The sequence below is a fragment of the Podarcis muralis genome, chromosome 9, assembly GCF_964188315.1.
Source record: "Podarcis muralis chromosome 9, rPodMur119.hap1.1, whole genome shotgun sequence".
Taxonomy (NCBI): Eukaryota; Metazoa; Chordata; class Lepidosauria; order Squamata; family Lacertidae; genus Podarcis; species Podarcis muralis.
The window spans coordinates 3,791,159-3,861,962 of record NC_135663.1 but is presented as its reverse complement, the minus strand read 5'-3'; the positions used below and the strand labels follow the sequence as shown (position 1 = coordinate 3,861,962).

Below are 70,804 nucleotides of genomic sequence, written 5' to 3'. Positions count from 1 at the left end.
TAAATAAAGTAATGGATCTCTCGGATATTCTGTATACGCACACATGAACAATACCCAAGAGCCATTAACTTTATTCACGGATGGAAATTTCCAAGAGCTTTAATAGATAATACTATGTTGTTATTATTAATGCACTTGGCCTCGGGTTTCTTTGGGTCAGGGAAACAATGGGATATGAACATCTTGAACCCTGAATCCTTCTGACGGGCTTGATGGGGCCAGGGAGGCGGGAAAAAACCATGACCCTGGGGGAAATCTCCGCAGGACTAAGACGGGAGATCAGCAGGGTGACAAAACGGCAGAAATCCAATCCTGATTTTATCGGGAGTCAGAGATTTTGGGCTGCTGGATTTATGGCAATCTCAGATTTCGTCTTTTAAAAGCCAGAGGCAGCAGAAAGTTGAGAGAGAGAGAGAGAGAGAGAGAGAGAGAGAGAGAGAGAGAGAGAAATAACATTTCTGAATAGCCATAAAGTCTCTGGAACTGCGGGGGCTTTTATAGGGGGGTGCGAGCAGGGGGTGGGGTGGGGTTGGGGAGACCCCAGCAAATACTTGGCATAAATCTCCTAAAACGCGATCTTAAGCTTGTTTTCTTTGGTCCTGCTGTTACATGAGGGGCATCTCACGAGAACAAGTGTTGTATCAGCAACACAAGGCAGAAACTTTGACACAGGCAGACGCACGGGCTCCAGGGACCTGAGTTCAAATTCTATAGTCGGAAGGGGAGCTAAAACTCTGAATGCAGCAAAACCAGTATAATCCCACTGGGATTAACTGTGCAGGATTTCAGCCCCAGTTGCTAACCTTCAACTGCCCCTCTCTGTGGGAGTGCTCACACGTTACATTCAACGAGTGCACAATCCGAGGACTGGTGTGCACAATGATTGAGCTGCATGCTCACCCATCTATTCACAAGTTACGTTTGGTGAGTGTGCTGTCTGTGTGCCTGTGTGTACGCACAGGTGAGCCACACAGATCAAGAGGTGTACAACAAATACTTGTAACATGTGAGGAGACACCTTGTACCTGGGTCTGGCACGGCATGTGAAAGAACCTATTCTCTATTTAAAAGGGGGGCAGCCAGTTTTAGAAACTCCCCAGGCGTGTTTTGCAACTGGCACGGGTCTAATTGCGACCATATGGTGATTGCTGGATGCCAGTTTGGTGACTGGCATCTCTGTCTGGCTAGCTCAGGCATGGGCAAACTCGGCCCTCCAGATGTTTTGGGACTACAACTCCCATCATCCCTAGCTAGCAGGACCAGTGGTCAGGGATGGTGGGAGTTGTAGTCCCAAAAACATCTGGAGGGCCGAGTTTGTCTATGCCTGGGCTAGCCCCACCAGCTTCCTTAAGAAGGTAAGCTGAATAGCTTATTTATAGTTACAGGTAGGTAGCCGGGTTTGTCTGCCGTAGTCAAAACAAAATAAAAACAATTCCTTCCAGTAGCACCTTAGAGACCAACTAAGTTTGTTACTGGTATGAGCTTTCGTGTGCAGGTATCTGAAGAAGTGTGCATGTACACAAAAGCTCATACCAATAACAAACTTAGTTGGCCTCTAAGGTGCTACTTTTATATGCCTGTTGTCTTTGTCCATGGAGTTTTCTTGGCAGGGATACTGGAGTGGCTTGCCGGTTCCTGCTCCAGGTGGATCACGTTTGGTCAAAACTCTCCACTATGACCTGTCCATCTTGGGTGGCCCTGCACGGCAGAGCTCATAGCTTCTCTGAGTTATTCAAGCCCCTTTGCCACGGCAAGGCAGTGCTGGAGGAGACTCTTGAGAGTCCCACGGACTGCAAGAAGATCAAACCTCTCCATTCTGAAGGAAATCAGCCCTGAGTGCTCACTGGAAGGACAGATCCTGAAGCTGAGGCGCCAATACTTTGGCCACCTCATGAGAAGAGAAGACTCCCTGGAAAAGACCCTGATGTTGTGAAAGATGGAGGGCACAAGGAGAAGGGGACGACAGAGGGCGAGATGGTTGGACAGTGTTCTCAAAGACAGGAGGGCCTGGCGTGCTCTGGTCCATGGGGTCACGAAGAGTCGGACATGACTAAACAATAACAAGGTGCTACTGGAAGGAATATATATATATATATATATATATATATATATATATATATATGGAGCTTATTTATGGCATTTATATCCCAGCTTTTTCTCCACGGAGCGCACGGTTCAGAGCTGAGTTTGAGAACTTAAAGAGGGAAAGTCACTTTATCCAGGGCCAGTCCACAGATATATTCCCACCTCTTTTTCTTAATGGTGTCACAGACCATTCATAACGTAGGAATATTCTTCACAACTGTGAGCAGGACAGTGGGGAGTGGGTAAGCGAAGGCAAGCTGCAACAATTCACTATAACGTCGTTCCCTGCTCCTGCTCAGGCTGCACAGAAAAAGTGTTTGGGTTCCAGAAATTGATTCTGATTGCGCAGATAAAAATATAATGGATAGAATTCCACAGGGTGGGGTACTAGTGTGCGAAAACAGTCCGAATCCACTGGCATGCACCTCCAGATGGTGGAGATCTCAGGCACCATCCTGGCACCCTGGAACCTTGGTTGGAAGCCAGGTGCAAAATGCGCCTGGCAAATTTCGAACACTGGCTAGGAACTGTAGTCCAAAGTGGCTGGACTGGGGACGGCTGCCTCAGGCTGTTCCTTGAGAAAGAGTTACGCCTCCAGAAACTCCCTGAGTCTGCAAATCTCTCTCCCTCCTTCCGAACCTCCCGGCCAAGCGAACACACCTGCATTCAATTCCATTCCCGTTTCCCCCAAGCCTTGCCATTGCTGCTCTCTCTGTTCGAGGCAGAAGGAATGAAGGAGGGAGGAGGAGGGAGAGGGAGGGTGGAAAAAACACCAGGATGCTGGTAATGACTGCGCTCGCCGAGCCTCCGAGGCTGGCGAGGCAGCGCCCATCAATTATTAAAGAAAATTGGAGCATTTCCTAGCAAACCAGAGCATCGCACAGCCTTTACAGGAAAACCAACTCTTCCATGCGCTGGGCCGCCAGGAACCCAGCTGGGGGACGGCGCAGAAATAAGCTGTGCTCCATTAGGGTCAACGAAACTGAAATCCCCACCCCCACCTCACACACTCTCTACCCCCTTGGGATCACCAAGGCCCCCATTCTGAGCTGCCGGGTGAACGGGCGCCGCCACCACACACAGGCAAGCCCCCAATGGCGCTCTCTCTCCAGCGACAATGGGTGTTCTCGTTTCGTAAGGCCGGCCTTGCCATTGGGGAACCTGCACAAGAGTCCCAGGGCACAGGGTGCTCGACAGGGGTGGCATTCTCCCCAGGGGTGGTATTCTCTCTCCTCCCTTTCCTCTTTTTTGGGGGGGGGGGCTTTTCCTTCAACAGGGACGCGGGTGGCGCTGTGGGTTAAACCACAGAGCCTAGGACTTGCCGATCAGAAGGTCGGTGGTTCGAATCCCCGTGACGGGGTGAGCTCCCGTTGCTCGGTCCCTGCTCCTGCCCACCTAGCAGTTCAAAAGCACACCAGTGCAAGTAGATAAATAGGTACCGCTCCGGCGGGAAGGTAAACGGCGTTTCCGTGCGCTGCTCCTGTTCGCCAGAAGCGGCTTAGTCATGCTGGCCACATGACCCGGAAGCTGTATGCCGGCTCCCTCTGCCAATAAAGCAAGATGAGCGCCGCAACCCCAGAGTAAGCCACGACTGGACCTAATGGTCAGGGGTCTCTTTACCTTTACCTTTTCCTTCAGCAACTATTGTGAGAAGAGAGAATTGAAGGGAGAACAACATATTCCTAGGACAGATAAGAGGAAGTCCTTGTGCTATTAAGACTCTTGCCGCCGTTGTCGCATACATAATTAAGTTCTTTATTTTCCAATAGCACAAGGATGGAAGAATGAGGAAATCCTGAGAAAAGGACAGTGGCAAGGGAAATTCATGGATTATGTGGAACTGGCGAAATTGACATACAAACTGCGAGACAAGGACAACTGTGGCTTCAAAGAAGAATGGGAACTTTTTACAAATTACTTTAAAAACAACAACAAAATGAACTGGATTCCTTGGCAGGTTTTGAATAAGCATACACAAATTTATTATTGTTAACATAACAGACAGATAAATTAAGGATCTTTACAAGTTTATAATATGCAGAGAAAAATGTGTGTTGAAAAATCAGAGAGAGGAGCTGAGGGAAGTCTTGGGGGGAGGAAGGGAGGGTTTCTCTTGGGGATGGGGGAGGGGGAAAATGGGGGGGGAACGAAGAGGATCTGTTTTTGATAATTTATTATGATGAAATTCTTAATAAAAACTATTTTAAAAAAAGAGGAAGTCCTTCGTGCAGCACAGTTGAACTGTGGGACTCATTTCTGCAGGAAATTAGGCTACTAAGCTGGATGGCTTTAAAAGAGGAATAAGCAAATTCATGGAGGAAAGTGCATGGCTATGTTCTGCCCCCACAGTAAAGCCAGTAAAAATAATAATAGGAGCAAGATGCCACGCCCAACCCCTGAGAACACACCTATGTGCACAACAAGTCCTCTGCTATTATTATTATCATTAGTTATTTTATTTATTTATTTATATAATAATAATAAATTTATATTTATACCCCGCCCTTCCCGGTTAAAAAACCGGGCTCAGGGTGGCTAACAACAAATTTAAAACACTTTAAAACACTTAATTATAATACAGTATAAAAACATGAATACCAATAAAATTCAAAAATCAATTAGATGATCGCCAGGGCTAGCTGGCTGAATTGGTCCTACTTGGGCCAGTGAGGAGACCAGGGGAAAATTAGCTGTGGGATCCCAGAGCGGGTAATCTTCATAAAAAAGGGGAGGGGGAGGGAAGGAAGGGAAGTAAAAGATCAGGCTGATTTCAAATTAAAGGCCAGGCGGAATAGCTCTGTCTTAGAGGCCCGACGGAAGGAGGTCAAATCCTGCAGGGCCCTGGTCTCATGGGACAGAGCATTCCACCAGGTCGGAGCCATCACTGAAAAGGCCCTGGCCCTGGTGGAGGACAGTCTGACTTCCTCAGGACCCGGGACCTCTAAACTATGGTTATTCATGGACCTTAAGGTCCTCTGCGGGGCAGACCAGGAGAGGAGGTCCCGTAAATACGAGGGCCCTAAGCCACAAAGGGCTTTAAAGGTCCAGACCAGCACCTTGAACGTGACCCTATACTCCACCGGGAGCCAGTGCAACTGGTAAAGCACTGGGTGAATATGCTCCCATGGCAGGGACCCCGTGAGGAGCCTCACTGCAGCATTCTGCACCCGCTGGAGTTTCTGGGACAGTTTCAAGGGCAGCCCCGCGTAGAGCGAATTACAGTAGTCAAGCCTGGAGATGACCGTCGCATGGATCACTGTGGCCAGATTGGGGCGGGTTGCTCCAGGCATTCTGGGCAGCACTCACCATGAACTTCAACGAAAGGGCCACAGCCTTGTAAACAACTGGTCACCTATGGTGATCACAGATCATCTCCAGGTAACCAAGCAGGGCAGCTTAACAAAAGTTGGTTGCTATATTGTAAAGGTCACAAGGTACCTGCAGGAAGGCTGGGTGTATGCCAGCCACTAGGGGAGCGTGGACTTAAGGACGGGACTTAATTGCAAAGGGTGAGGGAGAGAGTGACCGGAGTCCCTGGCTTCTGAACTAGCCGCCGTGGCTGTCTGTACCACTACCAAAGGATTCGCCAACAGATTTCTGCACATAGCCCAATCCTGTTAAGGGCACAGCAGCAGGCCAGGTTGGGCTGGTGTAAAGGTAAAGGGACCCCTGACCATTAGGTCCAGTCATGGCCGACTCTGGGGTTGCGGCGCCAGGGACGCGGACTTATAAAAAATATTGGGGGGGCCCGGGAAAGCTCATGAATAATAAATAAGCTCATGAATATGCAAATAAAGTGGCGCCGCCTCCTCGTGAGCGAATAGGGGAGAGCGTGCTGCGCCTATTAATCAGCTCCAAAGGAAATTGGGTGGAGCTTTTGCTCGGGAGGGAGGGCAGGAGGCATGCAGCCCGCCCCTCCCTGTGCATTTTGGGCTGGGGGAGGGGCGGCGATGGCGCTCTGCTGGAGGGGCGCCGGAGATTATTGTGGGGGCGGAGCCCCCCCAAACGAATTTTTGAGGGGGCTCGGGCCCCCTCAAGCCCCATGGAGTCGGCGCCTATGTGCGGCGCTCATCTCGCTTTATTGGCCGAGGAAGCCAGCGTACAGCTTCCGGGTCATGTGGCCAGCATGACTAAGCCACTTCTGGCGAACCAAAGCAGCACACGGAAACACCGTTTACCTTCCGGCCGGAGCAGTACCAATTTATCTACTTTCACTTTGACGTGCTTTCGAACTGCTAGGTTGGCAGGAGCAGGGACCGAGCAACGGGAGCTCACCCTTTTGCGGGGATTCGAACCGCCGACCTTCTGATCAGCAAGTCCTAGGCTCTGTGGTTTAACCCACAGCACCACCCATGTCCCTGTTGGGCTGGTGAGCCTATGGCTGATTCAAGTGCCCTTGTCCATGGACATCAGAGCCTCCATAGCTGCAAGGGAACATAAGCAGAGCCTGCTGGATGAGGCCAATGCCCTATCCTGTACTCAGTGGCTGACAAGGTGCCTGTAGGAAACCAGCAACAGGATCTGAGCACAAAAGCATCTTTCCCCTCCGATGGTTTCCAGCGACTGGGTCTCAGAAGCATCTTTGCCTCCGACTGTGGAGGCAATGCAGAGCCATCGTGGCTCATAGTCATCAACAACCGTTTTCTCCATGGATTTATCCAATCCCCTTTTTAAAGTACTCCAGGTTGGTGGACCTCACCAATCCTGTGGCAGAGAGTTTCATAGCTCATCCATGCGAAGCAAAAAAACCCCACTTGTTTTGATGAATCGGAAGAGCCGCAAAAAGATTCCATTGAGCACATGGATTGATAATATGGACAGATTCGCTAAATACGAACGAATTGCTTGTTGATGCAAATTAAGAATGGATAAATATGAAGGAATCTGGAATGAATATTTAAGCGATAATGGGGGAAGTGGTGGGAGGAGAGAGAGGTGGGAAAATATTGATAAACGGGTGCAATCATAGATATATCAGTGTATTTAAATATGAATTGTTCAATTTTGTTATTATTGTTATTACGGTTTTTGTTGTGCCTTTTGCGGTTGTTGTTTGTATCAAAAAAATGATTAATTTTTTTAAAAAAACAACAACCATGCGCTGTGTGAAGAAGGAATTTCTTTTATCTATTCTGAACCTCCCACTCCCATTTCACTGAACGCCCATGAGTTCTAGTCCTAGGAGAGAGGGAGAAAAACTCTTCTCTGTCCAGTTCCTCTGTGCCATGACATACTCTTACAAGCTCCTATCACCAGTATACCTGCAGGAGCATCTCCACCTCCATCGTTCTGACTGAGGTCCAGCTCCGAGGGCCTTCTGGTGGTTCCCTCACTGCGAGAAGTGAGGTTACAGGGAACCAGGCAGAGGGCCTTCTTGGTGGTGGCACCCACCCTGTGGAACGCCCTCCCACCAGATGTCAAAGAAAGAAACAGCTATTGGACTTTTAGTTTTTGATTTGAGTTTCTACTGAAATGAGGCTGCATTTTAATGTTGTATTTTAATGTTGTATTTTAATCTTGTTTTTAAGTTGTATTTCAATCAATTGTTTATTATTATTATTATTATTATTATTATTATTATTATTAGACATCTGAAGACAGCCCTGTTTAGGGAAGCTTTTAATATTTGATGAATCACTGTACAGTGGTACCTCGGGTTAAGTACTTAATTTGTTCCGGAGGTCTGTACTTAACTTGAAACTGTTCTTAACCTGAAGCACCACTTTATCTAATGGGGCCTCCCGCTGCCGCTGCACCACCACTGTGCAATTTCTGTTCTCATCTTGAAGCAAAGTTCTTAACCTGAAGCACTATTTCTGGGTTAGCGGAGTCTGTAAGCTGAAGCCTCTGTAACCTGAAGCTTATATAATCCGAGGTATCATTGTATTTTAATATTCTGCTGGAAGCTGCCAGATGGGCGGGGTATAAATTATCATCAACATCATCACGTTGCCCCTTACTTGCCTTTTCTCCAAATTTGGAAAAATCCAAATTGCTGTAGCTCCACCCCCTTGATCATTTTGCTAGTCTTTTGCTGAAACTTTCCCCCAGCTCCTTGCCAATTCCCAGCTGCCACCTCTCTGCCTTTAGCCTAAGCCACAAGCTTTTCCATTTCCAGCATCTCTGAGCTTGTGCCATTTCTCCCAAAACTCGATTTCTCCCACCGCCACCCGTCCTCAACACCCGCCCTGCTTCATCGACATTAAGGTGCATAAGTGGGGTGAAAGCCGTTTTGGAAAGACTGGCTAGACTGTCCACAAATGCAGGCTGGAGATTTTGAGGATGAAAAACTGCTGAGCACCTGGGATAATCTGGAAGCAGCAGGTGTGGGCACAGAGCCTCCGTTGAGTTCAAAACAATAGGCCGGGTGAATTGTCTCATTGTGGGATTCCTCAACTAGCACCTCACACCTGGGGCTGGAGAATAATATCCTCCTACAAGTGGGCTGCACAGCCCAACTGTAAATAATTACAGCACACCTGCAACTGACGTGCATTTAACTTGTGCACATTCAGCTTCACGCACATGGCAATTTTTTTTTTTTTAAATTAAAATTAAAAGGGGTCAGCTTTTAAGGGGAAAAACAGTCTGGCAAATTCCACCTACTAGTGAACCTGGAGTGCTTTGACTAAACACAATTTTGGGTGTAGGCGAGATCTCCGGAAAGCAACCCCCATGTAAGTTGCAGGCTTAACGGATTTTTAATATTATTAAATGCAAGAGTTTATTATGAAGTCAAAGCAACAATCCAGTGGGAAATATGAAATAAAATAAAGGGGGGTAAACCTCCTGAGAATGTTCTTTATGAGGTAATGGCTGTGGACCCTGGTTTGTTTTTGTTTTGTTTTTTTGGTACTCCCTCCCCATCCTCATCCCATTTATTTTATTTTATATTTTCAACTGGATTCATACTTTAATTTCGTAAATGGCTTGGTGGTTTTTTGTGTGTGATGGGACTCACCAGTGCGCCATTTTGTGCTGGCGCCCACGACACTTTTAGAAAGTAATGGGCACCGACATCTCATTGTTTGTTAATTTTGTTTTTCTTTTTTTTAAAAAAAGAAAAGAAATACTGCTCAGTGCCAACATTCTGTTGTCAATGAATATAATAGAATCAAGGGACCATGAGGGTCATCTATGTCAAGGCAATAAACAACTATTTTACTTTTAAAAGACAACTGAAGGCGGCCCTGTTTAGGGAAGTTTTTAATGTCTGACGCTGTATTGTTTTTAATATTCGGTTGGAAGCCGCCCAGAGTGGCTGGGGAAACCCAGCCAGATGGGTGGGGTATAAATAATAAATTATTATTATTATATTATCGCCAAAGAATTGATGCTTTTGAATTCTGGTGCTGGAGGAGACTCTTGAGAGTCCCATGGACTGCAAGAAGATCAAACCTCTCCATTCTGAAGGAAATCAGCCCTGAGTGCTCACTGGAAGGACAGATCCTGAAGCTGAGGCTCCAAGACTTTGGCCACCTCATGAGAAGAGAAGACTCCCTGGAAAAGACCCTGATGTTGGGAAAGATGGAGGGCACAAGGAGAAGGGGACGACAGAGGACGAGATGGTGGGACAGTGTTCTCGAAGCTACCAACATGAGTTTGACCAAACTGCGGGAGGCAGTGGAAGACAGGAGTGCCTGGCGTGCTCTGGTCCAGGGGGTCACGAAGAGTCGGACACGACTAAACAACTAAACAACAACAACAAAAGTCCAACCCCCTGCAATGAAGGAATCTTTTGCCCAATGTGGGGCTCAGATCCACGACCCTGAGTCTCAGGCCGTACCGACTGAGCTATTCCCAGTTTAATATTTTTAAGAGCGCAGATGAACGAGAAAGTTAAAAACCTGTGACTCTATCCATGGCCAGAATGGCTGCCTACCGCCTCCAGAACCAAAGGTAGCAGATGTTGCCCAGACACAGCAGAATCATAGAATCGTGGCATTGGAAGGGTCCCCCAAAGTCATCTAGTCCAGCCCCCTCCAAGGTAGAAATCTCAGCTAAAGCATCCATGACAGACGCCCGCTCAACCTCTGCTAAAAACCTCCAAGGAAGGGGAGGCTGCAAGGGAGAAACTATAACCCTTTCCCCCATCACTCCTCTGGGCTGAATGACTACAATTTGCCCCACTGAGGATAATTTTTACCCCAAACTATGACATTAGTAACTTGGAGGCAGGCCTGGCGCAGCCTTCTTTCATCCAGTACCCCCACCGGTTATTTTTGAACTACAACTCCCATCATCCCCAGCTTGCACAGCCTAATGGGAATTGTAGTCCAGCACATCCGGAGGGCACCGGGCTGGCCTAGACTCTAGAGGGTTAACCACAAAAGTGCACTGCGTAGTCAGGTCTTCTGCATTTGACGCTCAATCTCAGAGCCTCTACAAATGTGGCGCACGCAGGGTGTTTTCGAAAGATGCAATTGTGTGTTTTTGCAAATACTTTGCTGAAGTTGTCAGTTGTCGCTTCCATTTTTGGTACACCGCTTAGAGATATTTTAAACGTACGTTTCCGAGCACAATTCGAAGTGTTGGTGCTGACCTTGAAAGCCCTCCTTCGGTCCTGTATACCTGAAGGAGCGTCTCCACCACCATTGTTCAGCCCAGACACTGAGATCTAACGATGAGGGCCTTCTGGCAGTTCCCTCATTGCGAGAAGTGAGATTACAGGGAACCAGGCAGAGGGCCTTCTTGGTGGTGGCACCACCCTGTGGAATGCCCTCCCTTCAGATGTGAAGGAAATAAGCAGCTATCTTCTCTTTCAAAGACATCTGGAGGCAGCCCTGTTTAGGGAAGTTTTTAATATTTAATGCTGTATTGTTTTTAACACTCGATTGGGAGCCGCCCAGAGTGGCTGGGGAAACCCAGCCAGATGGGCAGGGTATAAATAAATTATTATTATTATTATTATTATTATTATTATTATTATTATTATTATACATATTAAGTGGAGTGGGAATTGAATAACCCAATCAAATCATATAACAGCAAGCCTAAAAGAACGAGCACATTCTTTCTGAAAACGAGGCCAGCCAACAAACAGCAGTGCCATCACACGAAAGGAAAGTGACGAGCGGCAGAAAACATATAGTGTAAGGGTGAGTGGGATTCTCCTGCAGCAAGGAGTTCCACAGAGAAAGGGCTGCGTTCTACACACCATTTCACAGAGAACAGGAAGTGCTTCAGAGCTTCATCAGCTTGTATTCAGTGAGGAATATAAGGGAGAAGGCATCAAGGATGCAAGATCTCAGAAAAGTTAACACCAGAACCTTGAATTTGGCCTGGAGGGAAACGGCAATCGATACGGACGATCCAAACCTGGGATTTCAGTTTGCACATATTGATAAGTAGCCTGCAATAGTGGAAGAATTCTGATCACCGAAGAATTGATGATTTTGAATTCTGGTGCTGGAGGAGACTCTTGAGAGTCCCATGGACTGCAAGAAGATCAAACTTATCCGTTCTGAAGGAAATCAGCCCTGAGTGCTCACTGGAAGGACAGATCCTGAAGCTGAGGCTCCAAGACTTTGGCCACCTCATGAGAAGAGAAGACTCCCTGGAAAAGACCCTGATGTTGGGAAAGATGGAGGGCACAAGGAGAAGGGGACGACGGAGGATGAGATGGTGGGACAGTGTTCTCCAAGCTACCAGCATGAGGGAGGCAGTGGAAGACAGGAGGGCCTGGCGTGCTCTGGTCCATGGGGTCACGAAGAGTCGGACACGACTAAACCACTAAACAACAACAACTGCAATAGTGGGAGCCTTCAGATCTGTCGCCAAGGGCAGCCCTGCAGAAAGCAGGGCTGCAGTAATCTGATCCTGCAAACTGAACAGTCGCGATCGAAAATCCATGAGAGGTTTTCAACAAATCGATGCCCCTCTCTCTCTGAGCAGAGGGGGTGGGAGCAAAATGTGGGAGCAGGAAAGGAAAATGGTTGGCTATCATTCTCTGGCTACCGGAATGGAGAAGACAGTTCTGGGAGACTCAACGATCAAGACAAGCATCAATTCCGTCACCGGTGGAGGGACTGGAAATTGAGTGTGAACCGATCAAGAGAAGCTCAAGCTCAAGGAAAGGAAAGGTGTTTTACCTCCGACTACGAAGAAAACCGGCAAGAATGATGGCTGAGAGGTTGGAGACGCAGCAGTCCCCTTCCCCCTCTCCCTTCACCTACACAGCTGTTAACTTTTCCCTTTTCTTGCGAGAAATCCTATTCGGAATAAAGGAAAAAAGGGATATGTTGACAGCTATGTTCACCTACCAGCAACTGATATTATTAGCCTCTAAAATATTATTTACCACTAAAAAAACCCCCTTCCAAAACATGTACACCCCCCCCCCTGAAATCTCACCCCCTTCCCCAAGATTTTTGCTCAGCTGATCAGCAGGGAGGATGTTTTCTCCAGAGGAAGGTTACAGAGTTCAGACCTGCACATTCAATCCAGGTTGAGATCTGCAGGTGAAGGAGAGGGATGGGAAGAGATTTGTCCATCCTGACATCTGGCCACATCTGCTGCCCAAGGTAAACAGGGTGCGAGCGTTGCCTTTGGCTGGATCCTGTGGTCAGCCTCTTTATCCCCACATACATTTTTTTACAAAGCTGCCTTCTCTGTTTTGCACGCGGTAAGGCCTATTTGCCCATAATTTCGGAAACGCTTGGAAAGTCTCAGAAACCGCCACTTGCCAGAAGGTAACAGCCACCATCCACTGTGCTATTAAGTCAAAATATTGCGACTTGGGCCACTTTAGGCTGGATGTGCTTGAACCGCCTGTGCAAATATTCCTGACATCGTCCCCTCCCTTGCAGCCCAGATTACCCGAGGTGCTTAATGAAAATCTGATTCATTTGCATCCGGCACGATTCTGCAGCTGAACACAAACTTTTCCCCAGGTGGGCTGAATTCTCTCTGCTTTCAACGTGCAAGCCGACTCCTGCACGACTCAGACTGGTTTCTTTTTTAAACAACTCCCCCCCACCACAAAAGGACATACTGGTGTCTATGATGAAGCCCTTCTTCCCACTGATTTACAGACTATTAGTTCTGAATGTGCTTTTTAAACCAACGAGATTTGTTCAAGCAGGTAGGTTCAGGACTACGGTGCAATTGACTTAACTGATCAGGCTGATGGCATCTGTTGCTGGCTGCGTGCATGAGACTGGATACTGCAGCAGAACAGGCTGGCCAATGCCTGCTTGTCTGGGAAGAATTCAACTCAGTGCTTACAGCAGTGCAAAGCTTCCCACCCCACTATGCCATCCCCAAAGAAGAACGTAAGAAGAGCCTGCTGGATCACACCAACGACCCATCTAGCACAGCATCCTGTTCTCACAGTGGCCAAACAGATGCATGTGGGAAACCTGAAATCAGAATTCGAACACAAGAGCCCTCTCCCCTCCTGCAGTTTCCAGCCACTGAGATTCAAAAGCATTATTGCCTCCAGGTGTGGAGGCAGAGCGTAACCATTGTGCCTACTAGCCATCAATAGCCCTCTCTTCCTCCATGAATTTGTCTAATCCTCTTTGAAAGCCTTCTGGGTTGGTGGCCATCACTGTGGCAGGGAGTTCCATAGTTTAACTGTTTCAAGAAGTATAGGGGAACCCCCTGAATAAACTTGGCTGGGGTGGGGGTGGGGAGGCAGGGATAACGTTCCATTGCCCACAGAGAAATACTTGCTCTGACAGAGCATTCATTTCGGCACTGCTCTGAGCACAACCCTTCGCTTATTTTAGGCTGTGCATCCCTTATGAGTTTTTGAAACACTAAGCAGAATATAAATGCTTCCAAATAAACAAAAATATAAATTAACTCATGGCAAAGTTTGCCAAACGAAGGTAAGGGCGGTGAACTCTTGAAACGGCAGCTTTCAGAATTTCTCTTGAACGAAGATTCAGAATCAGGAGGCATTATGAAGAATCAGCGCTGAAAATTAGGAGAAAACGCAAACCACCTGACGCCAGAACAAGATAAGTCAAGACAACAGGAGTGGCAGGAGCCTCTGAGCCCCTGGCAAATACATTCCATGTCTTGCTTTACAGATTTGACACAGTCAGACGAAACATGCTCTGACTTCTGGCATCTGGGCCCTAGGAATGGCAGTGAGTTTACTGCCTGTTTGCATACGTTCTATATATTTTGATGTTATATAAATCTCAGCTAATGCTGGGGTCCGGCATAGATGAACACAAACACAGAAAATGAAGGGGGTAGAGAGGGGTGGGACAGGTAGATGAGATCAGCCCTCGCCCACCAGGCGCCCTCCAAATATTTCTGGACTATAACTCCCATCAGCCTCAGCCAGCGTTGGGAACTGTAGTCCAAAACATCAGGAGGGTGCCAGGCTGGTAAATAAACTATTACGCTAAGTGTGGTTTATTCCTTTGGAAGAAGATGAGGGCAGAACGGAGGGGTGAGGATAGGACTGGGAAGGATGCAACAGGAAAAACAGTTGCATGGAATAGGCAGGGCTGCAAGCAAGATACAATATCTCAATGTAGTTTACGGTTAAAAAAAGAAAGTGTTTCTCATTCTTTCCTGGAGATTGCCACAAAACAACAACAACATCAACAAATCTAGTGCAAATTCTTTCTGGGTGAAATCAGCCTGGATGGTCCATGCAAAAACAAGGGGAACGTTCTCTGTCTTTTTTAAAAAAATGCTGATCCTTACTCTATCAAGGGATCTTGTCTGCATCTCGCACACTGCCTTTCCTCGGATATTCCAGTTTTGCTTAACCATTTGAGGTGACCTGCTCAGTCCAGGGAGATAATGGAGAAATGCAATATCTTGTTAGGGGCCCCCCGGATAAAGGGAGGTGAACACACTCCTTGACTTGATAAAGCTTCGCTGCCTCTTCTTATGTCTAATTATCGTATCAGGTTATCATCTCTTCTTGGGTCATTAGGAAAAAAGCCCACTCACAAATCTCATCCAGACTCAGCTAATTACGATGATTTTTAGCTGCGCGAAATCCCACGGCAAGACCTAATTTGACACAGATCCAAACCCTTACTTCTCGCAAGCTACTACAAAGCTGCCTACGTCTCTGTTTGGGGCATTCTACCAAAAAACCCCAAAAAATACCCCAAACAGGATGGAAGGCCGGAGGGCTGGACTCAACGACGGAGAAACTGAGGCAGCAAACCAGTCACTTTCCGCCAGCTTCTAGCCTTCACACGGTGTTCCGGGGAGAATAAAAAACGGTGATAAAATTATAAAGTACAACTGGGCATGATCCACCAGAAGGTTCTGCTCCCCTTGCTTGTTCCAGAGAACATCTGGGTGGATTGTGCCTTTTCACACTGAAAACAGAGGAATGATCAACATTAAGGACTCAAGCCAGCTAGCACAAAATTATTTCTCCAGAGCTCTCCCGGTCTTTCCCAGATGCCGCCTGAAATCCTTTCAGCAGAGATGCCCACGTTTGTACCTTCTGCATTCCAAGCATGTGCTCCGCCACTAAAATATTCAACATTTATTTGGGGACCTGGGGTGCACTAGGGACCATGCAGGCCCAGCACAGCTGCACAGGCCTTTCAAAGCCTGCGGCATTAGCATTTCCAGAGACACAAATAAATCTACAAAGTGCGCCGCAAAACCCTTTACTAGGGCACAACTCTCAGATCATCTAGCCAAAGAAGGTGACTTGGGTCAGCGATGCACGGGACCCAGCTAGTAGGTTTGCAAACTCCAGGAGACAACAGGCTGACAACAATAAATTCAGTTGCAAATTGCAGGTGAATGATATACAGGAGAAATGAGGGGGGTGAGTTGTATCCCTGCTACATGGTTAGTTATGCAACCTAACCCTTGCTTCCTTTGTTTAAGCAACCTCAAGTAAATGTCAAGCAAGATCAGATGTCAAAGGTCAGGGAACATTTGAGATCGATAGAAAATCAATTCAAATCAAAAAGAAGCAAACTCCCGGAGCCACTGAGCCCAGGGAGAAATGATTCATACATCCCAGCTTATCGACCAACAGGAATAATTGTAAAAGATAGAAAGGAATGGTGGGGGCGAGAGAGGAGTTTGCGATGTGGAGCAATTTTGTACGAGAGCACCAAATTAAAGCATACTTGGGGGGAGGAGAGAGGAATAATAAAATTAGACCCACAGTTGTTGTTGTTTTTTTTAAAAAAAACAGCAACAACCCACTAATGTCTGTTTAAGAAATTTGCAAGCAGAATTGCGAACTTGCATCCTTGGCATCAGTCTAACTTTCTTCCAACGCTGTTTTGCTTTTCCAACCCAAACTGTTAACTTCAGAAACACTTTCCAACAGCTTGACAACAAGAAATATAAAATCAGGGTGTGTGTGTGTGTGTGTGTGTGTATTCATATAAATGTTATCTGACACCTCCCGTCAGTTCCAACCTAAACTGTTTTTGATTCTGCTGAAAAATCCATCTGAAAAGAGTTATATCCATGAAAGTTCCAATGAGTTATAGCGAAACTTTAAGAGCAACAACGAAGGTGAAATCAAGGTACCTGTCTTTCTTCCTCTCTTACTTAGAATTAGGGTTGGTGTTTTACCGGGAGATTTAGCAGGGGAAGTGATGGAGGCCTTACACCCTCCCGAAAACTAAATAATTGCAATTGCAATTCTGAAATTCCCCCTTCCTTTAAGCAGCCCCCGCCCAAGACGTAGCGAATAAATCAACGACACGCTTTGCCCGTCAAACAGGAGAACTGGAATAACATGCGCCAGTCATCGGAGTCATCGGAAGAAAAAAATAAAGAAGAATGAACACCTTTCCCGTCCAAAACTCCTTGCCTCGACTTCTGCAGGAGAACCCAGTAAATTCTTGGCAAATTTCAAAACAGACAGGTATTGGGGATGGGGGAGAGAGAGAGAAAACTATTGAAAGAAGGAGTTTGGGGGAGTTTCTTCCTCTCTCTCTCTTTTTTTTTGGGGGGGGGGGGTAAGAATTTGCTGCAAGCCTTCTTCAGGCCCTACCTTTGAGCTGCGGTGTTGGCGTCCAGAATGCCAGTCCCATGCATCCAAGACCTCACAGCTGACAGCCCACCACCGGTCAAAGGCTCTTCCTTCATGGTCAGCCCACCTCTGGGGAGACCCTCCTGGATGGAGAACATCAAAACAGCCTTTTAAGGGTCCTAGGTGTGCACGGCAGGGGGCGCGGAGTGGGTGGGGAACAGGTCTTCTCGCCAAAACAATCCCAACCCCCCAACCCCCAGTCAGGGAGGGCTTCCACCGAAGAAAGTTTGGGGCTCCTCTGCCTGTTTTCTTTTTTGGAAATTCCTCCCAAGCTTGGGGCGGGGTGGGGGGCAAACCCCTAGAATCCCCCTTAAAGCAAACCAGAAAGAGGGGATCTCTTCAGAAAACCAAAATCCAGCGGCTTCCAAGGTGGATTCAGGGAGAGAGTTTCCCTACTCAGCCACCTGCTCCTGAGCAGCTAGCAAAACCACGAGGTGTTGGGGTGACAATCCAAAGGCGGAGTATTTTGGACCGGTTTGTTTGTTTCCAAGTGACTGGGGAGGGTGGTTCTTGTTGGGCGGGGGGTGGGACTGACTGTGTGTAAAGGGGGGGGAGAGAACAGCAGCCAAGCAGCTGGGAGGGGAGGGTTGTGCAGGAGGGGGGGGGGAGAGAGAAAGGGATGGAGGGAATCAGAGCAGAGGAGGAGAGCCAGGGAGAGAAGCCCCGGTGGGAGAGGGGGAGGGGGAGGAGGAGGTGGCGAAAGGGGGGAGGAGGAGGGGGGAAGAGGGGGCTGGAAGGAGGGATGAGAAAGAGAGAGAGAGAGAGGCAGAGGAAGAAAGGAGTGGCTGGAGGGATGGAGAGAGAGAGCGGGGTCAGGGCAACCGGAGGAGGCGCAGAGAGGACCAGAGCAAAGGAGAGAGAGAGAGAGAGAGAGAGAATAGAGGGATGGAGGCAGGATGCCGAGGAGGTGAGGAGGCGGAGGGAGGGATGGAGAGGGCAGGGCGCCGGATGGATGGATGGGTGGTCGGGCGGGGAGGAGTTCAGAGGCCGGACGAGCGCCCGGCGGGCCGGATCAAGAGCAGACGCCAAGAAGTGATGGAGAGAGGGGACAGGACGGGCGGCCCGTCCCGGGATGCGCAGAAAGTTCAGGGGCGCACCGGGGGAGGGAGGTGAGTGGGGGAGCGGTGCGCGCTCCGGATCAGGGCGCTTGGGGACCCAGGATGGGGGTGGCGTGGGGGAAGAGACAGTGAGCGGCGTTTTTTTGGGTATGGAGGACAGTTGGCACTTTCTGGGGCGCCCCTTCTGGAGAGAGCCCTCCACCCCCCAGGACTGGAGCCCCCCGAGGGGCTTTACCGAGGGCGCAGGCGGGTGGGAGCGCGGGCCGCCGCCACTGCCGCCTGAGGAGCCCCCATTCGCGGGCAGCAGCAGCAGGAGGAGCCTCCGGCGAGGGTCCCCGGAGAGCAGCCCAGCGGCGGCGGCGGCTGGAGCAGCGGCTGCTCTCGCGCGCCTCCTGCGCCTCCTCCTGCGCCGGCCGGCCTGGGCTCCCGCCTCGTCGCCCTCGTCGTCGTCCTCGCCGTCCGGCAGCAGCACCATCAGCACGGCCAGCCAGTGCGGCGCGGGGCCGGCGGACGGGGACTCCAGCCGCAGGGGGACGACGGGGCTGCCTCCTCCTCCGCCGCCTCCGGCCGGGCCGAGCCGGGCCATGCCGCCTCCCTCCGCCTCCCCAGGGAGGGAGGAAGAGGAGGAGGAGGGGAGGGGGCTGGAGCCACCGGGCCGGGCAGGCTGACATCATCCGGGGAGGAGCGGACTCCGGGGGGACGGACGGACGGAGGGGGAGGAGGAGGAGGCGGCGGAGGAGGACGACGATGGCCGCGGGCGGGGGGCGCGCGGGGGACGAGGACGGGGAGCAGCCTCCCCCCATCTGAGAGTGGCCCCCAAGATCGACCCCCCAGCGCGCGCCCCGAAATCCTCTGCAGGGCGCACTGCCTCCGGGAACACCCGCCTGTGTGTCCCCCCTCCCCAGAAATAAATGCATCTCTCTATACCCCACAGATCTCACCCCAGCCGCTACCGCCCAAAAAAACCCAGGGGAGCAGCCTCCCAAGTAGCCCCTAAGATCAAGTCCCCAGCGAACCCCCGAAATCCTCTGCAAGGGCGCGCTGCCTCCGGGACCTCTCCATATGTCGGCCCCACTATAAAAGTAGATGTGCCTCTCTCAACCCCACGGATTTCACCCCCCTCAAAAACATGTGGAAAGTGGGAAAACCCTCTCTGGCCCCAGATTTTCTCTCCCCCACGGCAGGCGTTTGGATACCTGCTCCCCAAAACGTTCTCAGGATTGTCTCCTTGTGCAAAAGAGGAGTTTTTTTGGTCCCCACGTCAAGGTCCTGAGAGCAGATTCTCTCATCTGTACACCAGCCCTGTAGAGGAGTCTTTGGACCAGGATTGAACCAGCGCCACAAGTGCGTCACTCTAAGTCGCCCCCTGCCCTGAGCTCTCTTCCGCATGCTCCTCCACCCACTCACTCTGGGGTACCAATTTGAATAAAATAGGGGGGGGCAGGTAAGTCCTTTGGGGGACACCTGGCTTGAGAGCAGTACATGTGAAAAGGATCTAGGAGTCTTGGTTGACCACAAACTTGACATGAGCCAACAGTGTGACGCGGCAGCTAAAAAAGCCAATGCAATTCTGGGCTGCATCAATAGGAGTATAGCATCTAGATCAAGGGAAGTAATAGTGCCACTGTATTCTGCTCTGGTCAGACCTCACCTGGAGTACTGTGTCCAGTTCTGGGCACCACAGTTCAAGAAGGACACTGACAAACTGGAACGTGTCCAGAGGAAGGCAACCAAAATGGTCAAACGCCTGGAAACGATGCCTTATGAGGAACGGCTAAGGGAGCTGGGCATGTTTAGCCTGGAGAAGAGGAGGTTAAGGGGTGATATGATAGCCATGTTCAAATATATAAAAGGATGTCACATAGAGGAGGGAGAAAGGTTGTTTTTTGCTGCTCCAGAGAAGCGGACACGGAGCAATGGATCCAAACTACAAGAAAGAAGATTCCACCTAAACATTAGGAAGAACTTCCTGACAGTAAGAGCTGTTCGACAGTGGAATTGGCTGCCAAGGAGTGTGGTGGAGTCTCCTTCTTTGGAGGTCTTTAAGCAGAGGCTTGACAACCTTATGTCAGGAGTGCTCTGATGGTGTTTCCTGCTTGGCAGGGGGTTGGACTCGATGGCCCTTGTGCTCTCTTCCAACTCTATGATTCTATGATTCCTGACCTGTATAATCTGTCACAGGATGTGGCTCACACACACCATTTGAATGGCAATGCCCAGCAACTTTGGGGAGGGGCTGGTCCCCTCATATATTTTATTGGGGGTGTGTGTGAAGGGAACTCGGCCCCTAGGAGTTGTCTGCTATGCACCCAACCAGGAACAGGCCCCAAAAGCCCTGCAAATAGGCTTTGCTGCAACCAGATTCTGCATTCCACCCTGACCTGTTTAATGCAACCCCATCGAACCTGCATGTTGGTGTTCACAAGTGACGTCGGGGCACCTTTTGGCATGGAGTTATGTGTGAATGTGGTTGAAGTGGGACATGAAAGCTGATGGCACCTGCTTTTTTAATTATTATTATTCCAGGAAGCGCCTAACCTGGGAAAAGCAACAAGACTGAATTGAGGGAAAGTAGACTTTTCGCTCCTCTGGAAATCACTTTGCATTCAGCACAGCCCGCCAGGAAGTTCTCCTGCTCACAGGCGCATTGGGGAAGAACGAAAACTTACAGGCGGAGTCCAGTAGCTTGGATGGGCAGCAGGAGTAACGGCATATTTTGTTTTCATTTATTTATTTCTTAGTACCTTTATATCCCACCTTTCCCGCAAGGAAATCGAGGCTGCGTACATAAATTCTCCGCACTCCATTTTATCTTTGCAACAGCGCTGGGAGGGTAGGCAAGGCTAGGCTGAGAGAGAGAAACTGGCCCGAGATCACCTGGTGAGCTTCATGGCTGATTGGGGACTAGATTAGGGTTACCGGACATCCCTGTTTCCCGGGGACAGTTCTCTGATTTGTGAATAAGTCCCCAGACAAATTCCATCCCCGGAATGTCCCTGGATTTCATTTGATGTCCCCGGGAAACTCAGCAGCAGCAGTCTCAGCAACCTGAAGCAGTTGGCTCTGGCTGGCTTCAGGAGCTGCTGGGAAGTCCCCACATGATGGTGGTGCAGGGGCTCTCAGATGCAGCTTCCGGGCTGCCACCACCTTCCCTGACCCCAGCAACTAAGCTGTGAAGGGAGGCTTCATGCTGCCTATCGGAGCAGCCTCCGTGCAAGCAGGAGCAGGGCGGGGATCTCTCCCTTCCCAGCTGAGGGATCCCTGCCCCCTCCTGCTTGCATGCAAGTGGGAATGGGATTGGGGATGCTCCGATGGCCTCGCCACCGCTGCTCTTGGCCCTCCTTGTTGGAGCCTTGTCGGTAAAACAGGGATTTGTTTGTTCTCTGAAAAAGTCCCTATACGGTCTCAAGCAAAGTGCATGATGCTGGCACTCTAGACTCACTGAAGTGTTGTTTTCTCTAGGTTTTCAGCAAGGTAAAGCTGATCCAGGTGTGTTTGTCAAAAGAAGCTGTATTGCTTATTTTATGTTGATGATATTCTTTTCTTTTGGAAGGATGTCAAAATGTACAATAGCGCCCTAGCTCAACTGAAGGAACACTTTGACGTGAAAGACCTTGGTGAGGTAACCAGCTATCTATTTCTGGAAATAGAGAGAGACCAAGATGGTAGTATTTTAGTACACCAGTCACAGAAAATTGCTGATGTGTTAACCAAACTAAACCTGATAGATGCTAACCCTGTAGACACACCAATGACAACAGGTTATCAGGTAGATGATACTGAAGAAGCATTTTCTGACACTACACTGTACAGAAGTGTGCTAGGCAAACTAAACTTCATTGCCAGATGTTCAAGACCTGACTTTGCAGTTAGCACGAATTTGCCAAGCAGACATGTCAACAATCCTACTGTTCAGGATTGGAAAGCTCTGAAATGCATAGCACGTTATTTGAAAGGCACTGTGCACTACAGACTGAGATTTAACAATCAGAAGTCTGGAGGTCTTGAGATATTTGCTGATGTGAGTTTTGGAAGTGACACTACAGACAGGAAAAGCACGACTGGAGGTAGAAGCCTCGGAGGAAGGGGAAACATGGCGGTTGAGGTCAAGGCGACGGCCGCTCTGCCACCACCATCGCTGCAGCATCAACGTCCCGAATGTGTAGTATGTTTGTTTGTTTGTTTAAAGTGTCCCCGGATTCATTGAAAAAAATCTGGTAACCTTAGACTAGATCCCTTGTCTCCCAGGCCCTAGACTGAGACACCAACCATTACCCCACACTAGTTCCTTCTTCACCTCTTCAGTCCTGACACAGAATTGCGGAAAAGACCTCAGAGCTCATCTAGTCCAACCCCGTTCATTGCAGAATCTGCAGTGTGATTTGCAGCAGCGGCATCCTTGGCAGATGGATGCCCAGCCTTTGCGTCAAAAGCAGGTGACATTCTGCATATGGGAGGTGAAGCCTGTGGTGTAGTGGTTGGCGGGTTGGACCAAGACCCGGGAGACCGGGGTTCGAATCCCCACTAGGTGACATTGGGTTAGCATCTGTCTCTCAACCTAGTCTTCCCCGTAGGGTTGTTGTGAAGATAAAATGGGGGAGATTATGTATGCCAGAATGGGCTCTTTGGAAAGGTGAGCTGTAAGGGAATAGAATAAAATGATGTACATATGAACAGCCCTGCAGGATCCAGCCAGTGGCCCATCTAGTCCAGGATCCTCTTCTCACAGTGGTCAAGTAAATGCCCTAATGGAAGCAGGTTTCGAACACAAGATCCCTCTCCTGTCTTGCAGTTTCCAGCAACAGCAATCAGAAGCATCGCTGCCTCTGCCAGTGGAGGCAGAGAGTGAAGATTAGCGCTCACACAAACATTTACTTCGGTATCCAAAGATAGTTTCGCACAATCATAGAATTGTACACTTGGAAGGGGACCATACGGGCCATCTGAAACAACGCAGGAATCTTTAGGCTTGAACCTAAAACCCTGAGACTGAGAGTCTCAACTCGCTTGTGGGAACAGCTCAGAGGCCGTGAAAGAAGGAAGGTCAACAACCGGAAGAATTAGAGGAACCACTGGAAATGACCATGAAAAGCAGTAGAGATGGGAGATGATTAGAACCCTCCGAACTTGAAGCATAGGAAGTCCTATTAAAAATTAAAAATTTGGCGGAATATTTGGATTATTAGATACCGTATTTTTTGCCCTATAAGACGCACCAGACCATAAGACGCACGTAGTTTTTGGAGGAGGAAAACAAGAAAAATGTTTTTTTTCGATCCCTCTTGCTGTTCTGGCTTCTGGGATAGCTGTGCAGCCTGCATTCGCTCCATAAGACACACACACATTTCCCCTTACTTTTTAGGAGGGAAAAGGTGTGTCTTATAGAGCGAAAAATACGGTATGTATATGTATAATTTGGAATAGTTATTGTGATTTGATTGGTTAGTGGAAAATTTAATAAAAATGATTTTTTTAAAAAGAGAGAGAGAGAGTGATTGAGAGTCTCATGTTCTCTACCGACTAAGCCAGCCTTTCTCAACCTGTGGGTCCCCAGATGTTGTTGGTCTACAACTCCCATCACCCCTAGCTAGCAAGGCCAGAGCTCAGGGATGATGGGAGTTGTAGTCCAATAACATCTGGGGACCCACAGGTTGAGAACCACTGGACTAAGCCGGTTGCACATCCATGGTTAAACTGTGGAACTCTCTGCCACAAGGGGCAGTGATGGCCTGCAACCTGGATGGCTTTAAAAGAGGATTGGACAAATTCATGGAGGAAGAGAGGGATATTGATGGCTACTAGCCAGGAGGGCTATGGTCTGCCTCCGCAGTTGGGGGCTTGTTGCTGGAAACAATGGCAGGGGATGGGGCTCTTCTGTTCAGATACCGCATGCTGGTTTCCCACAGGCACTGAGAAAAGAGGAAGCTGGACCAACTGGTCCCTTGGCCTGATCCAGCAGCCTGTTGTTATGTTCTTTTTAAAAAAAGTTTTTTATTGACTTTTTCCGCATAACAAATTATTTCATCAATTATATTTCCCCCCATCTCCCCCTCATACCCCTCCCTCCCCCCTACAACTTCGCTCAGTTCCTCTTTCTGATTTATTAACACATATCATTCTCTGCATGTTATAAAAATGTAAAAATCTCTAAATTATCCATCTATTATATTAACAAATAAATTTGTGTCTGTTTATTCAAAACCTGCCAAGGAGTCCAATTCATTTTGTTGTTTCTTTAAGTACTTTGTAAAAGGTTCCCATTCTTCTTTGAAGTCACAGTTGTCCTTGTCTCGCAGTTTGTAAGTCAATTTCGCCAGTTCCGCATAGTCCATCAGTTTCTCTTGCCACAGTTCTTTGGTCGGGGTTTCTTCATTCTTCCATCCTTGTGCTATTAAGACTCTTGCCTCCGTTGTCGTGTACATAAATATGTTCTTCATTTTCCTTGGCAGGTCTTTTCCTGCAATCCCTAACAAAAATGCTTCTGATTTTTTTTACAAATGTTAATTTAAACATTTTCTTCAACTCATTATATATCATTTCCCAATTTTTAAAAATTTCTCTGCAATACCACCGCCTGTTGTTCTGTTCTTAATGCTTTTCAGCAGAGAGCAATTCTGCACATTGTGATGAGCCACCGAAATACAAGATGTCGAGTGATCGTGTGAATACGATCTGTGAGAATGTCGCCTGGAAAGACCACCATCCCACTCTGGGCTTTGGCACAAGTTAACTGTCATTGATGGCTGGTGACTGCTAGCTATTGAGCATGCCACAGCTTCCATGAAAGCTGGGGAGGGGGGTAAGGCAGGTGGATGGGAAACGTGGTCGTATTTTATAGGTGCACAGTGGAAGAACTCTTCCATCTTTTTGCAGCTGGGTGGCAAGAAGCATTCGGGGTGCGGGGACAACGCTTCATGCTGCTGGTCTTGAGGAAACTGGCGTTGCTTTTTAAGAGACTGTCCCAGTTGTGTGGATGCCTGCCTGCTCGCTGTGTACCTTTTAAATAAAGAGATCTTACCAGAAAAAAACCTCAGCAGCCATGGAGTCTCTATGTCCTTCCAAGGGAAGTGGCCCAATCCAAAAAGGTAGCCCCAGAGATGTCCTGCGACTCTCAGGAAGCAGGAAAAGCCACAAACGCCAAGGGCTCTGCAACTCCCTGTACTTGGTACACACACACACACACACACACACACACACACACACACTGCACAATTGCAGTTGCACATGCAATCAAACCCCATCCAGCAGGTTTAAGATATCAAGGACTTCCCTTCTTCTCTTTCCATGGTTCATTTTGCATATCATAAAAGGTAAAGGGACCCCTGACCATTAGGTCCAGTTGCGGACGACTCTGGGGTTGCAGCGCTCATCTCGCTTTATTGGCCGAGGGAGCCGGCGTACAGCTTCTGGGTCATGTGGCCAGCATGACTAAGCCGCTTCTGGCGAACCAGAGCAGCGCACGGAAGTGCCGTTTACCTTCCCACCGGAGCGGTACCTATTTATCTACTTGCACTTTGATGTGCTTTCAAACTGCTAGGTTGGCAGGAGCAGGGACCGAGCAACGGGAGCTCACCCCGTCGCGGGGATTCAAACCGCCGACCTTCTGATCGGCAAATCTTAGGCTCTGTGGTTTAACCCACAGCGCCACCTGCGTCCAACTTAGCATATCATAAACCCCTGCATATTTTACAAAAACTATACCATTCAGTATTCCATTATTGCTTCCATCAAAACTTATTTACACTGTTGAATTTATCTTAACGCTGCCAGCGTTTTCAGCCGTACACAATTATTTCCCATATATTCAATAAACGTTTTCCAGTCTTCTCTAAATGTTGTGTTCTTCTTGTTCTCTTATTCTATATGTTAAGTCCCCAAGCTGCACATATTCTGTCAACTTAAGTTGCCATTCCTTTGTTGGAACCTCGCTCGTTTTCCATTTTTGGGCTAACAAAACAAGGGTGGCATACATAAATAACCTTTTTTGACACCTGGGAATTTCAGTCTGAATTATCCCCAACAGAAAGGACTCTGGGGTTTTTTGGGGAAAGTACTTCTCACCTGGAGCATCATCCTTCTCACCTGGAAGGCAAAAACTTCTCACCTGGAGCATCATCCTGTCTGTTTTATTTTGCTCTTCCAGGCCTGCCCCTCACATTCACCACTTCCCTCTCCCAGCCCTGGATGTCTCCCTCCCTCATTCCCAAGATCTCTGTGTGAGTATCAAAGACTCCTTTGCTAAGCAGCTCCCAGTTCCATCCCAGCTACCAGGCAGCACAGGGCAAATTTTCACAGGGAGTCCTGGATGCAAAATACAGCGCTGGGTTCAGAATGTAGCTCCCTGGTAATCTCAGATGCCACCGAAAAGTAAAACGCAAAGCGAGTCTCTGTCCCCCTTTGGCTGCAAAAGTGTGGGTAACCCTTGCTGAAATCTCAAAAGCCAGAGCAAGATTTGCAGGGGATGGAATGCCCTGGGTGGTTTGATGCTTTTCCCTGTGGGTGGGACCTGAATAAATTATGCAGATGAAGGGAAATCTTGCAAACTTGCATAAGCCACACAAATCTTAGAGGGGTGCAACAGAGTGTCTTGCGAAGACCAACAGATTTAGGGCTGCAATCCTAGACCCACTTACCTGGGAGCAAGTGCCACTGAACTCAACAGGCGTAACTTCTGATTTCTTCTGGCCGAGGTCTTCGGTTGGGCTAGAGGAACCAGCTTCACAGGACGCATGAAACGACTACCAAACTGGGGAGGTGTTTTTATACCCCAAGTGTGGAAGTGAGTAAGATAAATATTTCTGATTTACAAAACCAAGGTTAAAAAACTGCTTGCCCTTTTGGTCTTACGTTACAAAGCAACAGTATTTTTCTTCGTTGCTGTGTATGCAAGTGTTTTTATACAGCTACCCAGACAATAAAGATGTGTTCTCTGCTGTCCTTGGAGGGCAGCACCATCAGTTACAGGAGAACAGATTTTGGATAAACGTTATCCTAAATGTCTTGACTGAGAGAGCAGCTCAGCAATGGAACCAGCCCAGATTCCATTATATGATCCTACTGTTCACCTTGGTCATCCTTTTTTAATGCAACCAAAGTGGGTTCCTCTGGACCACTGCATCAGAACTGTTAGCCTTCCAATGTGCCATTCTTTCTTGGTCAGTCTTGTTGCTGTCAGTCACCAGGTAAGAAAAATGAGAGTTTTTTTCCGTTCTTGACCTAACCCCTTCAGATCCAAGGCTACTGATCGTGGTGAGGAACAGCTGAAGGAGCTGGGTATGTTTAGCCTGGAAAAACGGAGACTGAGAAGAGAGACGATAGCCATCTTCAAATATCTCATGGAAGATGGAGCAAGCTTGTTTTCTCCTGCTCTGGAGGGAAGGACTTGAACCCACGGCTTCAAGTTGCAAGGAGATTCTGACTTAACATCAGGAAGAACTTTCTGATGCTAAGAGCAGTTTGACAGTGGAACAGGCTAAGAGGGAGGTTTTTAAGCAGAGATTGGATGGCCATCTGTCATTGATGCTTTAGTTGAGATTCCTGCATTGCAGGGGGTTGGACTAGATGACCCTTGGGGTCCCTTCCAACTCTACAGTTCTATGATTCTGTGATTTCAGACATCAGGAAGTCTCCCTGCCCGCAACCTGCTGGGCAGGGAGGAGAGACCACAAGTGTCAGAGAGAGGAGGTGAGAGAGAGGGGGGTCTTTTCCATTTGGCTCTGACCCCCATCCACTGCCAGATTCGGACTCACCCACCACCAGCTTGCAGCCGGACAGCGTATTACCCGTCCCCACGAGAGGAATGTGGGTGACACAGAAAAAAGTCCGCCCCCCACCGCTATGAAACAGAGGCGCTAATTCCCTGTTCATGCACCCAAACATGGAGGAGCGAATATGTTAAGGGGTGGCCGGGAAGAGTGAGGTCATTGCTGTGAGGAGCCAAGCCGAGATGGGAGATAATGGAAACCCCTTTTACTGGGAATGGACTCATTTGGGCATTTTATCCTAGCGGAAATAGCAGCACCTGCATCCCACAAGGCCATTAGCGGATGGGAGAGAAGTCCTTTTGAGTGGACCTAAATGGGGGTGGGCAGGCGCCGCGGGGAAAAGCTTCTTCCCCAATGGGATGGGAGCCTCCGGCTTTCGATCTCAGGACCCGTGGAGCACCAAAGCAGTGCCCACTAGGGATCCATTTGCAGAGCACCATTCGCATTCGTAAGAAGGGCCCTGCAGCCGGGTCACGCAAAAGAGCCTAAGAAGAGGCTGCTGGATCAGACCAATGGCTCATCAAGTCCAACATCTTGCCACCCAGATGATGATGATGATGATGATGATGATGATTAACAGCATCCCTGACAGATGGCCATTCCACCTCTCCTTAAAAACCTCCAAGGAAGGAGAGTCCATAACCTCCAGACGGAGACTGTTTCACTGTCGAACAGCTCTTAACATTAGGAAAAACTTTCTGATGCTGAGTCGGAATCCTTGTAACTTGAAGCCACAGGTTCGAGTCCTACCCTCCAGAGCAAGAGAAAACCAAGTTGTTCCCTCTTCCTCATGACAGCCTTTGAGATCCTCTTTTAAAGCCATCTGAGTTGTAGTCCAAAAACATCTGGAGACCCAAAATTGAGAAAGGTTGTTCCAGACTGTTGGGGAGTCCAGCAATTCCAGGAGGACGACAGATCAAGGGACTGGTTTTTATTTCCTTTATGGCTTTGGCATTCCATTTTCTTCATTTTGGGCTTAAACTCAGAACGCGTTTTTCTGCACAAACCGCCCAGGACTAGAGTCAGACATGGAAGAACATAGGCTCGTTGCCCCACCTAGTGGCAAGAAGTTGCAAAGGCGGTTAGTGACCCAAATCTCATGCAATATTGCCCTTCTTCCCTAAAATAAAGAAAACAGCGTGCAGAATGGGGCCACCTCCTAGATACGGTTTGGGTCTCCACTGGGGAAAACCTTCAGCTATGCAGAAAAATACAATGCAGGTCTGAGCACTTTTAAGAGAGGGAAACCCCCCTCCCAACATATGAAATCTATAGTAGCACAACATCTTATTCTGGGAACAGCTGTGAGCCCTGAACAGGGAACCAGGCAGAAGGCCTTCTCGGTGGTGGCGCCCTGACTTTCTAAAAGTCAGAAAGTTGTTTGTTTCTTTGACATCTGATGGGAGGGTGTTCCACAAAGAAATAAATAACTTTCTGACTTTTAGAAGACACCTGAAGGCAGCCCTGTTTAGGGAAGTTTTTAATGTCTGATGTTTTATTGTATTTTTAATATTTTGTTGGAAGCTGCCCAGAGTGGCTGAGGAGGCCCGGCCAGATGGGCGGGGTATAAGTAATAAATTATTATTATTATTACAGGAATCTTAGGGCATTTTCATTTTTTTTTTAAAAAAAGTACGTTTGTAATGCATAAGGCTGCGAAGATTGACTTTGAAACCTGGCAGACCTCAGAAGCCAAAGGACAGGACAACAGCCGTCCCCTTAACTAACCAAACCAGAACAGATGAGTGCAAATTCGTAAGAATGAAACATGTTTTCTTGATGTTGCAGAATTCAGGTATGTGTCTGGCTCTTAGCAGAACACAGATTTTAATTTTAAGGAGGGCGGAAACACTTGATACCTGCAAGGACACAGGCTGCCTCAGGAAGCTGTGTCATTGCTTTCTCGTCCGGTTTCGAAGAAGCACTTAAACTGGCAATCTTCTATGATGGTTACAGGCAGGATAATTGGGGAGGCGACCTCTCAAACTTGGAAGTTTGATGGGCTCAAGCGATGGGGAACCTGTGCCCCTTCAAAGTCCCATCAGGCCCAGCCAGCATAGCCAAAGGTCATGGATGATGGTAGTTGTAGTCCAACAATAATTAGATGAAGCTCTCCATCTCTCATCTAAACAGAACTTGCTGAGGCTCCAGAAACCACCTTTGACAACCCCCTTCCCAGCCTCTAGAACTTACAACTGTGCAATTAAACCCCTAGAGCTTTGAAAAATTAAGCATGCTTTGGGGCTTGACATTTAATTGTATTCCCTCGGGGCTCTGTGTCTTCCTTAAATAAAACCTTGTGATACAAATGCATCAAAATAATAGATGGAAAGAAACAGCACAGAAATGATCTTGTTTCTACCTATTTGTTTGTGGAGGGGTCGTTCTGCCCCCTTCCCAAAATTCATTTTCTACCATCAGCTCACAGCTGTCTAAGGAGTCACAGATCAATTCGGGGTCAAGGGCTGCTGTTTACCAGCTCCATCTGGTACGCAGGATGAGACCCTCCCTGCCCGCAGACAGTCTGGCCAGAGTGGTGCATGCTTTAGTTATCTCCTGCTTGGACTACTGCAATGCGCTCTATGTGGGGCTACCTTTGAAGGTGACCCGGAAACTACAACTAATCCAGGACGCGGCAGCTAGACTGGTGAGTGGCCGCCAGGACCATTTAACACTGGTCTTAAAGGATCTACATTGGCTCCCAGGACATTTCCGAGCACAATTCAAAGTGTTGGTGCTGACCTTTAAAGCCCTAAACAGCCTCGGTCCAGTAGACCTGAAGGAGCGTCTCCACGCCCATTGTTCAGCCCGTGCACTGAGGTCCAGCTCCAAGGGTCTTCTGGCAGTTCCCCTACTGCGAGAAGTGAAGCTACAGGGAACCAGGCAGAGGGCCTTCTTGGTGGTGGCGCCCGCCCTGTGGAACACCCTCCCTTCAGATGCCAAGGAAATAAACAACTATCTGACTTTCAGGAGACAGCCCTGTATAGGGAATTTTTTTTAATGTTTGATGTTTTATTGTGTTCTTATGTCTGCTGGAAGTTGCCCAGAGTGGCTGCGGCAACCCAGCCAGATGGGTGGCATATAAATAATAAAATTCTTATTATATTATTAAGGAAGCAACATTTTGCTTCTAACATTTGGCAGGTAAGATGCAGGTATATCAGAGACCGCAAGCACATCTCTGCCCCTGTCCTTCAGCTGCTTCACTCTGAGCCATTTCACATAGACCGGAAATCCAGTTGGTGGTGCAAATAATATTATTATTAGCAATTACTCTGTGGCGGTGAGGGGGGTGTTTCTTGCTGCCCCCCTTTCCGCTGCAGAACTGCACACAACCAGCTCACGCCATACATTTGACTTGTTTATTTAACTTGCAAGCAAAGGTCTCCCGCTGTCCACAGTCCGCTGTCATTCACCTGCTCCGCGATGTACGCAAAAAAATAAAAATAAAACTGTCAATGACGGGACAGGACACCAAAGCCACAAAGGTTTGCTGGTGGCCCAGATCCCCGGAAGGGGCTCCCTGGCTCATCAAACGTTCTAGGCCGACCCGGGGGAAAACCTGCAAGGACCCGTCGCTTGGGCAGAAGTCCAAACCTTCCCCGTTTCACACACTTGCCAGAGATTATAGGCGGGCAGCAGGTGGGATGCATAGGTAGGGAGGCAGACACGGAGACCCTGCAGCCATTTTGGAACGAGGCTGCCGCCATCTTGGATAAGGGCATTCGTCTCCGAATCTGCCATTCTGCCGGGTCGTGTCTCCGTGTTGCGGCCAGCGCTGAAACTTTTAAACTATGGCAGCGGCCGGTATTTGGGGCAAGGCCCTTGCGCTTCTGGTTAGAAGAATAAGACGTACTGCATCGCCTTGCTGGTATAGAAGGTCTAGCCTGCAGAGTGGAAGTCCTTCAGCACTCCTGAGAGGAGAGGGGGAATTGGAGTTTCCCCGGCTCCAGATAAAGCGCTCTTCACTAGACGCAGCGCAGACTGTGCTTGCTCTAACGTGGCTGGGGCGGCCTGCTTCCCTGGGTGTAGGAGAAGCTGTTTGGCGCATCGGATTCCCAGGCTATGGAAAAGGGAAACGGCACGTGAGCGCAAAGAGCTAGGGAGGGGAGAAGGCGGTGGAAAGACCAGGACCGAGCTCCGCTTTGCTGTCGAAATGGACCGACGGGCCTAGGCTCTCCCCTCCGGCATCACCTTGCTGTGGGAGCTTCCTGGCTGAGATCTCCACTGTGTCCTCTGCTGCTGCAACTGGGGAGGCTGCCACTGGGCTTGGGGGCTCCCCCTCCAGGCGACCCTCAGCTGGGACTCCCGGAGCAGCTGAGAGCCGAGGACAGCCGTTTCCCGGTTTGCTGGCTAAGTCAGGCTCTCTTCCCAGAGAGACGCACCCAGGAACATCCCGCTCTGGGGCCATGGGCTCTCCTGAGCTGCCGCACCAGTCCCCTGGCGGCATTTCGGGAACGGGGAGATCCGGCGCTTGGCTGCCATTTCCTGTGGAGGTGGGCAGGCCCAGGTCCCTCTGGGGTGCGTCATATCCGGGAACGCTCTCCCCCACCTCTCCCGAGCTGTCGAACATCTGCTGGCCTTCCCCAGCTGAGTCTCCAGAGAGGGTGCTTTGTTGTTCTGTCCCAGCAGCTTCTCTGGCCTCCGCAGTCCTGTCCCCACTGGGGCGCACCGCGTGGTCTAGAACAGCGGGCTCTGTGCTCCCGGAAGCCTCCTCCCTCCCCACCGCGGGCTCCGCCTGTCGTGCGCGATCCTCGAGCCTGACCTGCTGGTGGCAGAGGGGGCATGTGTCCTGCACGAAGAACCACTTGCGCAGGCAGCCGTCGTGGAAGAAGTGGCCGCACGGCACGACGACGGCCAGGGTCATCTCCTGAAAGGGGGCAGAATGAGGTTGTTAGCAGGGAAGAGCCTGGAGGGGCAACGGGCAGCGCGGCCCTGAGGTAGAGCACCTGCTGTGCATGCAGAACTTCGCTGGCATCACCGGTTAAAATAGAGCAGGTGGTATATGGGAAAACTTGCCTGAGAGCTGCCGCCAAAGTGGAACAGGTAATCCTCAGCCTAGAGTCCTTCCACCCCCTTCCAAAGCTGGAAAAACTAGGCTGTCAGGGAATGGACTAAGGAGGAATGGGGGGGGGGAACCTTCCTGGGAAGAGGAGGACAGTATAGATTTACGACAGTGGTTTGCAGAAGGTCATAGTTCAGAGACTGCAGAAAGAAGGGAGGAGCAGCACTCGGGCAGAGACAGCTGACAGACTCAGTCTCTCTTGAAAGCATTCCTGACCCCCCCCCCCCAGGACCCGGCGTGCACTGAAGGTAGTAGAACAAAAAGCGCAGAAGCTCAGATCAGCTGACGAAGGGATGACATATACAGTCATACCTCATGTTATGTCCGCTTCTTGTTACGTTCTTTCAGGATACGTCCCATGGCGACCCGGAAGTACCGGAAAGGGCTACTTCCGGGTTTCGCTGCTCGCACATGCTCAGATGCGCAAAATGACGTCATGCGCAGAAGCGGCAAATCACAACCCACACATGCGTAGACGCGGGTTGCATTCTTTTCATGTTGCGAACGGGCCTCCGGAATGGATCCCGTTCGCAACCAGAGGTACCACTCTAATAGGAGAGACGGAGGGGGTGGGACTTTACTCAGAGCAATGCCATTACCCAAAAGAGACACCATTTCTACGTTCTCTGTGTGAGTATTGAATAAAATACTCGGTAAGAACTCTTCTTGTTTATCTGCTTCTTGGCTGCCACCATGGGAGGGACTGGATTCCCTGAAGCCTAATATAGGCTTTGAGAAGGAGGAGGGAGGACTCTGCCAGAGCCTTGTCCCTCCTTCCCAAAGCTCAGCGTATCGTTTAGCCAGCTTTGGGAAGGCAGCGCGAGGACTGGTGGGCAGCAAATGTTGTTGAGGACCACCAAAAAAGGCCTCGAGGGCCATGTTGGACCACCCTGCTATGGAGGAAACTGTGTTGGCTACCCACAAGTTAGTGGGGATAGCCTAACACAAGGCTCCCCAACCTGGTCCAGTATTGACTCCAGATTGAGGCCCTAACCCAAGCCAGTCCCCCAAACTAAAAATGAACAAGGGCAGGTGGGGACAGACGGTCCAGAGGAGTGAACTGTGAGGGGTTGCGGCTCACTGACATTCACCTGGAAGCAAATGGCGCAGACGTCATTGTGGTCCAAGAGTTGCCTGCTGGTGGCCCTTGGCAGCAAGCTGATCTTCTTGGCCGCCTCTCGGCGGAGCAGGAAGCTCTTCCACCCGGAGTGGGCCCTCAGCCAGACGTTGAAGTAGCAGTGGATGATGATGACGGAGGCCCCCAGCCAGCTCCACTCGCCAAAGATGGACTCCCAGGTCCCGTAGGCCACCACGCAGACGGCCACCAGGAACTCCAGGACGCGGCTGACGGCGTTGATGTAGTAGACGATCTCGTCCATCTTCTCCATCGGGGTGTCCTGGAAGAGCTCGATCATGAACAGGGTGTAGATGAACAGGGTCCCCATCACCTGAAAGGAGGAGGAGGAGAACCGTTGGTTTCTCCAGCCAAAGCTGAAGGCCCCAGAGGTCCAGATTGGATCAAGCCCAGAGCCCATTGGCCAGCAACTGATGGCTACTAGCTGCAATGCCTTCAATCTGTCTTATTATCTTATCTTATCTTATCTTATCTTATTTTGACAAAGTAATAATCTTAAATAAATACGAATAAAAATGTGCACCCCACCACCAAGAACATTCCATTGTAACTATCCAACCTCCCGAAATTTCAACACCTCTTGCGATGGTTTGATCCCTTTCCATTTTAACACTACAGATTCTACAAATACCCTCCATATTTCCTCAAAATCATTTCTCCTATGTATTCCTCATCTTACCTTAATGGCACATGATAATTTATCATTAATAGCTATATCTTTATACCATTCTTCCATTTTATATTCTGCTTGCCCCTTCCACTTGCTAGCTACAATAATTAATGCAGCTGTCAATAAATTTGTGAGCAAGTCCTTCATAGCCCTTCCAGCGATTTCTGTTATCTCCTTAAATGCCCTTGGCCCAAAAAATTGTACATATTTACACTCCCTCCACATGTGAACATAATCCCTAGTTTCCTGGCATCCCCTCCAACATAACACCGAATATTCCTTGTTTATTTGATTTAATCTGACTGGTGCTAAATACCACCTCCAAACTAATTTATAATAATTTTCTTTTATTCTTATACCACTTTGGATGCACTATCAAGCTCATTGTCAGGGCGCAACAGAGAAAGCCCCACTCCGATTCTTCCCAGCATCTGGAAATCAGAGGTATACTGCCTCTGTACAGAGGGATAATGATGCTCTCCTGACACCACCATTATGTGTCTTTAGAGGCCAGGCAAAAACATTCCTCTTCGGCCATTAATTAATCTACGGCCTCAGGGGCCCCGGGTTATGGATGCCCAATGGCACCCGTGGCATAACGTGATGCTGGCGGCATGGTGGCGCTTCCGAGGCTTCACAGGGCCTCGGACATTGTCTGGGAACTTGCATAGGGGTTTCGACGCAACTTCTGATAGAAACCAGAAGTCCTGTCGGATCCCCCCATTGTGGGTTCTGAGCATCCACCCCCAAAATTTGTGGGGGCCCTGGATGCCCCCACTAGAATTGGCACCTATGTATGGCCTGTTATGTGTGTGGGGGGGGACTGTTATCATGATTATTTTATTTTTATGCTCTTCATCAACTATCCATCACCCTATGAAAACTTAATCCACAGCAGTGACCAGAGGAGGAATAACTGCTGAAAGCAGCACAGAGAGAAGTAGTACAATAGGTCCCAGTACGTTTCCGAGCACAATTCAAAGTGTTGGTGCTGACCTTGAAAGCCCTAAACGGCCTCGGTCCTGTATACCTAAAGGAGCGTCTCCACACCCATCATTCAGCCTGGACACTGAGGTCCAGCTCCGAGGGCCTTCTGGCAGTTCCCTCACTGCGAGAAGCCAAGTTACAGAGAACCAGGCAAAGAGCCTTCTCGGTAGTGGCACCCACCCTGTGGAATGCCCTCCCGTCAGATGTCAAGGAAATAAACAATTATCTGACTTTTAGAAGACATCTGAAGGCAGCCCTCTTTAGGGAAGCTTTTAATGTTTAATAGGTTATTGTGTTTTGGTGTTCTGTTGGAAGCTGCCCAGAGTGGCTGAGGAGACCCAGCCAGATGGGTGGGGTATAAATAATAAATAATAAGTAATAATAATAATAATAATAATAATAATAATAATAATAATGGCGCATCTGCAGCAGCGAAACTGGACACCTTTATCTGCCCTAGTTGCAACGGAACATGTCTCTCCTGCGTCAGTCTCTACAGCCAGAACAGGCGCTATAATTCTCCAATGCTTTGACTTCACCCCCAAAAGGTGTACTCCTTTGCGGTCTCCCCAGACAGACAGATGCCAGCCGCCATTACTGTTCTACACGGTATTTGGACACAGTATTTTTTAAAGGGAAACCGCCGTGAGCACAGATGCAAAGGGGCAAGTGTACCTGCAGGGAGGTCAGCATGCAGCTGGAGACGAGGATCAGGAGCCAGAAGTCCATGTGGAAGAAGTGAGCGATCTTGTACGCCATGAAGCCCGGGAAGACCAGGAGGAAGAGGCACATGCTGATTCCCCGGAAGTGCTTCCAGAAACTCCTGAAACAACACAGCTGGAAAGCTCAGTGGGTGGAGCACGAGGCTGTTAGGGTCGTGGGTTTGAGCCCCACACTGGGCAACCCCCGCGTTGCCGGGGGTTGGACTAGATGACTCTAGTTGTCCCAGCTCTATGGTTCTGCGATTCTAAGAGGTGGAAGGACAGTTTGAGAGGCCCACGAAGGCTGCTGCAAAGTCCATCCCTATCAGCCACGGCCTCAGATACAGATCTTGGATGGACCAGGGCATAGCTGTCAACGTTTCCCTTTTTTAAGGGAAATTCCCTTATTCCAAATAGGATTCCTCGCAAGAAAAGGGAAAAGTTGACAGCTATGGACCAGGGGCCTGGCTCAGAAGACAGCTTCCTATTTAAATCTCCCAGATCCAGAACACAGTCGTACCTTGGAAGTCAAACGGAATCCGTTCTGGAAGTCCGTTCAACTTCTAAAATGCTCGGAAACCAAAGCATGGCTTCTGATTGGCTGCAGGAAGCTCCTGCAGCCAATGGGGAGCCCTGCCGGATGTTCGGCTTCCAAAAGTACGTTTGAAAACCGGAACACTCACTTCTGGGTTTCGGGAGCCGATTTGTTCGGGAGCCAAGGCGTTCGAGATCCAAGGTACGACTGTATTGAGGAAACAGCATTTTACGGTAGGGCAGGGCCGTAGCTCAGCACTAGAGCATCAGCTTTGGATGCAGAAGGTCCCAGGTTCAACCACGGACAGCGTCTCCGAAGTAGTGCTGTAGAAAGACTCATTCCTGAAACCCTGGAGAGCTTCTGCCAGTCAGAGCTGGCAGTACTGAACTAGATGAGCCAATGGTGTCACTCTGCATCAGTCAGCTTCCTATGAAGACTGTGTGAATAGGGCTTGCTGAAGTTTTCTACTTTCAAATCCCCCAAAATGATGAGGGGTGCTAAAAAGTCATAACATGACTTGGGAATTAGAAAGGTATTTCAGCTAAATTTACCATATATACCGTATTTTTCGCTCTATAACACGCACCTGACCATAACACGCACATCGTTTTTAGAGGAGGAAAACAAGGGGAAAAACATTCTGAATGAAACAGTGGATGTATCATTTTTGTGCTTCATGCTGTGGCCACAGACATGTGATCTGATGGTGAATTTGGGGTGACCCAATGCAAAAATCCTGAGAATTCCTGTGTATCCATGCTTTTTAACCACGTTTTTGCACCATTGCAGCCCCAGGCAACAGTGGGTGCGTGATTTTTTGGGTGCAGGCTGTAGCCATGGACATGCTATGTGATCTGATGGTGAATTTGGGGTGACCCAATGCAAAGATCCTGAGGATCCATGTTGATCTATGCTTTGTAACCACATTTTAAGTGGGGAGCGAAGGAAAAACAAAGAAGGGACATGAGAGGGGTGTGCAGAGAAGCAGCTGGCTAAGAATGCTGGTGAGGGATTAAAGGGTGGGAGGAAAGAAAGGCAAAAGTTCCCCCCCAAGCCAGCCATCTCTCTCTCTCTCTCTCTCTCCCTCTCACTCCCCCACTCTCCCTCTCCCTCCCCCACTCTCTCTCCCTCTCCCCCAGCAGTACTGGAGCACAGAGAGGACACTTTCCCCTCTGCTTGCCTGGAGGGGAGGGGCTTTCCCTGCTCTTTGTTCCGTTTCAGCAATCACAGCAACGAAACAGAGGAGGGTGGGCAGTAAGACCCTGAGGCAGAATGCAGGAAAGCTGCCACTTCCTCTTTTCAGGTTTCCCTTCTCCGTGACTCGAGATTTGACTTTTGCTTGATTTTTTGGCTCCAGGGACCACACATTCGCTCCATAACACGCACAGACATTTCCCCTTCCTTTTTAGGAGAAAAAATCTGCGTGTTATAGAGGGGAAAATACGGTAATTCAGTTTCGCTTGGTACATAAAAGATGTGTAAAGTTGCACAGAAACGATTTAAAAATGATGCCAAGGACATGCATTATTACTGTTGTTATTGTTGTTATTTAGTGCTACCTGACATTTTCAGAAGGCAAAATTAAAATCCTTTGGTTTTCTCCAAGCTTTTTATGTGCTTTTTCATCAAACGTAGACTTACCGTGCTAAATCTGCACAGCCAAAAGCGTATTTTTAAGCCCACTCACTGAAGAAATTTGCAAAAACCAAGCTTCACCCTTAAAATGACGCATACTGCTATATGACGATTAAAAATACATATATATTCAGGTGTCCCGCTTTATACACACACAGGTTACATGATGTGTGGGAATTGCTATTTGAGAAAGAAAGGGGGATATCCAGCCCCATTGAGAACATGGGCCAGGCTGTACATCCTTCCAGACCTGCCTTCCCCAAACTGGTGCCCCCCAGATCTTTTGGACTACAGCTGCTGTCAGGCCCAGCCAGCAATTGCCACGCCCTATTCTCGCTCTCTAAGTTGTGGCGGCCACTTTGTGTTAGGCCACGCCCCCCTCTACTGTGGCCGCCATTTTGTGACCGGCGCCAACGGCACTTCCTCAAGCTTCTTCATCGGCCCCAAAATGTTGGCGGCTCCTTTCTGAGCGCCCCTCGACAGTGAGGCTGGGCTTGCTTGCGTGCAGGGAATGACCACCCCACCCCCTCCAGGCTACACAGATTTACAGTGGTACCTCGCAAAACGAATGCCTCACAAGATGGAAAACTCGCAAGACGAAAGGGTTTTTGGTTTTTTGAGTTGCTTCGCAAGATGATTTTCCCTATGGGCTCGCTTCGCAAGACGGAAACGTCTTGCAAGTTTGTTTCCTTTTTCTTAAAACTGTTAATACAGTTGCGACTTGACTTCGAGGAGCAACTCATAGCATGCGGTGTGGTAGCCTTTTTTGAGGTTTTTGAAGACTTTGGTGATTTTGGAAGCTTTCCCAAAACTTTTCCGAAACCGTGCTTCGCAAGACGAAAAAATCGCAAGACGAAAAAACTCGCGGAACGAATTAATTTCGTCTTGCGAGGCACCACTGTATAACCACGAGGAGACGGATTGCGTCCCCTGTTCCCGTGCGTCCGCACAAAGGAGAAAGCACTGTCACCTGTTCCGCGTAGCCCCCAGGCCCAACACGATGGGGTCGGCTATTTCGATCATGGACTGCAGGGTGGACGTCACCACGATGAAGAGGATGATGCTGAGAAGGAACGTTCTTTCCAGGAGCTGCAACCCAAGCAGGCCGGTCTGGAGGGCAAGGAGCAGCAAGGTCACACCCTCCGTCACACCCCTGAAACAAGGGGAAAAGTAGGCACCTGAATATTGGATATTTCCCCTGTGGGGTGGTTCAGGAAAAAAAAAGGATGGGGAGAGAAATTCACCACTGGCCAGTGCACCTCTCTAGACTTAGCGGGTAGTGGCTATTTTTTTAAAAAAATGCTCTCTTGTTCTAGATAAATTTGGGGACTTTTAGACTTTCTGTCTTAAAGAAATGGGAGTGCCTGATCACCTCATCTGTCTCCTGAGAAATCTCTATGTGGGACAAGAAGCTACAGTTAGAACTGGATATGGAACAACTGATTGGTTCAAAACTGGGAAAGGAGTACGACAAGGGTGTATATTGTCTCCCTGCTTATTTAACTTATATGCAGAATTCATCTTGCGAAAGGCTGGGCTGGATGAATCCCAAGCCGGAATTAAGATTACCGGAAGAAATATCAACAACCTCAGATATGCAGATGACACAACCTTGATGGCAGAAAGTGAAGAGGAATTAAAGAACCTTTTAATGAGGGTGAAAGAGGAGAGGGCAAAATATGGTCTGAAGCTCAACATCAAAAAAATGAAGATCATGGCCACTGGGCCCATCACCTCCTGGCAAATAGAAGGGGAAGAAATGGAAGCAGTGAGAGATTTTACTTTCTTGGGCTCCATGATCCCTGCAGATGGTGACAGCAGTCATGAAATTAAAAGACGCCTGCTCCTTGGGAGAAAGGTGATGGCAAACCTAGACAGCATCTTGAGAAGTAGAGACGTCACCTTGCCAACAAAGGTCCGTATAGTTAAAGCTATGATTTTCCCAGTAGTGATGTATGGAAGTGAGAGCTGGACCATAAAGAAGGCTGATCGCCGAAGAATTGATGCTTTTGAATTATGGTGCTGGAGGAGACTCTTGAGAGTCCCATGGACTGCAAGAAGATCAAACCTCTCCATTCTGAAGGAAATCAGCCCTGAGTGTTCACTGGAAGGACAGATCCTGAAGCTAAGGCTCCAAGTCTTTGGCCACCTCAGGAGAAGAGAAGACTCCCTGGAAAAGACCCTGATGTTGGGAAAGATGGAGGGCACAAGGAGAAGGGGACGACAGAGGACGAGATGGTTGGACAGTGTTCTCGAAGCTACCAGCATGAGTTTGACCAAACTGCGGGAGGCAGTGGAAGACAGGAGTGCCTGGCGTGCTCTGGTCCAGGGGGTCACGAAGAGTCGGACATGGCTAAACAACTAAACAACAGCAAGAGTTTTGGTGGCTTCCTGGTTGTGGAACAGTCTCCCCAGGGAGGTCCATTACATATTTTTAGGGGCCAGGCAAGAAACATTCCTCTTTTCTTGGGGATGATCCAGACAGTAATTCCCAGGTGTCAAAAAAGGTTATTTATGTATGCCGCTACTGCGGGCAGGGGTACCTTTACCTTTACTGCGGCCCGTGTTTCGTTAGCCCCCAAATGGAGAACAAGTAAGGTCCCAACTAAAGAAGAATGGCAGCTTAAGATGACGGAATACATGCCGCTTGCAGACTTAAGATACAGAATAAGAGAGCAAGAAGAATGTTCGTTTAAATGAGATTGGAAAATGTTATGGGAGAAAATTGTGTGCACTTGAAAACGTGGGCAGCATTAAGATACATTCAATAGTGCAAATATGTTTTGATGGATGTAGTAATGGAATACTGAATGGTTTAGTTCAGGGGTCAGCAAACTTTTTCAGCAGGGGGCTGGTCCACTGTCCCTCAGACCTGGGGGGGGGGGCGTACTATATTTTGAAAACAAACAAACAAACAAAAACGAATTCCTATGCCCCACAAATAACCCAGAGATGCATTTTAAATAAAAGGACACATTAAGGGGTGATATGATAGCCATGTTCAAATATATAAAAGGATGTCATATAGAGGAGGGAGAAAGGTTGTTTTCTGCTGCTCCAGAGAAGCGGACACGGAGCAATGGATCCAAACTACAAGAAAGAAGATTCCACCTAAACATTAGGAAGAACTTCCTGACAGTAAGAGCTGTTCGACAGTGGAATTTGCTGCCAAGGAGTGTGGTGGAGTCTCCTTCTTTGGAGGTCTTTAAGCAGAGGCTTGACAACCATATGTCAGGAGTGTTCTGATGGTGTTTCCTGCTTGGCAGGGGGTTGGACTCGATGGCCCTTGTGGTCTCTTCCAACTCTATGATTCTATGATACTCATGTAAAAACACCAGTCAGGCCCCACAAATAACCCAGAGATGCCTTTAAAATAAAAGGACACATTCTACTCATGTAAAAACACCAGTCAGGCCCCACAAATAACCCAGAGATGCCTTTTAAATAAAAGGACACATTCTACTCATGTAAAAACACCAGTCAGGCCCCCAAAATAACCCAGAGATGCATTTTAAATAAAAGGACACATTCTACTCATGTAGAAACATGCTGATTCCCAGACTGTCCGCGGGCCGGATTTAGAAAGCGATCGGGCTGGATCCGGCCCTCGGACCTTATTTGCCCACCCATGGTCTAGGCAGCTGCTCTTTCAAACTCTCTCACCTGTGCATCACGTTGCCGTCCTGGAAAGCGCTGTAACCTGCCAGGTAGAACTTGCAGAGTTTGAGGAGGCCCAGCGCCAGGTAGGAGACCGTGAAGGTGAGCCCAATGAGGGAGTACGGGGTGCTGCAACATTCGGCCACACTGCGGAGAGGGAAAACGTTAAGAAGCCTCCAGGATCAGACCAAGCAGAGGCCGTCGAGCCCAGTACCCTGTTTCCTAGAGTGGCCAAACAGGGAGATGGAGGGAAAAGCCCTTCTCCAGCCGCTGAGACTCAGGAGGCCACTGCCAAAGGTTTATCCTTTAAGCATCACACTTGCTTTCAAGCTAGGGGCTATCGCTCTGCCACAAGACAGCAAATCCTGCACTGCGGGAAGTTATTAGGATTCTAGGGGCCTGTCTGGACTGCGCCAATGGCTCAGCGACCTTAGGGTGAATATAAATTTAATAAACAATGGTAATAATCAATAGTTATCTGGTCCAGCATCCTGTTCTCACAGTGAAGAAGAAGAAAGACACAGAATAATAGAACTGTAGAGCTGTAAGGGAACCCTGAGGGCCATCTAGTCCAACCCCCTGCACTGCAGGGGTCTTTTTGCCCAACGTGGGCAAAATGTTGGCATGTTCCAAGAGCCCTTTCCATTCCTCATGGCTCAACGCAGCAATGGGCATAGCCGAGGGGCCAAGCGCGCCAGGGAGCATGCCATGTCAAAGGTTGGAAGCCAACTTAATAAATAATAATAATAATAATAATAATAATTTATTTATACTCCGCCCTCCCTGGCCAGAGCCGGGCTCAGGGCAGCTAACACCAGTAAAATTACAATAAAAACATAAAGGGGGGGGGGAGAGAAAAGAAAGGGGGGGAAAAACAATTATTTAAAATACGGGTTAAAATACAAATTTAAAATTCAGACTCATTTTCATAGTAGCCCATAGATCAAAACCATAAGGGGAGGGAAACGTAAGGGTGAGACTGAGTCCAAACCAAAGGTCAGGCGGAACAGCTCTGTCTTGCGGAAAGATGTCAAGCCCCGCAGGGCCCTGGTCTCTTGTGACAGAGCATTCCACCAAGTCGGGGCCAGTACTGAAAAGGCCCTGGCCCCATCGGAAGGGCTTTTCCCATGGGGGATGGAACAAGCTTGTTTTCTGCCGCAGAACCCAAACCAGTGGATTTGAATGACAAGGAAGGAGATTCGCAATAAGAATTAGGAAGAACTTTCTGACGACAAGAGCTGTCGGAGAGTGGAATGGACTCCCCTTGGAAGGTGGTGGACACTCCTTCTCTGGAGGTTCTCAAGAGGTTGGGGGACCATCTGCGTTGCAAGGGTTTGGGCTAGATGACCCTTGGGTACCCCTTCCAACTCTACAATTTGATGACTCTGTGGGAAGTTGCTGCTCACTTCCCCTCCCCGACGCACCACCTTCCTACCTGCTGAGGAAGATGAAGACCAAGCCTTGCTGGGGCAAAGGGTTGCCAGAGGAGGAAGAAACCAGGGCACAGATCTGCAGAGTGAACAGCGCCAGCCAGAAGACCAGGAACAAGAGTGGGACAGCCAGCTGCCGCCAAAGGGACATCGCCAGCACCACCAGGCGATACACCTCCAGCACCTGGGGACAAAAAAGGGAGGCCAAAGAGAACCGCGAATTAGACTTAGAGCAGCGATGTCCAACCGGTCGACCGCGATCAACTGGTGGACCCTGGGGATGTTTGAGTTGATCGTGGGCTCTTTTTCCTTTGCAGTGGAAAAAGAGGATCTGGCCCTGTCCTCCATTCACACATGATCGCTAGATCGGAAGACGGAGTTTGCGCCGTGAGGCTGTTTTTTCCCCTGATCAATGTTTTGGTGAGCGACTTTTCCCTTTCCCCCCTAAAGAAAGCTCAACATTTTAGACCTGCCCCTCCCATAAAAGGTCAACAAAGTTCACCACTTTGATATCCACCCTAAAAAAAGCTCAACAACTTTGACCTGAACCCCTAAACAAGGGGTAGTTCGCTGCCATTTCCCCCCCTGTGAGTAGATCGCAGTCCCTTGCGAGTTGGACGTCCTTTCCTTAAGAGGAACCCTTCCTGTCTATGCAGAATTCCAAATCAGGACCTCACACACCTTTTCGCTAGCATTCGAGCCAGATGCTCATGCAATTCTGCAGGATCCTGGAGCATTGGATTGGGACTCCAAGCAAGAGCTCACTGGAAGAGTTGGGTGCTTGCTTGCAATTCCTTTCTGACACTAAGAGCTGTTTGGTGGTGGAGCAGTCTCCCTTGGGAAGCAGTGGACTCTCCTTCCTTGCAGGATTTTAAGGTGGTTTTAAAGCATCTGTCAGGGATGCTTTAGCTGAGGTTCCTGTCAGTTTGCATTTCTTAGTGCAGAAAGTATTGATGTGTGGAAACCTTTCCTATTCTACTGAGTTCAAGAGGGCTCTGGAAGCTTCTGTGCATGAAAGAAACAAGCAGAAGGTTCGTGATGTTTGGGTTATACCTTCAGAGAAGCTGAGTACAGCTGGCTTCAACTGGTTCTCTTTTTTCTTTCTGTCAAGATCATGCTAACTATAAAAGTAAGGCTAGAAGGAGCCTGGGTTTCACTCTCTTTATCTCTTTCCTTCTGGTGTGGTGTTTTGTACATAGTGGTAAGTTTTAGACTGATTATAAGTTATTGTAAGTTTAAGTTAAGTCTGCTGCAACTGGATTTCTTATGGGCAGTGCCAATCCTGAATGTATTGGATTTGTGGCCGTTATGTTCATTTGCCTTCAGTAGCAGTAAAGCTCTGCTAGATGAAATGTTGCCTCTGGTCTATTTTTTGGGAATCCTGCAACGTGTTTAAGTTTTTACTCTAACTATACGTTAGAGTTCTGCTCTGGATCAATATTGAGTACAGTGGTGCCTCGCAAGACGAAAATAATCTGTTCCGCGAGTCTCTTCGTCTAGCGGTTTTTTCGTCTTGCGAAGCAACCCTATTAGCGGCTTAGCGCTATTAGCGGTTTAGCGGCTATTAAAGGCTTAGCGGCTAAAAGGCTATTAGCGGCTTAGCGGCTTAGAAAAAGGGGGGGAAAGCGGAAAAAAATCGCAAGACTCGCAAGACATTTTCGTCTTGCGAAGCAAGCCCATAGGGAAAATCGTCTTGCGAAGCAACTCAAAAACGGAAAACCCTTTCGTCTAGCGGGTTTTTCGTCTTGCGAGGCATTCGTCCTGCGGAGCACCACTGTATTGTATTTCAAGACAGTTCCTTCACTGCAGGGAGCTGGACGGGATGATTCTCATTCGGCAATTCTATGAGCTAGCTGGACCCAAAGGTCTGGGGTCCTTATGAATTCTAAGCTTCCTTACGAATGAACTACGGAGGACGGGTATGCACAAGGACAAGCTGGCAGGGAGCAGCTGCCAACCAGAAACCGCTACCATTCGAAGGAGCGATCCCCTTGGACCTCTCTCATCACCTGAGCAACCTCCCGGCAGGCGACCGTTGCCCACTGGAGAGGAACCACCAGGCAGGAAGCCACGACGTAAAGAGCCTCCATCGTGGTGAGAGCTGTGGCGATGCTGTTCACGGCGGGCAAGGCCCGAAGCGGGAGGCAGCACAGGCGGGCAGCCAGAGGGAGGAGAGGAGCCCCGAAGAGCCACACTCGCTTGGTCTTCAGCAGGAGGGCGCAGAGGGTGGCAACGATGACTTGACCTGGGCAGGACAGGAGGAGAGAAGGAGGGGGTCAGGCGGGTATCCCAAATGCAGGAAGGCAGCGCAAGGAGCAAAGGAGCTGGTGACTCTGATAACGTCCTTGTCTGGATGTAGAAACCAGACCACAGCACAACGGTAAAATGCACATCCAATGCCCCGCCCACTTTTGCCTCTGGCCCCACCCACCTGGCCCCTGGAAGGCTGCCCAGTCGGAAACATGGCCCTTGGTTTAAAAAAAAGTCCCCCCTTTTCTGCATATAAGCAGATCAAAGCGCAGTGGAAGAGAAGGAACAAGCTGGCAACCTTCCCTTTTTTTGCGGGAAATTCGCCGTTTCCTGCTGCTATCCCGGATTGTTAGATATCCCGTAGACTGTCCCTGGGACAGGTGAGGCTGCTGATTCCTTATTTCCGAGGCTGCTGATCGTTTATTTTCAAATCTGAAAGTTGACAGCTATGGTTCCTCACCTGTGAGTGCTGTGGCGAAGTGGCCAAGAGCCACGGGGTCATTGTACACGGTGCCGTGGAAATCCCGCTCCATCTCGTGGCGGATGTAGTCTCTGGAATGGGAGCCGGGAAGATGGTTTGTAAGGCCATGCAGGAGGCAAGCCCAAGGAGGAACTAGCTCTCCGTTGCTTAAGAAAAGAAATCTTGGTACCTCTTCCTATGACAGTTCCCCTGCCCTCTCTTTCTCCAGCAACCAAGGCCCTATTCACACATGACATTCCTTCAATTTTGCAAACTCTGGGCTTGTTTCAGCTCCCACCAACAGCAGAGATGGACGGCCAAGTGTGGGCCTAGGTATCTGAGCTGGATCTGAGCTGCCAGTGGCAAAGTCCAGGCCAGGAATTAGCAACTACAACGCATTTTGTCACCAATGTCAGAAGCATTAGTACTCCATTCTTGGCAAGCTGGCAACGAGGCTCCATTTTCCAGCCAGAACCCTGGCTGCATTTTTCTGCTGCTCCCAGTGCCCAGAGCTAAGAGCATCCTGCGATTCTGCAACTGAACTACGTGATTACAGAAACGGGAACCTAGCACAGGACTCAGCTTCTTGAGTCTCCCATTTTTACTTAAAAGCAAGTTTCAAGTCTTTAGGACTGCAGTGTGACCACTGCTTGGGGCGGGGGCTTCAGAGTCTAGCCTCTTTCTTTGCTTTCCCAATGAACAACAGAAGCCCAACGGTATGCAAAAACAGACCTAAGTGAGGGCTCTCTTTGCGTAATTTAGACAGGTTGCAGAATTCAGTTTCTCTCAATGCGGAATTTCAAACCCTTCCTTTGGGAGCCAGGGATACGTACACTCCTGCAAGGCTATTAGTCCCAGAGGCCCACCATGATTTTTCCTGACCCAGCCACCCTCTGGGAGGCTTCCAGCAAAATAAAATAAAAAACACAATAAAACACCAAACATTAAAAACGTCCCTATACAGAGCTACCTTCAGATGTCTCCTAGAAGTCAGATAGTTGTTGATTTCCTTGACATCTGATGGGAGGGTGGGTGCCACTACTGAGAAGGCCCTCTGCCTGGTTCCCTGTAACCTCACTTCTCGCAGGGAGGGAACCACCGGAAGGCCCTCGGAGCTGGACCTCAGTGTCCGGGCTGAACGATGGAGGTGGAGACGCTCCTTCAGGTATACTGGGCCAAGGCCGTTTAGGGCTTTAACAGTCAGCACCAACACTCTGAACTGTGCTCAGAAACATATAGTGGTACCTCGGGTTAAGAACTTAATTCGTTCTGGAGGTCTGTTCTTAACCTGAAACTGTTCTTAACCTGAGGTACCACTTTAGCTAATGGGGCCTCCCGCCGCCGCCGCCGCCCGATTTCTATTTTCATCCTGAAGGAAAGTTCTTAACTCGAGGTACTATTTCTGGGTTAGTGGAGTCTGTAACCTGAAGTGTCTTTAACCTGAAGCGTCTGTAACCCGAGGTACCACTGTACTTCCAAGATTTGACATAGGCCTTGACAAGTGGAAAGCACCACTGGAAAGTCTGACCTGCTCCTAGCAGCCCCCCCAAATGTAGCTGTACCTCGCAAAAGATGTAAAAATGGCAAGGACCCATCCATCAGCTCCTGCAGTTTAGAGGCAAAGGACCAGGAGACTACAGCGCTCCTAGTTCCTTTTGAGAATGCCATTGCCAGGAACTTTTTTTTGAGAGCAGAGTCTGCTCCACAGCAGCTGCTGCCCCCCATGACCTCAAACCCTTCCTTTCTAGCAAGTCAACTCTATGATCTGCTGCTTCCAGTTCACAGAAGGAGGCAACCGCGTCCTTACCGGGCTGTCTGGTGGCTCACATACAGCAGCAACGCTGTCAGGATGTAGAGATACAACTTCACAAGCGTCCGGACTGGGAGCAGCAAAACCACCACACACACCAAGTGACCTAAAACAACGAGGAAGAGGAGAGAAAAGCCAACATGTTAAACACTCTTATGTCCACCTGTTTAGTTTTGCAGAAAAAGCCCTTAGCTGCCATCCGTCAAATGTACAAGGGTCAGGCTGTTGTGCCAAACACGTGTCTGAAGCCCTCTCCAAACCTGTGAATATTCTGCCCAGCCATGATTGCAACTGAAAAACATAGAACATGGCAGCAAGCAAAGAACTCGGCATGCCAATGAATCTTAATTATTTTCTGACTGAGAAAAAATGTTGAAAACTCAGATAAATAATCTAATCGCCAAATGGCACCTTAAACCTAGGTTACGGTCACCACAATGGGATTTCTCAGCATCATACCCCACCCCCCAAAGTTGGTTCTTGTTGTTGCTGTTGCTGCTGCTTTATATTTATATACCAAAACGGTTTAAGTAAAGTAAAGGTACCCCTGCCCGTATGGGCCAGTCTTGACAGACTCTAGGGTTGTGCGCCCAACTCACTCAAGAGGCCGGGGGCCAGCGCTGTCCGGAGACACTTCCGGGTCACGTGGCCAGCGTGACAAAGCTGCATCTGGCGAGCCAGCGCAGCACACGGAAATGCCATTTACCTTCCCGCTGGTAAGCGGTCCCTATTTATCTACTTGCACCTGGGGGTGCTTTCGAACTGCTAGGTTGGCAGGCGCTGGGACCGAGCAACGGGAGCGCACCCCGCTGCGGGGATTTGAACCGCCGACCTTTTGATCGGCAAGCCCTAGGCGCTGAGCCTTTTACCCACAGCGCCACCCGCGTCCCTCCCCAAAACGGTTTACAACACATTTTAAAAATAAAACAAATTCATGCTCCAAGGGAAAGATTTCAGATCCTGTTCCAAGTGACATTCTGCTTTTGCCAGTTGCCAACCTAGCACCCAGAGATCTCCCAGTGGTCACAATTGGGCCTCTGCCAGTTGCAAAACACACCCGGCGCCTGGCTAATTTCTAACTGCTTATGACAGCAGAAAACATGCGGAAACAAGCAGAGGAAACTTAAAATACCGGCTGATGGGGACTTAGAAAGGCCAGGGGATTGAGATTGTCCACAAAGGTCCCACTGGGTAGAAGAGGCAGAAAGAACTGTGTACACATAACTTTGCAATGATTATATAGCGAAAAATGTCAGTCTCAGCAGAACATTAATCCAGTCAAAATTGCAACACACCATTTTTTCCACATCTGCAAACATGTTTTCAAATCCACAGGCCAGCCCTAGATTGTTCCGTAGTATCACAAACCTATATACCATTTATTAAGACGCGTAACAGATTATCATTTTCTCATTGCTTTCTATATAAGTAATGATTTTTGATCACTGCCACATCCCCAGTGTTTAATTACTCTTTTTTTTTTTTAAACTGAAGGTACATTTGTTACTTTCCAAATTTCTGGCAATAAAAACTTACAACGGCTAGCAACGTGAGCTGAATTATCTCTGATCAAATACATTCCAGCAGACAGACAGACCTCTGGAGCAGCCAGAATTCATAACCTGCTACAGGCATCAATTTCTTCAGCGGACATAATTTATTCCAGTATGTATAATTCCACTTTTTTTGTATGTGTGCATGAACATTTGAGCATATACACAGATCCTGGAGCACCCATATGCAAAAATGTCCTCAGTTTACATAACTTATTCCAGGTTGCATAATTTAACTTTGTGTGCGTGAGTGGGAAAATTTTAGTTACTTTGATGCAGAATCCAGAAGCTTGATTTTAAACACAACATGTTGACAACTCGGGGCAGAAAGCAGCCTGGGATTTACTGGTATAATCAATGGATTATTTGCAGTAGTTTGGCACGTGTTTCTGACATCCAGTTCCTCAGCATTGCTATCGGCAAGGCGACTTTTATCCCCCTAAACCAGGTGCGTAGCCTGGGAGTCATTTTGGACTCACAGCTGTCCATGGAGGCGCAGGTCAATTCTGTGTCCAGGGCAGCTGTCTCCCAGCTCCACCTGGTACGTAGGCTGAGACCCTATCTGCCTGCGGACTGTCTCGCCAGAGTGGTGCATGCTCTAGTTATCTCCCGCTTGGACTACTGCAATGCGCTCTACGTGGGGCTACCTTTGAAGGTGACTCGGAAACTACAGCTAATCCAGAATGCAGCAGCTAGACTGGTGACTGGGGGCGGCCGCCGAGACCATATAACACCGGTCTTGAAAGACCTACATTGGCTCCCAGTACGTTTCCGAGCACAATTCAAAGTGCTGGTGTTGACCTTTAAAGCCCTAAACGGCCTCGGCCCAGTAGACTTGAAGGAGCGTCTCCACCCCCATCGTTCTGCCCGGACGCTGAGGTCCAGCGCCGAGGGCCTTCTGGCGGTTCCCTCATTGCGAGAAGCAAAGCTACAGGGAACCAGGCAGAGGGCCTTTTCGGTAGTGGCGCCCGCCCTGTGGAATGCCCTCCCATCAGATGTCAAAACGCTAAACAACTACCTGACATTCAGAAGACATCTTAAGGCAGCCCTGTTCAGGGAAGTTTTTAATGTATGATATTTTAGTGTTTTTTGGTTTCTATGGAAGCCGCCCAGAATGGCTGGGGAAACCCAGCCAGATGGGCGGGGTACAAATAATAAATTATTATTATTACTACTAAAACCCCTGATCTGCAGTAACTCAGTTGTGTTATTATGAATAATAATAATTGCAATTATAACCCACTCTTTTACTCCAAGGAGCTCAAAACAACATAAATTCCCACAACAACCCTGTGAGGCAGGCTAGGCTGAAAGGCACCACCAAGGTCACCCAGTGTCGAGTGGGGATTCGAACCCAGGTCTCCCAGGTCCTGGTCCAATACACTGACCACTACACCACACTGCCTCCTAGGCTTGTAGATTTATACTGCAACATGCAGGTCATCTAACGGTACATAAAATCACAGAAGATGGCCAGTAATCGGTTCAATAACTCCCCGCCAATGTAATCTTTTTGGCTCAAGTTGGTGGGCTTTGTTGAGAAAACAAAGCCGACACCAGAAGCCTGAATCCTGCGCCGGGCACTCTGCACATGCTCAAGAGTGGCGGCGTCAAGACCACGAGCGGCGCAACCACCATTGCGGTGACTTCACCCCGTCTCCCACCTGCCTGGCCTGCATCACTCACCTGCGTAATAGGCGTTCCACAGGTGATGTCGCCACAGGTAGGTCCCCTCCGGCCTCCTCGGGTGCAGCAGCAGCTCCGCAAAGGCCTGCACATCCCACCGGTAGAGTAGGTCCAGCAGGGCGATGCTGGGCACGCGGAGCGCCACGTTGGCCACCTCTTCCAGGCTGGGCATGGCAGCTCCAAGTTAAGGACCCCCACTTCAAAAAAGAAGACCCCCAACTCCAGCAGGGACCTGAGGCTCCTCTCTCTGCCTCCCCACCCCAACCAAAGAAAGCCAGCAGGGACCTGAGGCTCTGCTCCCGAGGGCTTCCCTTACCGGTCCAGCGGGGGTGTCTCCCCCTCCCCCCCAGGCCTCCTTCCAGGTGGGTGGTCTCAGGGGAGGGGCGACCCCAAAAGAGATGCAGAGGAAGGCAGGAGGGAAGCTGGAATGGGGACAGGGAGTGGGGGGTCAAATCTCTTTTTTTGGGGTGGGGTGTTAAGAAGAGTTGGGAGGGGGGAAGCTCAAGGGGTGGGGAGAAAATGAGATGGGGGGAGGGGGCCAAGGGGTGGGGGGCGTCAGGTTTGGTGGGAAGAAACAGGAGTTGGGGGGGGCAAGACTCCTCTCCCCCCCTCAAGGAAAGTTAGGAGGGTCAAATAATTCTCGGGGGGGGGCAGGTTCAAATAAAGGGGGAGGGGGAGGAAAAGAGTGAGGACTTGGGGAGGGGGCTGCGAAAGAAGGCGCGGGGGGGCTGGTTTCCTTCCGGGGGGCAGCCCCAGTAATGGGGTGCGGGGCCCCTCAAGGCTGGGGACCCTCCCCCACCGAGGAGGGGGGGGCAGAAAAATCTTCCTCTCCGGGTCAAGCGACGCCCCCCCACCTTGCCAGCGCCGTACTTTCACTTTCCCTCAAGCCCCGCCCCCTTGACCCTCCTCGCCCCTCCCCTAGTGAAGCCTCGGCCGCCATCTTGGCTCCGGGCTCGCCCTTCCTTCAATGCCGCCCCGCGGGAGCCACGTGGCGCTCCAGGGACGCTAGCGCGCCTGAATGCCGCGCCGCCATCTTTGGTGAGGGCGCCCGCTTTTTTCCTTCCCCCGTTGGGTACAAAGAAGTGCAACTTCGACCGACCCCGAAGAGGTGTCATTTCCGGTTCCCATTTGCCTCTCCACCGTGCCACTCAACCCCGCCATGTGCGGGGCAAGGACTGCTGGAATGTAGCACAGGGAACCCTGCGGGGGTATAAATGTGATTGCAATAGAGGGGAAATATCTGCACCAGTGTATTAAATAAGCAGGGGGACAATATACAGCCTTGTCGTACTCCTTTCCCAATTTTGAACCAATCAGTTGTTCCATATCCAGTTCTAACTGTAGCTTCTTGTCCCACATAGAGATTTCTCAGGAGACAGATGAGGTGATCAGGCACTCCCATTTCTTTAAGAACTTGCCATAGTTTGCTATGGTCGACACAGTCAAAGGCTTTTGCATAGTCAATGAAGCAAAACAAGATGTCTTTCTGGAACTCTCTAGCTTTTTCCATAATCCAGCGCATGTTTGCAATTTGGTCTCTAGTTCCTCTGCCCCTTCGAAATCCAGCTTGCACTTCTGGGAGTTCTCGGTCCCCATACTGCTTAAGCTAGCAGCGGCCTACTCTGCAGGGCTGTTGTGAGCCATCCTGTCTCAGCTACGTCCTGCTGATCTGCAACAAACTTAGTCGGTCTCTAAGGTGCTACTCGCCTCCCTGCTTATTTAACTTATATGCAGAATTCATCATGCGAAAGGCTGGGCTGGATGAATCCCAAAATGGAATTAAGATTGCCAGAAGAAATATCAACAACCTTAGATATGCAGATGACACAACCTTGGCAGAAAGTGAGGAGGAATTACAGAACCTTTTAATGAGGGTGAAAGAGGAGAGCGCAAAATATGGTCTGAAGCTCAACATCAAAAAAACAAAGATCATGGCCACTGGGCCCATCACCTCCTGGCAAATAGAAGGGGAAGAAATGGAGACAGTGAGAGATTTGACTTTCTTGGGCTCCAGGATCACTGCAGATGGTGACAGCAGTCACGAAATTAAAAGACGCCTTCTTTGTGGGAGAAAAGCAATGACAAACCTAGACAGCATCTTAGAAAGCAGAGACATCACCTTGCCAACAAAGGTCCGTATAGTTAAAGCTATGGTTTTCCCAGTAGTGATGTATGGAAGTGAGAGCTGGACCATATAAAAGGCTGATCGCCAAATAATGGATGCTTTTGAATTCTGATGCTGGAGGAGACTCTTGAGAGTCCCATGGACTGCAAGAAGATCAAACCTCTCCATTCTGAAGGAAATCAGCCCTGAGTGCTCACTGGAAGGACAGATTGTGAAGCTGAGGCTTCAAGACTTTGGCCACCTCATGAGAAGAGAAGACTCCCTGGAAAAGACCCTGATGCTGGGAAAGATGGAGGGCACAAGGAGAAGGGGCCGACAGAGGACGAGATGGTTGGACAGCGTTCTTGAAGCTACCAGCATGAGTTTGACCAAACGGGAGACAGTGGAAGACAGGAGGGCCTGGCGTGCTCTGGTCCAGGGGGTCACGAAGAGTCGGACACGACTAAACGACTAAACAACAACAACAAGGTGCTACTGGACTTTTTTTATTTATTGCAACATGCAGGTTAAGGATTGGGTTGGTATTGTGGGGCAGTTTTTCTTTTGCAATTGGTGCTGTTTGTGGGCATCTTTTCTCAAAGCCTACCAGTTATCAAGTTAGTTCTGGTTTAAATCAGATTTCTAGATCTTCCAGAGTCAGGGAAAAAATAATCCCTGACTCTGGAAGATCTTCATTGTTGATGGGCTTCCATTCTGAAGCCATTATTGCTTTTAAAACGGTTGCTTCAATTTATATTTTTTTAAGACGAGGAAGAATTCGAGGAGTCAGCAGATCAAATAACAGCATGGCTTCGTTTACCCAGCAGGAGGCGCCAAACTCCCAGAAAATTCCTCGTGTGTCGGAAATGAGCGAAGAAGATTCACTTCTCTGTGTGTGAAACAGTGCAAAACTCCAAATCACACTGTGGGCCAATTTCACAGCTGAACTAACTCAAGAGACTTGCATTGCTACATGCACAACACATTTTTCTTCCCGTGTTCACCTCCTCCTCCAATTAATTATTATTATTAATTAATAATATTATTATTATTAATTATTATTAACTTTTTCCTTGTCTTTATTATGTGTTTTGTGTTTTTATCTTCTATTTTTATGTTGTGAACCATCCTAAGATCAGAAGAAATGTGGTATATAAATTTAATAATAATATATTTTACAGTTATTATTGTTATGGTTCCGCCTTTCCCCCAGAAACAGGACTCAAGGAATCTCACAAAGAAAGAGTTTTGTAAACTTCTATCACGTCGTCTTTTCTCTAAAATGTCCTGAAGTCTGCAGGGGATTTGCTCCATCCCCTTGATTGTTTTGACTGCCCTTTTCGGAAACTTCCGAAACTCTACGCTATCCTTTTGGAGGTGAGGCTTCCAGAACGGTGCACAGATTTCCAAATGAGGCTGCGCCACCAAACCCTCCAACATTCCTCAGGTGAAAATTGAGGCATTTCTCGCTCCTCCTCAGCTGACCCTCCTTGCCCCCCCCCTTTAACTTTGTCCCTCCCTCTACACAAACAGGACTCAGCACACACACTCTCCACCCTGAGAACACCCCTTAATCCCGATTTTATTTTATTTTCCTGTTTGGCTGATTTACAAAAAGGAAAACCCACACCGATATATAGTTTTTAGGAAGGGGGAAGATGAGACAGGGATGCACAAAGCCTTCCTCCCCTTTTAAATCAAGACTCTTTGCTCTTGGCTTAGCTCCTCCTTCCTGCCCACCCAGGACAGCCCTGCTCTCTGCCGGCCCCTCTGAGCCGGCATGTCACACGGGGCTGGCCCTCGATGGCAGCAGCAGCTGCTTCTCCTTGCCCGCTCTCCAGCATCCGCTACAAAGCCAATAAAGACTTCAAACCAGAGGTCAGCAACCTTTTTCAGCTGTGGGCTGGTCCACCGTCCCTCAGACCTTGTGGGGAGCCGGACTATATTTTGAAAAAAATAATAATGAACGAATTTCTATCCCCCATAAATAACCCAGAGATGCATTTTAAATAAAAGCACACATTCTACTAATGTAAAAACACGCTGATTCCCGGACCGTCCGCAGGCCGGATTGAGAAGGTGATTGGGCTGCATCCGGCCCTTGGGCCTTAGGTTGCCTACCCATGCTTTAAAGCTATAAAGCCTTAAATGGTTCAGGACTGCCATACCTCAAGGACCGCCTCTCCTTGTGAACAAACCCAGACCCTGAGATCATCTTCAGAGGCCCTCCTTTGTGTGCCTCCTCCTCGAGAGGTCTGGAGGGTGGCAACACGAGAACAGGGCCTTCTCTGCAGTGGCTCCCTGCTTGTGGGATGCTCTCCCTAGGGAGGTTTGCCTGGCGCCTTCATTACACACCTTTAGTCGCCAGGCGAAAACGTTCCTCTTTAACCGGGCCTTTGGTTGATTTGACATCCTATGCCCTTTTAAAATGTGCTCCAGGGAGTGTTAATTGGGTTGCTGTTGTTGTTATTCTGATTATGTACTTTGTGGTTTTATATGATGATTTTATCCTGCAAACTGCCCTGGGATTTGTGGGTATAAAGGTAAAGGGACCCCTGACCATTAGGTCCAGTCATGGCCGACTCTGGGATTGCAGCGCTCATCTCGCTTTACTGGCCGAGGGAGCCGGCGTACAGCTTCCGGGTCATGTGGCCAGCAGGACTAAGCCGCTTCTGGCGAACCAGAGCAGCGTACGGAAACGCCGTTTACCTTCCCGCCAGAGCGGTACCTATTTATCTACTTGCACTTTGACGTTCTTTCGAACTGCTAGGTGGGCAGTAGCAGGGACCGAGCAACAGGAGCTCACTCCGTCGCAGGGATTCGAACCGCCGACCTTCTGATTGGCAAGTCCTAGGCTCTGTGGTTTAACCCACAGTGCCACCCGGGTATAGGGCAGTATAATAATAATAATAATAATAATAATAATAATAATAATAATAATAATAATGCACAAGGGAAGAGACTGATAGTGGCAGCCATGGAAAGGCCATGGGATGCTCTCTTGCAGCTGCCACGGGTGCTCAGGACAATCGCTGGCCCATTCTCCTTCCCCTGGTGGGGAAAACAGGGACATTATGGGATCAGATCAGAAGCCAAGATAGCTTTCATAATTACAAGACTGTCCCTGGAAAATTGGAACACTTGGAGCGCATGCACGCCAGGTTTTTACAACGGCATTATGATGCTGACCGTTTTATTTCCACTTCCTTTCCTAAGGTTCCCTAGCAAACAGTTTCAAACAGTTAACGAGCTGCAACGGTTTCCAAGAGACAGACAGACAGACAGACAGACAGACAGACAGACAGACAGACAAAAGCACCGCACGGTTTCTCTCTGCAGGGCTGAGGTTGGAAGTCCAGCTCGCTTCCACTCCCTGAAAAAGCAGGAGGGAGGAAAAGCAAAACCTAGCAGTGACGTGTGCGCTGGGGTGACCCCTCTGTGACCCCCGAGAATTAAACCAGGTCTCCCTTGACTGAGCTTCACTGTTGCAATCCATCAGCTCTGGCATCCTGTGAAAAGACAGCGCGAAAGCAATTAACAAGACTGCAAAGCGGGCAGAGGCTGAGACAAGGGGCTCAACGCCACTCGAGAGGGTGGGCGCGTTGCTTATGACCAACACATTGGCAGCCTGCGAGGGAGCTTCCTCAGACATCCATCTCGGTCGTTTTTCTTTCTTTAAATTTAAATTATTTTTTATTATTAAAATAATTCAGCATTTAATACACACATATTACAAACATACAAACAAACATACATTTCATACAATCCTTAAAAATATTCATACATACCCCCACTCAATCCCAGATACTTCCTTTTCCCACCCCACCCCACCCTTGTGCTAGACTTCCAATCTACTCAATTGCAATTTCTTTCCACTTCTGTTACTTTCTTTCACACACTTAGAAACCAACTTTTCTACTTCTTTTCCTGTTACACATTGTTATCCATCTTATTTAGTATTTCAGTATTTATAACGGAACTTGTTTATTCCATTAGGAGTTCTGATTTCTCAATATGATTTTGCAAGTATCCTTTAAACACCTTCCAGTCCTTGTCTATCTTCTCTTTTGAGATCTTTCCAATTTCTCCCAGTGTTTCGGATATATTGTAATGCTCCAATAATTTGGCAAGCCACTCTGTTTTTGTCTGTATTATACCACTTTTCCAATTTTTCGCAATCAATGGTGTCAGGGGTTCAGGGAGAGAGGCACAGATGAGGGAGGAGACTGAGAGCGAGGGGGAAGAATCCCGGAACGAGGAGGAGGAGGATGACAATGACTTGAGGGTTTCCATGAGTCTTTCAAGTGAATCGGAGGATTCCCAAAAGGGGGCGCCCCTGGTCAGGCCAAGGGGAGTCACAGGGGGGACTCATCAGGAGCAGGGGAGCAGCAGGGCAACCCCGAGTGGGAGTTGGAGATCGGGGCCGGCTTCCCCACCGGAACGGAGTGAAGAGGGTGGAGTTCCCAGTGTGACAGACGAAGCAGAGCAGGAAGCAGAGGGGGGAAGGAGATCAGGGCAAGACGTCCTGCCGGAAGGGGCGGAGAGTAGTACAGAGAGTAGTGTAACTGTCAAGAGGAAGGTCAGAGGTAGCGAATGGGCACCAAGTTCAAATGTGGAGGCGCGCGGAAATGCGGAGAGCCCGGAGGAGGAGCCTGGTCCCAAAGCACGGAGGAGGGGGGAGCAGGCGTCTGGGGACTCAGCGTCAGGGGAATCCAGGAGGGGGGGAACCCAGGGGGGCAGAAAGACCCTGCGGAAAAGGAAGGACAGGAAGAGGTGGACCAGCAGAAGCCTCTTAAACTGGTGTAGAGGCGGGACTGATTCAGAGGGGACTTCAGCGGTCTAAGCGTAACAGACGTGGGGCTGCGCGCCTTGGCTGTGGAACAAACAATGTGCTTCAATAAAGACTTTTGTAAATAAAGTGGACTTGGCGTTGGTCTCTTGTGAGCTGGGACCTGAGGCGGCCCTGACAAATGGCCTTGTGGCTACTGTATAAATATAATGTCTTGTCTTCTTCTTTTAGACTTCCTGGTACTATTCCCAATAGGAAACCTTCTGGTGTTTCCCTAAATGAATATCTGAACATTTTTTTCATTTCATTATATATTGTTTCCTAAAATTGTTTGATGTTTAAACAATTCCACCATATAATGCATCTCGGTCGTCTTTCAAACAACTGGCTTTTGGGAACCGTTGCCTACCTCAATGGGCTGTGGCTCAGAGGATCCATTTCGCGTGCAGAAGGTCCTGGGTTCGATTCCCGACAGCATCTCCAGGACCAATGCTCCCGACTCAGGATCCATCAGTTTCCTTTGTAGTGATTGTTTTTAACACTCAATTGGAAGCCGCCCAGAGTGGCTGGGAAAACTCAGCCAGATGGGCGGGGTATAAATAATAAATTATTATATTATTATTATTATAAATTGCAAAGGGGGTGCATTTGCAGGGGGTGGCAGCTGAGGGGAGGGACTCAGGGTGCACCAAATCTGCTCCACAGTCATAGCTATTTCATTCAATTTTGCTTTATAATAATAATAATAAATTTTATTTATACTCCGCCCTCCCTGGCCAGAGCCTGGGCTCAGGGCAGCTAACACCAGTAAAATTACAGTAAAAACATAATAGGGGAAAAACAAAACCAATTTAAAATACAGGTTAAAATGCAATTTAAAATGCAGCCTCATTTTAAAAGTAGCCCATAGATCAAAACCATAAGGGGAGGGAAACATAAGGGTCAGACTGAGTCCAAACCAAAGGCCAGGTGGAACAGCTCAATTAAAGTTTTAATTAATGCAGGAGGCAGTGTGGTGCAATGGTTAGAGTGTTGGACTAGCACCTGGGAGGCTGGGGTTCAAATCCCCACTTGGGGCTTTTGAGAAACAGCAGAGGAAACTGGGTATGTTTAGTCTGGGGAAGAGAAGGCTGAGAAGTAATATGATAGGCACCAAATATCTGAAGGGCTGCCCCATGGAAGTTAGAGCAAGGAGACTGTAAATGAGAAAGGTGATTCTGCCTAAGCATTATGAAGAACTTTCTGATGGTAGGAAAAATTGAACCATAGAATTGGAAGGGACCACAAGGGTCATCTAGTCCAACCCCCTGCAATAGAGGAATATTTTAGGCTTGAATCCATGACCCTGAGATTAAGAGTCTCATGCTTTACCAAATGAGCTAAAGATAATAATAATAATAATAATAATAATAATAATAATAATAATAATAATAATAATAATTTATTTATATTCCGCCCTCCCCAGCCGAAGCCGGGCTCAGATCAGCTAACAACAATAAAAATAACACAGCATTCTAAAATTAATTCAAAATCTAATTAATGGCAACCATTGGGCTAGAGTTCTGTGAGGATTACCAAAGGAGGGGGTCAGACTGTGCCTTGGCCAAAGGCCTGGTGGAACAGCTCTGTCTTGCAGGCCCTGCAGAAAGATGTCAAGTCCCGCAGGGCCCTAGTCTCTTGGGACAGAGCATTCCACCACATCGGGGCCATGGCCGAAAAAGCCCTGGCTCTGGTTGAAGCCAGCCTAACCTCCCTGTGGCCCGGGACCTCCAAGATGTTTTTGTTTGAAGACCGTAAGGTCCTCTGTGGGACATACCAGGAGAGGCGGTCCCATAGGTACGAGGGTCCTAGGCCGTATGGGGCTTTAAAGGTTAAAACCAACACTTAAACCTGATCCTGTATTCCACTGGGAGCCAGTGCAGCTGGTATAGCACCGGGCGAATGTGATCCCACAGCAAGGACCCCGTAAGGAGTCTCGCCGCGGCATCCTGCACCTACTGGAGTTTCTGGGTCAGTCTCAAGGGCAACCCCATGTAGAGCGAGTTACAATAATCAAGTCTGTTCGCCAGTGGAACAGACTCCCTCAGAAGGTGGTAGGCTCCCCTTCTTCAGAGGTTTGTAAGCAGAGGTTGGCTGGCCACCTATCATGAAGGCTTTAGTTGAGATTCCTGCACTGCTGCGGGTTGGACTAGATCAGGGGTCTGCAACCTTTAAGACAAAAAGAGCCACTTGGACCCGTTTCCGAAGAAAAAACAACAACTGGGAGCCGCAAAACCATTGCGACATTTAAAACAAATATAACACTGTGAACGGCTTACCGTGCTTGACTATTTCCTGAGCAGCTACAAAACTAGCATATGTTGTGGAATTTGCAGACTTCACCCAATTCTTGAAATTATTTTTGCTCCTATCAACCTTCCTCATAAGTTCTGCAATGGCTTTTCGTCTCTCATCTCCATCTGGATATTTTTCAGCAAAGGGTGTGTTTATTCTGGAAATGTCTTGCAATATTTGACTTTTTGTTGTTTGCAAATTTCTCACCACATATTAAGCATACTGGTAAACCAGTCTTGTCAGTAGAGAAGGCAAATGATTCTGTCCATGTATCATTAAACATTCTGTTTTCTTCAGAAATTTTTCTTTTCTTGCCTTTATCCATGGCTGGGCTACCGGGGGTCCAAAAGAGGGACGTAATTAGAAATCAGAGGGCCCCATAGCAAAATTTGCTATGCCCAATAATCAATGCCCCAAAATGCCATAGAAAATTAATCAGGGCCCCAGTGTACCATAAATCATAATCAGTGCCTGATGTAAATAATAATTAATAATGAGGGCCCAATGTCATCCTCGTCATTATAAAAATAACTTTTTTGACACTTTTTTATTATTATTTTGTTTGACCCCTCAGAATTACTCCTCCTCGTAGAAATAAACGTTAAATTAACAAGTTACCTTTTTTTGAGTGTGTGTTCTTCACTCCCCTTCAAAACAGTGACCAGCTTACATGCCCCCTTTCAATGCAGCCTGCTTACAGCCCTCAACCAAAATGGCCGCTCCCGCGACTCCCACGTGCGCCCACAAAGATGGCGCCGACGATTTTCCCTTATCGATGCCCTTTAAAGAAATGGCCGTCGCAGCTTCAACCCACGCCTAGAGGAGGCTAGAGAGGGAGAAAAGCGGGGGGGGGGAGGAAAGCAGCGAGGACGGCAGAGAAGGACTGCCGGGAGTGGAATCCCACACACCGCGAGGGGAAGGAAGGGAGAGGGTGCGAGCTGGAACGGGGCAAAGAGGGCGGTCCCCGGTCATGACTGGCCTTAAATGGGCTAGGCCACGCCTCCCCGGCCACGCCGATTGGCGGGCAGGGTTGCAGGCACGCCCGGGGATTCCCCTGTTCTCACGGGGGCAAAAGGCCAGCCCCCGCGAGTGGAGTGTGGGAGGGGTTAGCCCGCAACCCCCTCTCTTCTCTAGCTCGGAAATGGCTATGCGGAAAATGCGCCTCCTCCCCTTGCCTCCGCCCCGGAGCCGCGGCAAAGGCGTTAAAGAGCCGCATGCGGCTCCGGAGCCGCGGGTTGCCGACCCCTGGACTAGATCATTGTATGGTGTACATTCCATCTCTGAAATTCTGAAATTCTTTGAGTGTGGACGATACTTGGTGGGCCAATGTTTTGACTTATCATATGGTTTTCCCAGTAGTGATGTATGGAAGTGAGAGCTGGACCATCAAGAAGGCTGATCGCCGAAGAATGGATGCTTTTGAATTCTGGTGCTGGAGGAGACTCTTGAGAGTCCCATGGACTGCAAGAAGATCCAACTGATCCATTCTGAAGGAAATCAGCCCTGATTGCTCACTGGAAGGACAGATCCTGAAGCGGAGGCTCCAAGACTTTGGACACCTCATGAGAAGAGAAGACTCCCTGGAAAAGACCCTGATGTTGGGAAAGATGGAGGGCACAAGGAGAAGGGGACAACAGAGGACGAGATGGTGGGACAGTGTTCTCGAAGCTACCAGCATGAGGGAGGCAGAGGAAGACAGGAGTGCCTGGCGTGCTCTGGTCCGTGGGGTCATGAAGAGTCGGACATGACTAAACGACTAAACAACAACAAGGCAGCTTCCTGTGTTCCTTTTAGAAGTCGCCATGTACACCACTGCTTTCGTTATCCTTCAACAAACTGCCTTCACCTGTGTGATAGAAGCCAAGAGACCACCTGTGCTATGGTGCAATCCTGCCACCTTGGGCCTAGTCTGACTTGCAATCCCATCCCAATATCTGCTCAGCCCAAGACTCTTTGCAGAGCGAAAGTCAGAGGTGCGCACGTTGCATTCTGCTGGCCGGGCATTCGAAACGTCACCCCGTTTCCCCTCCGTGCCAATGGCCTTATCGGTTTACGGCTAATTACTCATGGCACCCAGGTGCTAAGCAGAGTTGCTGGTGGGAAAAGGGAGGAACTGACGCAATTGCTGTACCCTTTTGCGTGGGGCTCAATCAGGTACGTGCTACGACAAAACCTGTTCCCAAGATCCCCCGCGACTCCAGCAGAGGACTAATTGTTGAGCATTCATCTTGACTTATCATAGAATCCCTGAACCACAGAACCGCAGAGTTGCAAGGGATCCTAAGGGTCATCTAGTCCAACCCCCTGCAATGCAGGAATCGCAACCAAGGTATCCCTGACTGATGGGCAACCAACCAATGGCTCAGAATTTCAATATGTATAAAACTGGTTCAAATTTGTGTTGGAAATGTAAGGAAAAAGAAGGGACTTTTTATCATATGTGGTGGGATTGTAGCACAATTTTTAAAAATTGAGAAATGATATATAATGAATTGAAGAAAATGTTCCAACTAACATTTGTTTAAAAAACCTGAAGCATTTTTGTTAGGGATTGTAGGAAAAGACCTGCCAAGGAAACTAAAAAATATCTTTATGTATGTGACAACGGCGGCGAGAGTCTTAATAGCACAAGGATGGAAGAGTGAGGAAATCCTGACCAAAGAACTGTGGAAAGAGAAATTGATGGACTACGCAGAATTGGCAAACCTGACACATAAATTACATGACAAGGATAACTGTGACTTTAAAGATGAATGGGAACCCTTTACAAAGTACTTAAAGAAACAATAAAATGAACTGGACTCCTTGGCAGGTTTTGAATAAACATACAGAAACTTTTTATTGATAACATTTAGATAGATGAATTAAGGATCTGTACAATTCTGTAACATGCAGAGAATAACAAGTGCTGAAAAACCAGAGAGAGGAGCTGAGGGGGTGGGGAGGGAGTGTTTTCTGTTTTCCGGGGATGGGGGAGGGGGAAAATGGGGAGGGGGAAAAATGAGGATGATGTATTTTTGAAAAACTGTTAATTTGAAATTTCTAATAAAAAATATTTTTAAAGAAAGAATCACAATACCTCAAGGACTGCCTCCCCCCATATGAACAAACCCGGGGCCTGCAATCATTCTCTGAGGCCCTTTTTCGTGTGCCTTCTCCATCAGAGGTCTCCGGAGGGTGGCAACATGAGAACAGGGCCTTTTCTGCACTGGCTTCCCATTTGTGGGATGCTCTCCCCAGGGAGGCTCTCCTGGCGCCTTCATTATACATCTTTAGGCTCCAGGCGAAAACATTCCTCTCAGGGCTTTTTTAAAAAGAAAACAAGGTGCTGGTACTCTCCGCGAAGTTGTTATAGTAAGCGCCATTTGGAAAAAAGTTGCTAGTACTGTGTACCCCTGGTTCTTCTTCAACCAGACCTTTGGCTGATTAATATTGTGTGGCCTTTTAAATGTGTTGTATGTGGAGTGTGTATTGTTTCGTTTACGTTCTAACTATTCATTTGTGCTTCTACCCTGTATTTTTATTAAAAAAGGTAAAAGATAAAGGACCCCATGACACTTAAGTCCAATCAAAGGCAGCTATGGGGTGTGGTGTTCATCTCGCTTTCAGGGCAAGGGAGCCGGCGTTTGTCCACAGACAGCTTTCCTTGTCATGTGGCCAGCATGACTAAACTGCTTCTGGTGCAACGGGACACCATGACGGAAACCAGAGCACACGGAAATGCCGTCTACCTTCTTGCCGCAGCGGTACCTATTTATCTACATGCACTGGTGTGCTTTACAACTGCTAGTTTGGCAGGGGCTGGGATAGAGCAACAGGAGCTCACCCCATCGCGGGGATTTGAACCGCCGACCTTCCAATCGGCAAGCCCAAGAGGCTCAGTGGTTAAAAATAAATAAATTGTGCATTCCAATAATTAAAATCATTTGAACAACAACAACAAAAGGCACTCGGTTAACTGCATTTTACAGCTTGCGGGACCTTGGTACAGCTTTGTGTATATTTGGGTGTTACTAGATTACTGTAATCTAGTAACACCCGGGATCTTCTTTCGAGACACATGCAAGCTCTTTCGTGCCACCAGGGCCAAGCTGTACAGGCATAAGTCTATCCTTTTTTAAAAAATTGGATGTGAAAGGGGCAGTTCAGTCATTCAAACTTTATCCAACCTCTTTGAATCTTACAAAGTTAAAACAGCTAAAAGAAGTAAAATAAGAAGGCAACGCTTGTGGAATGTACAGTGCATAATTTGGAAGGGCCGGTTTCATCACAATTCACCTGCTTGCTTCTCCTGTTCAATTGTTTCTTTTGAAGGCAGTGGGTTTTTCTCTTGCGTTTCCGTCTTCTTCAACTTAGACTTGTCGAATTTCAGCCATATCTGGTTTGTCAGACATATCTGCCGATTGATCAGTGAGGCGCTCTCTTCAGGTACAATTCTGCTCTTCGCAGCATTTGCTCTGGACCGTTGTATCAGGCTCAGTGGTTTAGACCACAGCGCCACCCGTGTCCCTAATATTTTTATTATTAGGATGGGGGAGGAGAAAGAGTAAAGAGAAAGGATTATGGGGTGGTCTCCAACAATCCTGTTCCACCAGCAGAGATTTCTGCTTGTGGACTGGAGCTCCAGCTTCCTCTCCTCTGCACCCCCAACCCCCAAAATCCACCTTAGAGGGCTGGTGGAGCCACTGGGGCAGATTTGGTGTGTGTGTACAGGGGAGAGGATGAGCAAACCTGTTGCAGAGCATTGAATACAGTGGCACCTCGGGTTACGTACTTAATTTGTTCCGGAGGTCTGTTCTTAACCTGAAACTGTTCTTAACCTGAAGCACCACTTTAGCTAATGGGGCCTCCCGCTGCCGCCGCGCCGCAGGAGCACGATTTCTATTATCATCCTGAAGCAAAGTTCTTAACCCAAGGTACTATTTCTGGATTAGCGGAGTCTGTAACCTGAAGCATCTGTAACCTGAAGCATCTGTAACCCGAGGTACCACTGTACAACCCTTTACATGTGGTGCTATGGACTTGGAGTTGAGTGTGAACCATCTTTCCAGAAACCCCCAGCAAGACCTCAGTGACTCTGGCTGTAAAAGATCCAGGAGGGCCTTCTCGGTGGTGGCACCCGCCCTGTGGAACGCCCTCCCACCAGATGTCAAAGAGAACAACAACTACCAGACTTTTAGAAGACATCTGAAGGCAGCCCTGTTTAGGGAAGCTTTTAATGTTTAATAGACTATTGTATTTTAATATTCTGTTGGAAGCTGCCCAGAGTAGCAGGGGAAACCCAGCCAGATGGGCGGGGTATAAATAATAAATTATTATTATTATTAGCAAGAGCATCGGAAGTGGTCTGGCAAGAATTTTGGACAGCTGCCGTTCCATGTTAAACTGCTGCTTATAAGCAAATTTATCCACAAAAGTGGGAAGAAACTGACCCTTTCATCCTTTTCCAACCTGCAACCTGCCCCCACAGGTGCTGCGGTCCAGAGAGCCGGTAAACCTTTGCTTACCAGCTGAAGGAAACAAAGGACAGGGCTTGCCATGCCCTCCTTGAGAGATTCCCAGAAGCCTCTGCTTTGCTGCTGTTGGGAAATGGATTTTGGACCTGACAGAGTTTAGGTCTAATCCAGCCAGGCTCTTCCTCTTAGGTTCTTAATTAGATTGATTGTTCCATGTCAACACAGCTGACACCTTCCCAGTGGGAACCAGCTGAGGCAGAGAAATGGAAAGAAGTTTTTGAGTTTTTTTCCTGAAGTGAGAAAGTTAGCCAGGAAATGTTGGGTCGAGCAGGACCAATGGCTCTTGCACCCGCTTTCCCTATCCTTCTGACTTCATACTGACTTTTTCAGACAAGGCGGGATGGATTCATTACAGCATTTCTCGTTGTTCATTTCATAGAATTGCAGAAGGATAGAGTTGGAAGGTGTGGGATGTAATCCTCTTGTTATGTACTGAGTTGAATAGGATTCAGAATCCAGCAGTACGATTGGTCCTAGAACAATAGGATCCAGAATGCAGCAGTCTGAATGGTCGTAGAACAATAGGACCCAGAATGCAGCAGTCTGATTGGTCGTAGAACAATAGGACCCAGAATGCAGCAGTCTGATTGGTCCGCAGGAGCCACCCAATCCAACTCTGGGTGGAAGTGAATCCACAGCCTGATTGGACTACAGGAGAATCCCAGAATTAGCCAATCACGTGGGGCCCATTGTGTAAATAATGCATATAAAGCAGACATTCTGGAGGAACTTCCATTCCTCGCTACTCTGAGCTGAATAAAGAGCATGAAATCCACACTCGACTCTGAGTATATTTCACCTCTGGAGCAGTCAAATACAACATTTCCTGTTTACCCTGAGTGAACATGCAGAGGAACGTTGGTCCAGCCAGTTGAACTTCTTGTTACACCTGGCCTGAGCATCCTTCCTTTTGCATGTGACCAGGTGGGCGTGACCCTCCCAGACCTAACAAAAGGTCCAGTCACTCAGCCATCTCCCTCTTTTCTTTTCTTTTTAAACTCCTTTTGCCTTTTGCCTCCTGGGCTGCACTGCTGGCTGAGAGCCAGGGATATACCCATATGGGGTAAATCCGCTCCTACTTATTTGTAACTTCGAGCCTAAAGCCTGCTTTCAGGGACCACACTGTGCTCTGATCATGAGTAAACTTCTTATTGTTACTTATGAACAAGACTGTTGTGTCTTTATTCTTTTAGGAGGGAATCAAGGGGTCTTACCCAGAATAATAGAATTTAAGAGATTCAAACGAAGCTTCCTGCTGTGTAAAATGGGGGTATACTCTGCTGTATGAATAAGTGTGAGTCAGGAAGGATAATATTTAATCAATATATCCTCTCCTGCTACCCACAACTTGAATTTTATTATTACGGTCACAGACCAGTTCCGGCTCAGTTACAATATCAGGAAAATCATAAAACACAAGAGGAATACATTGAATTGCAATTGCGTATAACAGAGACAATTCAGATATAGTGGCAGTTAAAAATATATATTAAATCTTGATCACTAAAATATAACCTAAAATTGTCATTTAAAACCTTGATCATTTTGGTAGTACAGCTTGTTCCCTACGTTTTAGGGCAGTCGCACAGGATTTGGCCACCCTTAGCGTGATCTCTAAATCCTTGTCCTCCACCAGGAGTTCTAGACATTGAAGTTCGGACCCATATCCACACCATTCCCACAGAAGGGAGTCAGGGGTCACCTGCAATGCAAGGAATTAATTTTTTTAAGGCAGTGGGCATCCAGGGGAAAAGTCTTTGGCCAGCCTGTCTGTCATTGAACTCAATGTGCTTCGACTACCCACAGTTTTTGCTTTTAGTGCAGCTGTCCCTGGGACGTGACCCCCTCGTAAGTTGAGAGTTGCCTGTATTCAAAAGCTTTGCTTCCTTCCTCCTGCGGAAGCAGAGAATAGGGATCATGGCTAGTATGCAAAAGATGCAGAAGTGAAATCTGCAATACGTAAAGCTGTCTTCAGAAGCAGTGATTATTTTTTGGGGGGGGGGCATCTGCAGGAAATTTCCCTTTCCCTTTACCCTTCTCTCCAGGGGTCCTCTAAATCCCATTATTCCTAGGAAGGGTTATAGGGCCTTCCTGAGCCCAAGATGATACAGCAGCAGCGACAATCCCATCCCCGGGGGAGAGGGGAGGCCCTGCTAATTTGAATTCCCCTCCACGCTCTCCATCCCCGGGGCAGCTCCTTCTGCTAAACACGGGACAAAAGGTTTTGCCACCGGGCAGCTATTCAATCAGTGCCAACCTCCCGAGTCCCGGGCTTGCAATTAACAATCCTTTCTAAGTGCTAATAGAAATCCACCACTGCCAGGAGTCCCATTGTTCTACTAGTGCAGTCAAAAGCATGAAAAGTTTGGGGGGGGGGTTGCAGTAAAAGGGGAAACAAAAGCTGGCAGGTTTCTTTCTGGGGCTTCCTTCAGGCCCAAGGCAAAGGGAGAGAAAAAAGGAGAGCGAGAGAAACGGCGGGAGAAATCAGACAGCGCAAGGTGTTTTCTTGTCTGCCTTGGAGCCGGTCCTACCATTGGGCAGTGTGAGGAGGCAGGAGATGCTGGCCCAGCAGCAGTGGCGGGAAGGTTAGCAGCCCTGAAATGCTGGAGGACAGGGCTCTTTGTGTGACGCAACCTTTCCTAATGAGAAAGAACGTAAAAATAGCCCTGCTTGGTCAGGCCAGTGGCTTGTCCTAGCTCAGCACAGAATCACTGAATTGCAGAGTTGGAAGGGACCCCAGCGGTCATTTAGTCCAACCCCCTTTAATACAGGAATCTTATCTGCCCCCCCCATTTTAAATATTTATTTGGGTTTTATAACAAATAAAAATACAAATCTCATTCATCATATTGTCCTCCTTCGGACTTCCCTCAACTACTGAGTTATTTGGTTTTGTTTATTGTGTCCTGCTTTGTATCAAAGTAAATTCCCTTATCATTCTCTAAAATATCTGTTACTATAAATAAAGTTGTGAACGTTTATTCAAACCCTGCCAGTGAGTCCAGCCCATTTTGTTGTTTCTCCAAATAAACTGTAAATGGTTCCACTGGGAAACAGCTCTTACTATCAGAAAATTCTTCCTGATGTTTAGTCAGAATCTCCCTTCTTGTAACTTGAAGCCATGGGTTCGAGTCCTACCTTCCAGAGCAGGAGAAAACAAGCTTGTTCCCTCTTCCATGTGCCAGCCCTTCACATGGGAAGGGCGGGTTCACATTCCTGTCTCAGTGATGTCTACGCTGGCTTGGTCGTGCCCACAGCATGGAAGACGGCAGGATCCCCAAGGACGTGCTCCGTGGGGAGCTAGCTTCAGGTACCAGGCATTGCAAAGATGTCTGCAAACATGGCCTAGAGGCTGGCAACATCAACCCCACTATCCCTTGAAGACAACTGCAGTGCCTGAAGACAGACGGTCAGGTCGTGCCTCCGTAGCAGTGACCAGAGGAGAAATGACCACTGAAAGGAGCACAGAGAGACGAAACGCCTTGGTGCATCTGCAGTAGCACAACCAGATGCCTTCATCTGCCCCGGCTGCAACAAAACACGTCTCTCCCCTCTTGGTCTCTGCAGCCACAGCAGGCGTGCAGGCGTCCAATGGTTTGACTTTACCCTGAAGGCGCACTCCTCCCATTGTCCCCCGAGACATGCAGGTGACAACACAAACACCACTCTCAGGACTGAACAGGGTTGGTGGACACTGCAAGGCACCCCCTCCTCCAGAAAATAGTTATGGGACAGTGAGAAAAGGGAGTTACTTTCCAAACGAAGCAAATTGACTCTTCTATACTGCACACTTCATTGACTATGCAAAAGCCTTTGACTGTGTCGAGCAGCAAACTACTACGGCAAGTTCTTAAAGAAATGGGAGTGCCTGATCACCTCATCTGTCTCCTGAGAAATCTCTATGTGGGACAAGAAGCTACAGTTAGAACTGGATATGGAACAACTGATTGGTTCAAAATTGGGAAAGAGTACGACAAGGCTGTATATTGTCTCCCTGCTTATTTAACTTATATGCAGAATTCATCATGCGAAAGGCTGGGCTGGATGAATCCCAAGCTGGAATTAAGATTCCAGAAGAAATATCAACAACCTCAGATATGCAGATGACACAACCTTGATGGCAGAAAGTGAGGAGGAATTAAAGAACCTTTTAATGAGGATGAAAGAGGAGAGCGCCAAATATGGTCTGAAGCTCAACATCAAAAAAACGAAGACCATGGCCACTGGGCCCATCACCTCCTGGCAAATAGAAGGGGAAGAAATGGAGGCAGTGAGAGATTTTACTTTCTTGGGCTCCATGATCCCTGCAGATGGTGACAGCAGTCACGAAATTAAAAGACGCCTGCTTTTTGGGAGAAAAGCAATGTCAAACCTAGAAAGCATCTTAAAAAGCAGAGACATCACCTTGCCAATAAAGGTCCGTATAGTTAAAGCTATGGTTTTCCCAGTAGTGATGTATGGAAATGAGAGCTGGACCATAAAGAAGGCTGATCACCAAAGAATTGATGCTTCTGAATTATGGTGCTGGAGGAGACTCTTGAGAGTCCCATGGACTGCAAGAAGATCAAATGCATCCATTCTTAAG

The 70,804-nt window shown here is 48.5% G+C and overlaps 2 protein-coding genes, 1 long non-coding RNA gene and 1 pseudogene across 5 annotated transcripts in view; 1 reads left to right on the top strand and 3 right to left on the bottom strand.

Annotated features, from left to right (window-relative positions):
- Positions 1–18,762, bottom strand: part of LOC114604319 (transcription factor COE1-like) — a 97,451-nt gene extending 78,689 nt beyond the window's left edge. The window contains exons 1-2 of one of the 3 annotated variants that reach the window (XM_028744352.2): positions 18,374–18,762; positions 17,042–17,163 (exon numbers count right to left, since the gene is read on the bottom strand). In XM_028744352.2, coding sequence (XP_028600185.2) covers positions 17,042–17,163; positions 18,374–18,724 — 473 coding nt within the window. In that variant the 5' untranslated portion in view covers positions 18,725–18,762. The remainder of the gene's footprint in view (positions 1–17,041; positions 17,164–18,373) is intronic. The other 2 variants (XM_028744350.2, XM_028744351.2) reach the window with 2 other exon arrangements.
- Positions 17,836–24,339, top strand: LOC144328830 (uncharacterized). The gene is made up of 2 exons (XR_013394116.1): positions 17,836–18,189; positions 20,665–24,339. It is a non-coding gene; the product is annotated as an uncharacterized LOC144328830 (long non-coding RNA).
- A 6,911-nt stretch (positions 24,340–31,250) lies between these two features.
- On the bottom strand, positions 31,251–52,359 carry LOC114604321 (RING finger protein 145-like). Its single transcript, XM_028744354.2, has 10 exons — positions 51,477–52,359; positions 48,235–48,343; positions 46,428–46,519; positions 45,727–45,962; positions 43,723–43,901; positions 42,294–42,434; positions 39,601–39,783; positions 36,435–36,582; positions 34,059–34,415; positions 31,251–32,772 (listed from the first exon to the last, which is right to left on the bottom strand). The coding sequence occupies exons 1-10, from the start codon at positions 51,646–51,648 to the stop codon at positions 32,002–32,004; spliced, it is 2,388 nt and encodes a 795-aa protein (XP_028600187.2). The 5' UTR covers positions 51,649–52,359; the 3' UTR covers positions 31,251–32,001.
- Positions 52,360–64,828: 12,469 nt separating this feature from the next.
- LOC114585374 (thymosin beta-4-like) lies at positions 64,829–65,148 on the bottom strand (annotated as a pseudogene).
- Between the last annotated feature and the right edge of the window lie 5,656 nt (positions 65,149–70,804).

What these genes read in the sequence shown, in the direction of transcription:
- LOC114604321 (XM_028744354.2), bottom strand. Translation starts at nt 51,648, where the DNA reads ATGCCCAGCCTGGAAGAGGTGGCCAACGTGGCGCTCCGCGTGCCCAGC. An exon ending in GACGGCAACGTGATGCACAG is followed by an intron (nt 39,784 to 42,293) that starts GTGAGAGAGTTT and finishes CCCTTGTTTCAG; the next exon opens with GGGTGTGACGGAGGGTGTGA. An exon ending in CTGGGGGCTACGCGGAACAG is followed by an intron (nt 36,583 to 39,600) that starts GTGACAGTGCTT and finishes GTGTTGTTTCAG; the next exon opens with GAGTTTCTGGAAGCACTTCC.